General features: G+C 35.8%; 5 protein-coding genes and 1 long non-coding RNA gene across 13 annotated transcripts; 3 read left to right on the top strand and 3 right to left on the bottom strand.

Annotated features, from left to right (window-relative positions):
* Positions 1–20,220: 20,220 nt before the first annotated feature.
* On the bottom strand, positions 20,221–21,700 carry LOC119984480. Its single transcript, XR_005464912.1, has 2 exons — positions 21,479–21,700; positions 20,221–20,597 (listed from the first exon to the last, which is right to left on the bottom strand). It is a non-coding gene; the product is annotated as an uncharacterized LOC119984480 (long non-coding RNA).
* A 15,967-nt stretch (positions 21,701–37,667) lies between these two features.
* On the top strand, positions 37,668–46,902 carry LOC119984056 (probable ion channel SYM8). Of its 4 annotated transcripts, XM_038827816.1 has the most exons (13): positions 37,675–38,310; positions 38,893–38,961; positions 39,308–39,356; positions 39,843–39,937; positions 40,378–40,560; positions 40,668–40,727; positions 40,791–41,018; positions 42,482–42,730; positions 43,996–44,094; positions 44,293–44,487; positions 45,331–45,423; positions 46,081–46,347; positions 46,439–46,902. In XM_038827816.1, exons 1-13 carry the CDS (start codon positions 37,741–37,743, stop codon positions 46,655–46,657), a joined length of 2,376 nt encoding a protein of 791 aa, XP_038683744.1. In that variant the 5' UTR covers positions 37,675–37,740; the 3' UTR covers positions 46,658–46,902. The 4 variants fall into 4 exon arrangements, with proteins under 4 accessions (XP_038683745.1, XP_038683742.1, XP_038683744.1 ...); XM_038827814.1 differs by having other exon boundaries at positions 37,674–38,310; positions 39,308–39,937; XM_038827815.1 differs by having other exon boundaries at positions 39,308–39,937; positions 40,815–41,018.
* A 168-nt stretch (positions 46,903–47,070) lies between these two features.
* LOC119984057 (metallothiol transferase FosB-like) lies at positions 47,071–50,022 on the bottom strand. Of its 3 annotated transcripts, none has more exons than XM_038827819.1 (4): positions 49,549–50,022; positions 48,296–48,518; positions 47,717–48,049; positions 47,071–47,550 (listed from the first exon to the last, which is right to left on the bottom strand). In XM_038827819.1, the coding sequence occupies exons 2-4, from the start codon at positions 48,487–48,489 to the stop codon at positions 47,460–47,462; spliced, it is 618 nt and encodes a 205-aa protein (XP_038683747.1). In that variant the 5' UTR covers positions 48,490–48,518; positions 49,549–50,022; the 3' UTR covers positions 47,071–47,459. The 3 variants fall into 3 exon arrangements, with proteins under 3 accessions (XP_038683747.1, XP_038683746.1, XP_038683748.1); XM_038827818.1 differs by having other exon boundaries at positions 48,296–48,513; XM_038827820.1 differs by having other exon boundaries at positions 47,071–47,541; positions 48,296–50,022.
* A 5,485-nt stretch (positions 50,023–55,507) lies between these two features.
* On the top strand, positions 55,508–56,476 carry LOC119983420 (L10-interacting MYB domain-containing protein-like). The gene is made up of 4 exons (XM_038827107.1): positions 55,508–55,762; positions 55,841–55,892; positions 55,974–56,075; positions 56,118–56,476. Exons 1-4 carry the CDS (start codon positions 55,508–55,510, stop codon positions 56,474–56,476), a joined length of 768 nt encoding a protein of 255 aa, XP_038683035.1.
* A 337-nt stretch (positions 56,477–56,813) lies between these two features.
* LOC119983419 lies at positions 56,814–58,051 on the top strand. The gene is made up of 4 exons (XM_038827106.1): positions 56,814–56,976; positions 57,042–57,521; positions 57,596–57,678; positions 57,839–58,051. Exons 1-4 carry the CDS (start codon positions 56,814–56,816, stop codon positions 58,049–58,051), a joined length of 939 nt encoding a protein of 312 aa, XP_038683034.1.
* Positions 58,052–65,042: 6,991 nt separating this feature from the next.
* On the bottom strand, positions 65,043–70,710 carry LOC119984194 (2-(3-amino-3-carboxypropyl)histidine synthase subunit 1). Of its 3 annotated transcripts, none has more exons than XM_038828026.1 (2): positions 69,291–70,710; positions 65,043–65,336 (listed from the first exon to the last, which is right to left on the bottom strand). In XM_038828026.1, the coding sequence occupies exon 1, from the start codon at positions 70,660–70,662 to the stop codon at positions 69,295–69,297; it is 1,368 nt and encodes a 455-aa protein (XP_038683954.1). In that variant the 5' UTR covers positions 70,663–70,710; the 3' UTR covers positions 65,043–65,336; positions 69,291–69,294. The 3 variants fall into 3 exon arrangements, with proteins under 3 accessions (XP_038683954.1, XP_038683953.1, XP_038683952.1); XM_038828025.1 differs by lacking the exon at positions 65,043–65,336 and adding an exon at positions 65,532–66,281; XM_038828024.1 differs by lacking the exon at positions 65,043–65,336 and adding an exon at positions 65,532–66,232 and having other exon boundaries at positions 69,291–70,708.
* Between the last annotated feature and the right edge of the window lie 1,068 nt (positions 70,711–71,778).

Raw genomic sequence — 71,778 nt, 5'->3', positions numbered from 1 at the left:
GAATGATTTTCGTTCCATCTCATACGATAGAGTTTATTATCTTACGATTTCATGCTCTTGCATGTTTTATAGTTGATTTAGAATGATATTGATATTATCAAAACCACCCTCCATTAGAATAATGTTGACACGTGGCACAAGATGTCGAGTTAACACAAGAACCGAGGTGTCTCACAAGCTCACTCGACCACCAAACAAGTTAGAGCCGAGGTGGCTAGTAGAGAAGAAGGTAATAGAGGAGCAAAAAATAGTCTTTAGAGGAGCCGCTCGGCAATACACATTGTAAAAACCAGTGAAGAGTGTATAATGCTTTCTTGATTTTATTGATTGTATCAATGTGTATTATATACAACGATGTAGTCTCTGATTGGAATGAATACAACTATTACAGCCTTATGTCAAGGAGCTGATTTAGTTCTTGAGTTAAGGAGATAGAATATCAACTAATTGGGTAACTAAATAACAAGATGATTGAATTGTGATATGGAAGAGATAATTACGGATGATCTCTATCATGCCCCCTCAAGATGGAGCTCCGGGAGGAGATTCCAATCTTGTTCCACAGCCAAAGAAAACGTGTTCGAGTGAGGGGTTTAGTAAGAGCATCAGCAAGCTGGTAAGTAGAGGAGACATGTTGAACGTGAAAAATGCCATGATGAACCTGTTCTCGTATAAAATGATAATCCAGTGCAACATGTTTCATACGAGAGTGAAAAACCGGATTGGCACATAAATGCATGGCACCAATATTATCACAGTAAATGACTGGTTGAACGGTAGAGTTGACACCAAGTTCCGAGAGCAAAGAAGAGATCCCACGAAGTTCAGCTGCAGTAGATGCGACAGAACGATATTCTGCTTCCGTGGATGACCGGGCTAATGTGCGTTGCTTTTTGGAACTCCATGATATAGGATTTCGTCCAAGATAAATAATGTAAGCACCAATGGAGGTGTAGTCATCTTTATTGCCAGCCCAATCCACATCCGAGAAGGCATGTAAAGCCATTGGTGATTGTCGATATAGGAGGATGTCGTGATCCAATGTGCCACAGAGATAGCGCAAGATTCTCTTAACTGCACTCCAGTGTTCAGTAGTAGGACAGTGCATGAACTGGGACAGTTTATTAACTGGATAGGCAATGTCGGGACGGGTAAGAGAGAGATACTGCAAGCTGCCAACAATAGCCCGATACTCTGTGGGGTCAGGCAGAGCTGTGCCAGATTGTAGAGTAAGAATTGGGTTGGTGGCAAGTGGTGTACCAACTGGCTTTGCTCCTGTCATGTGAGTACGTGATAACAGGTCGACAATATAGCGACGTTGAGACAACAGTAAACCCTGAGTATGAGAGAGTACCTCAATACCAAGAAAGTATTGTAGATGACCGAGATCTTTGAGAGAAAATCGTTGAGCCAGAACACCAATAAACTTGTCTGCTGTAACACCACTGTTTCCTGTAATCACAATGTCGTCCACATAGACCAAGAGATAAAGAATAGTGGGACCATTGTTATAGATAAACAGCGACGGATCGGCATATGAATTAGCAAAACCAGATTGAACAAGGAATTGACGTAACTCATAATACCACGCTCGTGGAGCTTGTTTGAGACCATAAATGGCCTTGCGCAGTTTGCAAACATGATGCGGATTATCTCTATCAGCAAAGCCTGGGGGTTGTGCCATAAAAACATCCTCATTTAAGGTCCCTTGAAGAAACGCATTGTTGACGTCAAGTTGGCGAAGAATCCAGCCACGACTAACCGCAAGACTGAGTATGATGCGAATGGTGGTTGGATTGACAATCGGGCTGAATGTGTCATGATAGTCAATGCCAGGGCGCTGATGGAAACCCTTGGCGACTATACGAGCCTTGTACCTATCAATTCATCCATCAGATAAATATTTAGTACGAAAAATCCACTTGCAGCCAACTAAATTTTGGGTGGATGTGGGCGGGACAAGTTCCCAAGTCCCATTACAGACAAGAGCATCATACTCATCTGACATGGCTTGACGCCATTTGGGATTTTTGATGGCCTGAGTGACTGTGGTGGGTTCGGGTTCAGGGGAGGGAGTTAGTTGGGCAGTAAGATTGAATTTGTTGATGGGTTTGTGAATGTTGTGTTTGGACCTAGTAACTATCACATTGGGAGAAGGTGCAGGGGATGTGGTGGGAATGGTTGGAGGTTGTTCTGAGGTAGGCAATGGGGCAGACAAAGGTGAGATGGCAGCAGGTACTGGAATGGGTTCAGTGGGAGATGATGAATCGGTGGGAGGGATATGAGAGGTGGTAATTGGGGTCATGTGGGGAGGTATAGATGGATGAGAGGGTTGGTCGCTTGATGTGTTGGAGCTCACACGGGTGGTAGGAGTCGGGTGCACAGATGTGGTGTCAGTGACCAGCAAAAATGACACAGAGCAATGCCATTAAGATGGAGTGTCAAGTGAGGGACGAATGGACTTAGGTTCCAAAGAGGTGAAAGGGAAAATAGACTCAACAAATTTGACATGGCGAGACTTGTATACACGGGAAGTTTGAGGATCAAGACAAATATAGACACTTTGAGAGGGAGAATAACCGAGAAAGACACATGGAGTGGAACGTGGAGTGAGTTTATGAGCGGAGTATGGTCGAAGTCATGGATAGTAGAGGCATCCAAAACTACGAAGTTTGGATTAGTTAGGTGGTTGGCCAAAGAGAGACATATAGGGAGAAAGATAATGGAGTGTGGGTGTAGGAAGATGATTAATAAGGTATACTACCGTAGAGAAGGCATAGGTCCAATAGGAGAGAGGCATGGAAGCATGTGACAGAAGGGATAGGCCTGTTTCAACTATGTGGCGATGACGCCATTCAGAGCAGCCATTATGTTCTGGGGTGTGTGGCGGAGATGTAAGATGTGAAATTCCATGAAGAGCCAAAAAAGAAGAAAGAGCTTGATAGTCGCCCCCATTATCAGAATACAACGTTTTAATTCGCTTACTGAAAAAAATTTCAACGAGTGATTTAAAACGGATAAAAATATCATGAACATGAGATTTTCGTTTGAGTGGATAGAGCCAGATATATTTGGTAAAGTGATCCACAAAGATGACATAGTATTTAAAATCATCAATTGATTGAATAGGGGAAGTCCACACATCAGAGAAAATAATATCAAGTGGAGATTCTGATACAAGAGACGAGACTGAAAAGGGAAGTTTGTGGCTTTTATTGCATTGACAAGAATTGCAATTAAAATCAAAATTGAAAGGACTCGATATTTCTAATGAAAAATGAGAAACAATATGCTTTAAGATTCATGACGACGGATGACCTAGTCCATGATGCCACTCGAACGAAGTGGTCTTGATACTCAAGAATGCAATTAATGAAGAAGTGTTGTCTGAGGAACCGGCCACTCGTACACACCAGCTTTAGTACGACCCTGGAAAAGAACTGCTCCTTGCGAAGATCCTTCACAAAAAACGAGTTGGGTAAGAATTCAATAGAGGTGTTATTTGACTGACAAAATTTAGATATAGAAATAAGGTTCTTTTTCATTGTAGGAACATAGAGAACGTTATTTAAAGTAAAAGTGTGGAAGGGTGTGGAGATAGATTTGGAACTAGTATGGGTGATTGGGAGACCCGTGCCATCTCCAATCACAATGTCGTCATGCCCATCATAAGGAGTATGCATAGAGAGATTGCTCAAGTCAGTCGTAACATGATGAGACGCTCCACTATCAAGAAGCCAGGTATTGTTGTCTGAGGAAGAAGCAGTAGCTAGATGGGCTTATGGTTGCCATGGGCAGGAGGCCGAGATTGCCATTGTGGAGGTCGTCGAGTGCCTTCTGGAGGTTGCATGTGAGGCTGTAGTTGGCGGAATACAAGACATTTGAGGAACCCTATGGCCTTGTGCACGACACCATTGGCATCAACCTAGATATGGTCGGGGTGAAGAGCGCCCGTTATGAGTGGATTGATCGCAGGTGGGTCGTGCTGTTTGTTGAGAAGAGGGCACCCACGGTGCTTGTTGTCCACGGTTTCCTGGGTTTCCAGATCTCAAACGGGTATGAGTCGGATTGGCTGAGGCTGGCAGTGGCGAAGTATGGGACTGACAAACAGTCAGAGAGATTTCCTTGTTGATTAATTTTTCGTGTAACTCGTCAAACGAGATTGGAGTGTCTCGCCCATTAATGATATCAACAATGGGCTTGTAGTCTTCATCAAGACCATCTAGAATTTTCTCAGTAAGATCCTTGGCATCCATAGGTTTACCGAGTGCCGCAAGTTCATCCGCCCGATTTTTAATAAACTACATGTATTCAGTGATGGATTGTGTGCCCTTGGTGCTGTTTTTGATCTGATCCTTGATCTGTTTGATGTGACCCCGTGTGGGCAGAGCATAGGTGTTGGCAAGTACCTTCCAGATATCACTGGATGTTTTTGATTGACTGATCAGAGGGATGAGTGATTGGGAGAACTAGAGCTCCAACAATAAGTTTGTCTTGTCTACGCCATGTTTGATATTCTGTGGTTGTTTTCGATGGGGCAGGATGAGTGCCGTCAATGAATTTGTAGAGATCATAGCCAATGAGAATGGCTTCAATGTGAAGTTTCCATGAGAGGTAATTGGTGGAGGTAAGTTTAACTGAGTTGTTGATATTAACAACTATAAGTGGCTTGGTTGGTTCGTGAGCATTGGGTATGGTGATTTGATTTGTATCATCTTTGGCAGCCATGGATCTTGGTGAGGGATGAATAGAAGATTATGTGGATATAGGAAGAAGAAGATGAGTGCCAAGGAGAGGCTCCGATACCATGTAAAAACCAGTGAAGAGTGTATAATGCTTTCTTGATTTTATTGATTGTATCAGTGTGTATTATATACAACGATGTAGTCTCTAATTGGAATGAGTACAACTGTTACAGCCTTATGTCAAGGAGCTGATTTAGCTCTTGAGTTAAGGAGATATAATATCAACTAATTAGGTAACTAAATAACAAGATGATTGAATTGTGATATGGAAGAGATAATTACGGATGATCTTTATCACACATGAAGCACGGTTGCCGAAAGGATAGCAACTCGACACTAAACTGAACACGATCACCTCAGTGTAACTAAATATTTGGGAATCAAGAGTCTTGAAGAAGATTGACTCTAATTAGAAAATGAATTAGGATGAGATTCACCAGAATCAAAATCTACCTAAGAATCATGAAGTTAGAGATTTTCTCCTACCAAAATTATAACTCTGAAACTCATATAAAAGAGAATCTCCGATGCTAGGTAAAGGATTATGAACACTACACTCTTAATTGATACTTGAGAGAGAGACGATTACTCCCCCACTAATAACATATTGAACTAACGTGAGCGTTGGAGAGATCTCATGGAAAACATATCTATGCTCTCGCCTAGTAGCCTTTGTTGCTTTCAGTATGTTTTTTAGAGCTCAGTGGAGCTTTGGTGCATGAAGGTGGATTTGACTACAGACTACATATGCTTTGGATGGTTCGATGTGGTAGATTTGGTTTGTAAAGTTGCTTTCAACAATTAGGATTTTATCAATAAATTATGCCATGAATTATCATAAATTCAAATCAGAAAATGACATGCAGACCCTACCATGAAAATAAATTTAATCCATAAAACATGCCCCGAAATATATAAATCTATCAATTAGCGAGTCAACAGAAATATTAATAAAACTTAGGAAGTATGCCTTGGTCATGAGTTCAACTCCCCTCTCTCCTTACCTTTTGATAGAAGAAATAAATCTTCATATCCATCTTAACTGAAATAATGTGAAATTTGTGTCTAAGAAGAAACTACGAAAATGTACCAGAAAATAAAAAATTTATTGTGTCATATAATTAATTACAACTCCATTACACATATCTTAATTTCATGACATAACAGCAAACCAAATCTTAATAAAACACAACAGCAAAAATACATCACAAAACAAATGAACAAATCGTTTAAACATCATTAACGAAAATTCACGCAACATAAGGAAATCATCAAGAACGAAAAGCTGCTTTCACATCACATTAACCCAAGCTTTGAAGATTTTTCTCTCTGCTCTGATTTGGTATTGAGCACCATCCCGAGAAAGGATAATTCTATCACCCACTTTAAGACCTTTGGACTGAACAAATCGAAGCCAATCTCCAGAGAGAACTGGCTTAGGATTTGGATCACTTATCCGAACAGAAAGTTTGAAGCTCCACTCATTATAGTTAGTGTCTGTGGCTTGAAAGTTTGTTGAATGAGCTCCGACAGGAAATGGAAACTCTCTTAACAAGGCGGTAGGGAATGCTAATCTGTAATCAATGTCGGTTTGTGAGAGTACTTTCCTAAAGAGCTCCGCCATTGATGAGATAAGAAAAAACCAACAAGATTTGAGAAAGAGTGGTTGTGTATACAAGCAGATAAAGAAGATACGATTATCTTTGGGAGTGTGAAATTTATCATGGATTGTTGTGGTCTTTTATAGATTACAAAAACTGGATTTATTGAATGATATTTGTTGGAATGCTTCTCGAGCCATCACATACGATACACACCATTCTCCTATGATTTAATTTTTGAACAAAGTTTGTTTAGTCTAACTGCAGATTGTGTATGAAGAGCATCGAAATCGCACGATTGAGACCAAGATTTGCAGGACCTTATTGTTTCATGCAAAAAATACATTTGTCGGCTACAAATGATTTATCTTCTATACATTTGAAGTTGCACACTTTTTCTTCAACAAATAGAAATAAAAATAAAAAACCTCCGACTTTGATGTTGGGACTCGAGATTTGGTTCACGTGCATGCAACCTAACCAGTTGACCTGACGTTATGTAACCAGTATCACAATAATTCGAATGATACCAACTTCCAGAACATTGAGGGCCCACAACGAAAGAGAGCTTATTTTTTTTCTTTATATTAATGCCTGAATTGGAAAAAAAAAAATGAGAAGAAAGATGGCATTAATTTGAGGGGTTTACATCACTACAAAGCTAGCACATGGGTTGACCAAACCACAGATATTATTGAAACCGTACGAGACCGCGAGGACTCTGGGATCGAACATGACATTTTCAAAGACCAATGGAAACATAACCCAAACACTAGGAGTGTGTTTGGATTGAGAAATTTGAAGGAAGAAAAGCAAAGCGAAAATGAGTTTCTTTTCAATTTTCTTATTTGAATAATTTATAAAAAAATTAGGGGAAGATATTTGAAGGAAATTAGAGGGAAGATTTCATTAACTTTTTGTCAAAATTCTTCCTCCCAAAATGAAGTCATTTTGAGGAAATGAATAACTAATTAAGTTATTTATAAATTAAAAATATATTATACCCTTCTACATAACACTTTAACATAAAAATAATGATGAAAAAGTAAGTTAAATTAATTTTATTTCTTTTTTTTTATCTATCCAAACATGGGTGAGGAAAAAGTATTATTCATTCCCTTCTCTTTCTTTCTCTCCGCTTCCCTTCCCTTCCCTTCCCCCCAAATCACTCAATCCAAACATACTCTAAGACAATATATATATATATATATATATATATATATATATATATATATATATATATATATATATATATATATAATTGTTTGTACCAAAACTAAATTATACAAGTTAGTTGACAAGTGACCAGACGGGTCCCACGGTGCACGAAAAGCGGCCAATCTCCTGGTGACACATGACGAAGGGAAGGAAATTTTTATACTAACTGGTGTTCAATTTACAAGTTTTTGATTGGTTGCTAGCTTGATATCCAAGGATTTGGTCCCATAAATCAAGATTGTCCAAAGGCTAGCCGTCCAAGAAGCTACAATTCAAGAAATCTTGGTCCTAATGAATGAATTCTTTTCAAAAGTGGTTTGTTGGATAAGCACTGAGATTCTAGAAGGGTCTTATCAAAGAGGGACCTGGCCAAATGAAATTATGTTAGTTGTACAACCCGGTTTTCTCTCAAAGTTGTTTCTAGCTGAAACACGTTTCTACGTAGCTTAAGGCACGTTAGTCCTACATCACTTAGAAGTTTCCATTTTCGCACGATCTTTCGTGCAGAAGCAGCAACAAGATGATCACCATGAGCCATGTTCCCATATTTTTCATCTTGAAGCCTAAAGACTCATAAAGTAAAGACTGCCACGACTTCAAAGAGAGTTTGTTTTCTCCATAAAGAAGTAGCACCACAAGAAGAATACTACCATTATTCCCACATTCAAAAGAAAGTTGCAGTTACAGGCCCATTAACCCAGTTACTTCAGCAAGCAGCAAGAGAGCAATTTTGCCATGATTCCCATGATGCTCCACGACCAACACCTGAAGAAGAACAGAAGAAGTGCTCATCTCTTAAGACTTTAAAAAAAGAAGAGAAAGAAGCAACAAAGCACCCCTCGTCAAACACTAACACAACGTATTCAATCCTTTATTTGCTTTCTTAGGCATGACTCCAGACACTTATCTCTTTATTTATTATGGCTCAGCGCCAATTGGTACTTAGATTTATTTTTCCAAAAGTCCCCCGTGGCTGTGTTTTAGTTTAAGCTTGTAAAGCACGCCTACATCTCAAGTGTATCGCATTTCAATGAAGATCTTGATGCATTCCCGCAATGCGTTGTTTTTCATTTCATCCAAATATGAGCTCTTTTCATTTCGGGGATTAGCCTTCTGTTTTTTCCAACTTTTTTTCCAGATTGACACTTCAGGCATTTTAAGTCATTTTCCCAACAAAGCAAACCTCTAGCCAGCAGCTTGTGTTCTTTAATTACGCACAGTTTGTTTGGTGCAGAGCTCAGATTCGGTACATTTAGACTCTAATGTTTGTATATTTAGACTCTAATGTTTTCAAGTTTCATTGTACTTATTACCACCTAATAGTATTGAACAATACATAACAATAGTAGCCTTGAAATTATCAAATTTATTATTGTTCATATTAAACAACAGTACATAACAATATATATATAGAACTATGTGTTCTAGTTATACATTTACATATTATTTCATCTTAATTTTAATATATATTTGTGTTCACATTTTGGATTACTTAATATTTCAACAAGTTGTATTATTGTAAAATAACCAAAAAAAATTCTAGGGCACTACCCCTGAACCCCCGCTAATTTTTTTTCGGACAAATCAATATAGAGCAACTCGCCCCACCAATAATTCCTGGTTCCGCCCCTATCCATTACACACATTGATCAAATTAAATACAAAAAAATTACATTATAGATGCACTTTTAATTTCATGACATGGTGGCAAACCAACTCATAATAAAACACAACGACAAAGGTACATATTACAAACCAAATGAAGAAATTATTTAAACATCACAAACATAAATTAAACCAATATGCGAAATTCTTCAAGAAAACGAAAAGCTTCTTTCACATCACATTAACCCAAGCTCCAAAGATTTTTCTCTCTGCCCTGATTTGGTATTGAGCACCATCCCGAGAAACGATGATCCTGTCACCCACTTTAAGACCTTTGGACTGAACAAATCGAAGCCAATCTCCTGAGAGAACGGGCTTACGATGTGGATCATTTATCCGAATAGAGATTTTGAAGCTCCACTCATCATGTCTAGTGTCTATGGCTTGAAAGTTTGTTGAATGAGCTCCGACAGGAATTGGAAACTCTCTTAACAAGGCAATAGGAAATGCTAATCTATAATCAATATCAGTTTTTGAGAGTACTTTCCTAGAGAGCTCCGCCATTGATGAGATGAGAAGCAAGCAACAAGATTTTGTGAGAGAATTGTTTGTATACAAGCTGATGAAGAAGATATGATGAAGTTTGGAAGTGTGAAACTCAGTATGGATTCGTGTGGTATTTATAGAGCCAAAACTAGATTTGTTGAATGATATTGTTCGAATGATTATCGAGCCATCACATACGATACACTTTATTCTATGGTGTTATATGAAAAATTTTGAACAAAGTTTGTTTAGTCTAACTGCAGATTGTGCGTGATGAACATCGAAATCGCACGATTGAGACCAAGGTTTGCAGCAACTTATAGTTGTTTCATGCAAAAATGCATTTGTCGGCTACAAATTATTTATTTTATATGAATGAAATTGACATTTTTCTTCAAAAGATAAAAAAAAAATAGAAAAATAGAAAACCTTCGGCTTTGATGTTGGACTCAGGATTTGGTTCACGTGCATGCAAACTAGCAAGTTCGCCTGACGTTATGTAACAAGCATCACAATCATTCGAGTGATACCAACTTCGACAGCATTGAGGGCCCACAAGGAAATAGACTTTAAATTATTTTTATATAATTGTGTCGGAATTGAAAAACAAAAAGAGAAAAGAAAGTAAAGGGGATGTTGAAAATCCCTAGCCCTACACACATCATATATAGAGTTTGGGTTGTCAGGTTTCCATGGATACATCGAGGCCGCTTGGTTTTGTTTCTTCCTGACTAACAAGTGGGCCAAGGCCCAACTCACCTAACTAGGGAAAAATGCTTCTTATATGTGGTAAATATCACTTGGGCAAGCTTATATACTATATAGTTGGATATCACCCAATCGATGTGGTATTTTAACAGGGGACCAACAAGAGGTGGTTCGGTTGACAATCGATTGGGTTAGACATATGTGTGTCCAATATTCGATTTCAATGAAAAACATATTTTTTTTCAATAATATGTCAAAAAAGAAAAATTGAGGGGTTTATGACACCACAACATATTGTAAATCTGATTAGTACAAATCATATCACATTGAGCTATTACCAATTATTAAACTAGAAAAGCACGTGGCTGACCAAACCAGATATTGAAACCATATGAGACCGCGAGGACTCTAATATCACACATCATGATATCTTCAAAGCTTCACACCCTCGTACTAAGAATATTCGCATTGAATACAGCTGCTGGATCAAACCTTCAATACACAAAAAACTCAACTAAGAGCATTCACATTCGTATCTCTTAACAGATTCTCTATGTTGTATACAAAACATTATTTTTTGATAGTTTATATTTAACAACTATTACATCAGTATCCCTATTATATATCTCTACAGCATTAAAATATTTTTTTTTTATTTTATCATTTCTTGGGTTTATTATTTGATTCTAAGTAAAAATTTAAATCTTTACAAAATATATACTATTTTATTTTAGAAAAAAATAAGTAATATGAGTTGTAAAAATATTTTAGTAAAAAAATTAATTTATAATAAACTAAAAACAAATGTTAATTTTATTATTATTTGGTTATGTAGTGTATATTTATTTTTAGAAAAATGGTTAACATTGATCAAAAATAAAAGATATTAAAAGAATATACTATTATACAAATTAAAAGTAATCAATATGTGTCCATTATAAATGAAAATAAATGCTTGTCAATGTACGTGTCATTTAAGTCCAACCCATTGTCTGAATATTTTATTATTTATTGAGTTCAGATTGCATTAAGAGTGCGCTAGAGTTATTGCAGCTGATGGGATGATCGGAATTTCTCAGATTACCTACAGATACCAATGCATGAGTGATGAGTACTGGTTTTCATCAAATCTCTCGTTTTCCTGCAGCATTTTACAAACAGATTGTGTTTTAGAATATCCAATGTGAATGCCAACACAACCTGTAGATCTCCAGAAACACAGCGAAGCACAAGCCCAAGCTTAAGGCTTGATTCTACAATCTCAACAAAAACTGAAAAACAACAAAGAAATAACCTTCGACAGATCAAAGACAACCTTCGTTCCAAAGTACTCTCACTTTTCCTTATCTGCTGATACACAAGTACAATACACAGAGAGATACACAGTACTTAATTATTGTTCGACACAACAAATAGAACAAAGGCTAAGAACTTTCTAAAAAACAACATACATACAGATAAATTACTACATAGAAAATTAACACATTACAAACTACTACATAGAAAAGTCAAACAACTTCAACAAAGTCAACAAGACTAACACAGATCTAAGCAAATCTCACAATAAGTTAACACACCTAGCTTGACCTTGACTCTTGGCAGTGCCTTTGTCAAAATATCAGCAACTTGTTCCTTTGAACTGTAGTGCACCAAATCAACTTCACCCTCTTTCTCAGCTTCCCTAATAGCATGGCACTTAACTCTGATGTGCTTGGTTTTCCCGTGTTGGACAGGGTTTTTGGCTATTGCAAAGGCTAAATTGTTGTCACAATGGACAACTGTTGCACTATCTTCCTCAACCAAGTTGCATGATTTGCTCCTACTGCAGCTGAGACTGAGATCTAGCTTCAGCTGTAGACTGAGCTACCACATCTTGCTTCCTTGCTCTCTAAAAAAGACATTACTTCCTAGGTAGAAAACTTCCTGCCCAGTTACTGTCTACAAATATCAAAACAAACGAAACGAAGTTTGGAGCTGGGTAAACTTAACAAACAATTGAGCAATACAAGTGTAGCAACAATCTACTGAAAGGAGAAACTATCGAATGCCCACTAGGCCAAAAATCGCAATAAAGCCCACTAATTTAGTGTCTTTTATAATCTCACTTTGTTTAACATACGGCCCCACCAACGGGTGTCTCTAATCAAGACATGGGCCAACCCAAATTTACCTTCAATTTGTATACACGAGCCGAGACACCTAAACCATGATTCTATATAATTATTGGGCTTAATTTATTAAGTCTTCGCTTAACTTAAATAGAGACCCACCATTAGGAGATTCCATCATGCAATCTGGACCCAAATCAAAACACAATCCAGCACACTGCAATTTTATTTATTTTTAATAATAAAATATAGTATAACCGAATATAAGGTATACCGGGTCAACGGGTCTCAAACCGGGTTTCCCGCCTACGGCGTGTATTCCTGTCGGGTAAAGGGTGGCACATGAAGAGGTCTTCAAGGTGAGTCTATCGGCGGTAATGGTGCTTGGAGAGGCGGCTCACGTTGGCCAGATCGGGGCTGGAAAGGGGCGGCACACCTGCGGCTTCCAGGCGCGATTCTTGTGTCTTCGTTGAACGTCGACGGTCGTGCTTAGTTGGGTTTAGTTCCTGGCAGCCAGGCGATTATTCTGGAAGCAATGGCATTCAATTCCGTCACTGGACGGAGAAAATAGGTGAGAGAGGGGCTGTGCGGCGGAAGAGGGAGGAGAAGAAGAGAAGAGAGAGAAACGATAGGGTGTGTTTGGAAACTGATTGGATTTCTAGTTTCTAAAATCATTTTGTGTTTAGTTTTTGAAAAATAATTTTAGAAAGAAAAAAATGTCTAAAAATTCATTTGGCATCTGATTTTTGAAAACTGTTTCTTGAAACAGAAAACAGAAAATTGATTTGGTAAGACGGTTTTTTGAAAAGAACAAATAGAAAATTCTTTTGGATATATGTTTTGTTATAACAAAACACAAAATATATATTATAATCATATATTTATCCCTTAATAGTTGAAAAAAAAGATGGAATTATCATAGAGTTAAACATTAACATCGAAGGTTTTTTATTCTAATTAAATAGATTAAATATTTGATGTGTTATAATGATCCAACCATATCAATTTAGCCATATAGTCACAATATCTAGACATGGCAACAGCTCCTTGATCAGTTAAATCAATCATATTATTATTGCTATTTGAACTTGTCCCCATTGAAGTTGAACCTTAGATATCGGAAGGATCCATATTATCCCATGTATGAAAAAGTAGATCTTGTTGTGTCTGTTTGCGTAGAAAATTATGAATTGCATAGCAAGCAACCACTATAAATCTTTGTCGAGTTGGGGGGTCGGGCGACATCAATTTCAAAATTGGGAAGTGAGCTTTTAAAACTCCAAAACATCTTTTAATCACCATTTTCATTGATGAGTGTCGATACTTGAATAATTCATTACGATTATGCGCCTCGCCTCAACTGTGTTACTCTTGAATATGATATCGTCCTCCTCTATACGACAGTAAGAAACCTACGATGCAAGGGTATACAGCTTCAACAAGATAATATAGGTATACTCATATATAATAGTACACTCAGTAGTATATTAATCACTAAACAACTTAGAAATAGAACCAAATAGGGAACCATATCAAGCATGTTAACCACTCTCGAAAATTCAACCAAGCCAAAGAAATCATAAACTAGCACCCAACAAAAACATCCAAAGAATAAACAAATGAAACACAGATACCCATGCATTATACCAAATTATACCAAAGTATGGCCCATATTATGTGGCACCCTATAACCGGTCTCTCCCCGACTACGAGTATAGATAAGCAGGATTCTATTCTATATCGTCGTCTAAGATATATTTATTATCTTATAAAAGCAAGACTTTCGCTAATTTGAGTGACAATACGAATCAAAAACCTAGGTATAATTACAGATCAATTTAGGAGCAGATGAACCCTAGAAGCAACAATTAAGGAGAGAGATGTTTACCTTTGTGGGTGATCACTCTTCGAATTCGTCTCGGAGTAGAGGGCGAATCAAATAGCCAAGATTGAAGAGAAGATCAACGAGGATTGTTGAGGCAGAGAGAATCGCAGATGCCAAACTACAGAGACAAAAGAGTGAGAGGTGACTTTGACGTCGATCTGGAAGGGAAATAGGGTTAGTCGTATTTGTAGATATGCCATTGATTAATGAAAACTATTCTTCGTTTTTTCATTAATTTTGGGAAGAGTTTTGCGTGTTTGCACGAAAACTGGCCAAAATGACTTTACATAGTTCTGGTTTTTTCGTTTTTGAAAACAAAAACTGAGTTATAATTTTACAAAATCATTCACTGAAAAATAGCTACCAAATGAATTTTTAAATCTTTTTAATTTTTGAAAACAGAAAATAGTTTTGAAAATAGAAAAATGTTCTCTCTTTTTTTTCCCTTTGTACACGCATCCCTAGAGTGATATTTTCATCCACGTCCCTATTTTTAGCCTTATGTTATAAAACAAGTTCACTTAAACCCTCAAAAATCTAGGGTTCTACATTGTAAGCTTCACAATTGTTGTACAACAACTCTCCTAAACATCAGCAAGAGATTTGTGCTTCACAAGGTTCTATCTTCATTAGAATAACTTTCGCTATTACACTAGACACATCAGAAATAACACCAGTAGGCATACTTTCAAGCTGCACCCCCAACTTTCTGAAATGCTTGCTTCTCCTAATTCCAATATGCATTTTCATCAATAATTACATCTTTGTTGATTAGGATACTCTTGGTCTCCATATTGTAGAGTCTGTAGCCTTTTTCTTGAGAGGTATAACCCAACGATATACCTAAATCAGTTTTTTTTATCCAGCTTGCTTCTCTTTTGTGATAGAACATGTGAATAGCATTTGAGCCAAAGACTCTCAGATGCTTAACAAAAACTCTCAAATGCTTAGTTGAAGGCTTCATCCCCAATCAAGCCTCAATAGGTGTGAAATCCTTGACAGATTTAGTTTGTAATTTTTTATGAAGGTACACTGTTGTGTAAACAGTTGCAGCCTAAAAAATCATAGGCAGTTTCTTTTTTCAGAAGCATACATTTGGCCATCTCTATCATTGTTCTATTCTTTACTGTAAGTTGATATGCAATCTCGACATCCTCACAAAACTGGTTGAAAGCCTCTAAAAGTGTACTATTTCCATTATCGACCTAATGGCCTTTATCTTCAATCCACTTTGTGATTCCACTAGAGTTCTAAAAACTACAGGGTTAATTAGTAATAAGTCTCTCAAATCAAACTTTTATTTCAATAGATCCACTCTAATTTTTTTTTTCAACCTAGAAGGTCCATAAGTGGATAAGATTTATTTCATTAAGGACAAACAATTTAAAATATCTTTTTTTTATTGACCAAAGTATCCTCAATATATCTCATTCATCATCATCCTCTAGCGGTTCATCTTCATCTTCATCTTCATCAAAATCAAGACCCCCTCCAAAAATTAAGCATCTTCTATCGCTTTGAGTCAGAAATTTCAAGCAGTTACCTGAGTTGATTTCTGAAAAGGCTACTGATTCAACAATATTATTTGAAAAAGAGAATGAAAATGATTATGAAAATGATTCCAAAGGTCACGAATTTCAAAGGTCATGAAAATGGAGTCTATTGATTAGAGGCGGATTTAGGGGGAATACCCTAGCCTGTACTCCCCCAAAATTTGGCATGGGAATTAATAACAAAGAATGCAATCCCTACAATCATGGAACACCATCTCGTAAGAAGTTAGCAGACAAGTGCCACACCTCACAAAGTTATTGTCTCAACAGTTGAAGAAGGTGGAGCACATGTGAGGGAATTTTGGAACAGTGACAATCATGACAGTCATAGCCAGTTATTCAGTTTTCATGGAGGTTTCATCGAAGTATAAAGTTGGCGGAAGAGATCAACACAAATATCCAGCCCAAAGGCATAAATCATCTTAGTTTTCAAGCTATTCAACTACTGTCTACAAACACTCAGCCATTTTTCAATTTTGCAAATGCAATCACTCATTTTCCACCCATCATGTATATATTTCATTCATCAATGAAGTATTACATTTCGGTATTTTCTTCCATTTGTGAATATTCTAGTGAAGTGCACTTCAGTGAATCTAGAGTTCCTTGAAGTTTTATGTTGAGACCATGATTTAATCCTTTTCTTCTTACAATCGTTTGTTTTAGAAGTTAGATTACAAGTGCAATCCCAACAAGCTCTGCTTTTCACACTTTGAGACTGATTGCAAGTCTCTAGCACACCTGCAACCGTTTGATCAACACAACGATCTTGCCACCTTAAAGGGTAGGATTGACTTTTCGGCGCCTGCAACCAAATAGAGCCAACACAAGCAACGTCATTAGTGGATATTTTTTCAATGACGTTGTTTGAAACAGCGCTAAATGCCATTATGGTAAAAAAAAAGTAAGAGAGTGCTATTTAGGAATTTAAAATGTGTTAGAGTGCCCATACGAAAAAAAACTCGATTTTTTAAGTACTTGAAATACTAATTTCAAACACTTACAGGGCATTTGGTTGGTGTTTTGAGGGTGAAATGAGTGTAGGATTAGATATTCCCTTGTTTGATTGAATTTTAGAGGTTGAAATCTCAAACTCATTCCACCCTCTATTCTCCCTTTATGGAGAATAGTCATTCCCACCAAATGGTGAGAATGACTCTTCTTCACAAGGCAAAATGAGTTTTAATGTATAAAAATACTCTTTTACACTTGTTATAAAATATCATTTTATTTTCTAAAAACAATAGTAATATGGAAATTGTACTATTAATATTCTCACACTCATGATCACCCTTCATTTTATATCAAACATGACTATGCTCATCTCGTATTCATCTCACACAATTATGAACCAAATGCCCAGTTAGTGTCTACAATGGATCAAAACCAACAATTGAAACAACTCTTAATATGAGTGAATATTTGACATCTCAAGAACCCCTACCAAATGGCCCGTTAGTGTCTACAATGGATCAAGACCTACAATTGAAATAACTCTTAATATTAGTGAATATTTGACATCTCAAGAGCCCCTTAAGAGAATAAAATGGATACACACAATCAATCATTGCTTGACACATTGCAAACTTTCTTCGTTTTTTCTCTATCCACTCTACTTCATCTTTTAAACTTGCAAAAGAAAGCGAAATGGTAAATTAATTCAAGTGTTTGTATGATGTACCATTGTAAATTAAGTGTCTTAACAGATCTCTCTTCAAATTTGGTGATGCACAATTACCAAAGAAAAATGTAGCACTTGAAAGTGAAGCCTCATTTATGTTTCCAATTTTCAAAGCAAAAGCTGACACCTAAGACTTTAAAAGGTTGAAAAATGAACAAAATCAATGGTATTCTCTCTCTTTGGACTATTCACTTGATCGACCTGTGGACAACATGAACTTGTACATGGTATATGCTTAGCATATATCAAAAATATCCACCAGGTCTAAGCTCAAGGCCCCTACTCATTTGGTTACACGCTGGGTAGGGCTTCTATTTTCATCTCGGGCCCGACCCGAAGCCCTAATGATAAATCCAGGCTTGAACCTTATGTTTTCCGGCCGGTTTGATGCCGAGGTCTAGGAGGGAGTTTTCACTCTCAAGAAGCCATGAGTCGAATTTCTAACTGAACTTGTACATAAAATTACAATGAGTTTGCTTGACACACTAGTTTATAGGCTTTGAGTGGGTCTATGACTTCTCAGTACACACCAGAAGGATATAGACTGTGGGCTCCCATATTACAGAAAAAAGGAAAAGAAAAAAAAAAAAAGACGAACAAAAGCATGTTTACAATAAGAATGTTAAAATTTTAAAATTTTAAATAGAATAAATTCATGTGGATCAAGAACCTAAAGCGCATAAAAAATAACTTCCGAATGCGCGAACGGTATAAAAGTCTAATTTCTGCCCTAACAAAAGAATATTCAATTACGTATAATTTTTCTTCTCGGCTGATATTCAATTACTCATAATTTTTTTCCCGGTTGGCTGATATAACTCATTAATAAAGTGTCTGATGGAGCCGAAAACGTGGTTCCACCAACTGAAAAAAAGCTCCAATTAGCTGCCTGTTTGGCTGTGCCGAACAGCACAGCGGAACTAGCGGATCCACTGGTTCCTGGCCAGCGGAAATTCCGCTGTAGCTTTTCGACGTGGTTCTCATGCCAAAAAGCTGCAACTTTTTTTTTTTTTTTAAGTGTGGATCCCATACTTTTATATAAAATATTATTATTTAATGATTTAAATATAATTATATTTTAATAAAAAATATAACTTAATTATAATTATGCATTTTTAATTATTATAACAATAAATTTAATATTGAAATAAAATAATTAAAATTTAAAAATACAAATAAAATATTTATACTTTTAGAATTTTAATTTTAATACATAATGATAAATTAAAAAATACAATAAATGTAACAAAATTTATTTGATTAATTAAATATAAATTAAAAAATACAATAAATGTAAGTTTAATTAATTTGATTAATTAAAAAATACTTAAAAATAATTTTAAATATAAATTATATTTGATTAATTAAATTAATACTTAAAATTAATTTTAATAAGAATTATATTTATTAGATTAATTTTAATATTAAAATAAAATTAATATTATAATACTTTATTTCAACAATTTTTCCGCTAGCGTCAGTTTTTAATTCACCAAACACCTCACAGCATATTTCACAACTTTAAGTTCAACATATTTTTCACAACATTTCCGCTAGCATTGAAAATCCAGCTTTCCGCTCTGCCAAATAGAGGCAAGGAGTTTCTTTTGAGCGAATCCTCCCTATGTTTTTGAAAAAAAAAAAATTGACGTGGACCCCCCTTAATCATTGCAAATTTTAAATTTTTTTGCCTACTTTAAACTATTATTCTACTTAACAATTTTTATTTAACATTTTTCTATAATTTTACTTTAAATATCTACAACCTAACTATAAGCTAATTATATTAATATAATTAATAAATATTTATAATCTAATTATATTTATAATTTTATTAATATAATTAATATTAATATAATATTATTGATATAAAAATATTTAAAATTTATTTTAATAATAAATTATATTTATCATATTAAATATAATGAAAAAATTATAAAAATCATAAAATATAATATTATATAATATATTTTAATTCAACAGGTTTTCGTTAGGGTCAGTTTTTAGTTCACTAAACACTTCACTCACAATATATTACACAACTTAAAACTTAGAGTGCGTTTGATTTGTTTTCTATTTTCTATTTCTCATTTATTTTCCATTTTCCATTTTTGATTTTCTGTTTTCATTTTCTAAGCTTCAGAAAACATGTTTGGTTTGAAAATACTGAAAAAAATATTTCTATTTTCTGTTTCCATTTATGTTGATATGATAATCTTTTAACTAACTATAAAAAAAAAGAGGGATTTTTTCCCCCCTCTCGCAATTAATATATAAGTTCAATATTTTATCATAAATTATTGATCCAAGAAAATAACAATAAGTTACAATTCAAATCTATAACAATATGTGAGATTAAAGTGAGGACATAATCAATTCTTAGGAGTCTGTTCCAATACTTGTTTAGTCCAAGTTCTTCTGCAATCCATTATTGGACAATAAATAATCCAGTCTGCTAGCTAATACGGCGCACACAGCCTTAATCAATACTGTAAATCTCTTGCTTAGAATCCATAGAATATGTCAACATACAGGCTGCTCTTAAGTGAAAAATAAAACTATCAATAACATCAAACAACCATTATCAGAACCCCTTTTATACATTTTTTCATTGCTACCACCACTGAGAGAACAAACAAAAATGGTAAGAAAACAAATTTTGAGAGTCGAGTTGCTCAGCAAGTTGCTGAACTTGAAACTAAAATTACTGGGACAAAATTAGTGTAGATTCATGTGTGAACTCCAAGCAATGATTCTGCTAATACCTTACAAATTGTCTTTTAAAGTCTTCGCCTCCCTGCCTCCCATAAGGATTGCTATCACTAAACCCATTTTGTGTTCCGTCAACTTCAACTTTGCGCATTTTCTTCCTAAATTTGGACGCACTACTGTCCAAGTGTAAATTGACCTTAGGAGGGCCAGAAAAGCAAAATAAGGCAGCAACTGCCTGAAAAGATCAGTTTCGATCAAAACAAATTAGCTAGCGAAGCAACTCAACAACAACAGCGGAGACATAATCAAGCGATTGGAAGACCGATACCAAGTCATATGCTAAAAGAATAATGGCCCCATGATTTCAAAAATTCGTGAAACATTCACATATAAGAAATGTACCACTTTCTCCATCCACATTCATTTGATTGTGAATAATAAAAAAGAACTAGCAGCTTAAACTTATACCATTGCGAGCATGGGAAAAACCATGTGCCAAATAAGGCTCTTTTGAGTTCAATTTGTTGCTTAAAAGAATGAGAATCAGGGGAAATTTCTAGCCAACAAAAAAAAGCTGGGTTTCCTTACAAAACAGAGTTTTAAACTGTAATCCAAGATTTTACATGTGGGGGATTTTTTGCTTTTGAAAACTCTTTTTATTGATTTGAAATTACAACAAAGTTAGCAAGAAACCCAATTCAACTCTCAATTCTGTAAGTCGGAAACTAATCCATGAAATCGAATTTCTAGTTATTTATCATAAAATGATCAAAAAAAATCACAAGTATACATATCCTTTCAAGAAGAAAGGAAAACAAATTCATGCTTGTTTTGAAAAGCTGGGATCGAGACTCAAATCACAAAAGTTGCTTCAGAGCAAAGGACATCCTAAACTGTATAGCCCAGAAGACCCAATCAATGATCAACTCAAATCACAGAAACAAACCCCAACAAACCCTAGGATCCCAATAGGCATACAACAACAAAAATCCCTAAATTGCAAACGAAAATTTAATCCATACAAGCGAAGCAAAGCAATTACAAAAGAAAAATGAAAAGAAATGCAAATGAGAAGCTAATCAGGCAAAATATGAAGATCAATAACAAAAAGAGTACCCGGAGAGGCAAACAAAACTGAAGAACAAGCAAAGGGGGTTGTGAAGAGGGCTTAGAAGACTCGGGGGAGATGAGTGAAAGGGTCTCCACATTCTTTCACTTGTTGTAGTCGTGGCCTTCAAAGATCGAATCCATCGAGACAGAGGAAATCGAAACTCGGAGATGAAGACAGAACGAGTCCCGTGTTTTCAGAATTTAGAAAACGACTTTTTTTCATTTTCTATTTTCAAGTCATTTTTTATTTTCAGTATTTTCTATTTCCAGTGTTTTCGATATGCCAAACGCTTTTTCAGATCATTTTCTGTTTTCTGAAAAAAGAAAACAGAAAACACATGGAAATTAGTTTTTCCACTAATATTAAAAATTAATCCAAGTTATTCTTATAATCTAGTGACGACTAAAGAAATTGAATTTTCTAATGGGAATTAATTAAATATATACCATAACTAGTTTTTCGGCAGAAGAGTGTTAGTAAAATCCTGACATACCTAAAACCATAACTAGTTCTTCTGTAGAAGAGTGTTACTAAAATCCTGACATACCTAAAACACTCGCTGTCTTTTTATAGGTATATTTATTGTTATTTATTTACCCATGTATCTATTTTGTTCTTCCCTTGCAAAACAAATGGAAAAAACAAAATCAAGAATTGGTTGTATGTGTTTTTTCAAAGTGGGTTTCCTTTCTCTCTAAAATCACCTAAGCATGTTCTCTCTGAATAGAATACTCATTCTTCTCATTGCGTCCCAACACTACACTTACCCTTATAAACATGTATATATATATACAAATCACTCTCACATATATATGTACAAACATTGATTGGAAAATTCCCAGATTTAAGTTTTGTAGGGTTGGTTATTCTGCAAACCTACTACTGCATTATCCATCTTCTGGCCATGGCGAATCAAGGGCGGCAAAGCACGGTACTACTTAATTATTAATTATTCTTCTACTTTCCCTTCTGAATTATAATATTATATAATAATTTGCAGAAGAAAAATAATTTACGGATCAATTAAAGTCAAATTAGCAGTTTTTTTATGTGTTTAACGGATGATTCTGTTAAAGGTCATGAGACAAATTTGTAAAGTTTAATTCTTTTTTTTTTGATAGAAGGGACAAATTTGTAAAGTTAAATTCAACAAGTGGATGGATAGGTGGTTGTATTCATGACTTATACATAGACAAGAAAATTAATAATAATCTATAAAAAAAATTTTACCCTGGTTAAATTTAATTACTCTTTTGTTCTTCAAAAAAAAAGTTATATTTGTTAATTAAGCTGATATTTTTATATGCAGATGATTTGAATTCTCAATGTAAATTAGTTCATGTTTGAATTTAGAAATATTGAGGGAATCAGAAGTTACTTGGAATATGAGATCTGATTTACTTAATTTTGGAAATACTTTATGTTTCCTTTGCTAATATTCCTTATAAATTAGAAAAGAGCTTTTGAGAATCAAAGCTGTAAGTGAAAATCTTCATAACTATTAGTGTTAATCATACATAAACTTTGTATTTGGGTGTTTATAGAACATTAATCCTCCTAAACCTACTTGCCCGGTCACGAAGAAAAACGTGGAAGAAGACAGTGAAATTGATGATCCAGAACTTAGACTTCACTTGAAGCAACAAGATCTCATGAGCATTCTTGTTCCACATATGATTCAACAACGAAAGAGGCAGAAAAGGCAGGAAAAATCTGCACTTGAGAAGCAAAGAGAGACTCAAGCAAAAGGTACTGTTATTTCGCCGGTCGTTCAAGAATTAGGGTTTTCAAAAACAAAGCAAGAACCACCTGAGAATGCATCAATACTAGTGAGTGGTAGTCAAGAACAAGGGGAAGAAGAAAGTATATTTGCAAGAAAATTTTGGGAGGATGAAGAGTGGGTCACTAATTTGTGCTCATCACTTGAATCTTTTAAGGATCTGCCTAACCCACCATGGGCATACTCCGGTTATGAAAAACCAAAACAATTGTAGCTTATTATTTTAAATTTTCAATAACTAAAAATATTATATGTTGGAAAACCACGAGTAGCTCAGATGACACTTATGTATGTGGTATGTCATAGAGGTTCTTTTTTTCCTTTTGAGAGTGAAATTGTATTAACATTGAGAACTAAAATATTATATGTTCGAGAACCACGAGTAGCTCAGATGATACTTATGTGTGTAGGTATCTCATAGATGACACTTATATGTGTGGGTATCTCATAGAGGTCTTGAGTTCAAGTCTCTTCCATCCCTTCTCCTATATTTAAAAAAAAAAAAATTATATGTTCTTTTTTCCTTTTTGAGTGAAATTGTATTAATATTCTATATGTAAGGAGAGTATTTTTGGGCAATTTAATATAGTTGTATGTAGTTGGATGTTTTACTCGATGATTGCTGAGGCAAGCAAGTTGATTGTCTTGGCGACAAGTTTAACAATGCTCGATGAAGAAAAATTGTATTATTTTCAACCTGATTCCGACAATTGCTCTAGGAAGAAAACAATATATGAATTTTTTGGTTCTTGGCATATTTTTGTTTATTCCAAATTCCCAATGGTTAAATTTAAATACTAAAAGGCTAAGTTGTTTGTATCGTTTACCGATTAAAGAGTTAAATTTAGACTGAAAAATCTTGGCTTAATGTTGGCGAATTTGAGTGTCACTACAACAGAAACAGCCTATAGCTGCGGTTAAAACCGCAGCCATACGTAAACAAAACTGCAGGAAAAAACTTTACCCGCGGTTTACCTTCCACAGCATAAAACCCATTTTCTTATAGTGTGTTGACTTCACATGTTATAATTGGGTTTGAATTGTTTGTTTGATTAGATTTCTTATGAATAGGAAAAAGTTAATTTAGAGTTACAATTTATCAACTTATTGTTGGTGAGTTTGAAAACTAAATTTAGGCATTAATTTAGGATAAACTATACATTTGTTTGCTTGGTTCTTTTTACGATTGAAGAAATAAATTTAAAATTGGAGTTTTTTTTTTCTTTTTACTTATTCACGATTAGTCCCTAATTCTTTTTTTTTAGGAAGAAATCAATAATTACTATTTACTACTATGTTTGAATGTGTATTAAGTAAAATTCATCAGGTCCGTAGTAGCCCATAAACCACTTGTGTTAGGCAAACTCACGAAAACAAATTTGTGCCTCCCCCCTAAAGAGTAGTAGAAGATTGAACGCTAGTAGAAGAGCATGACTAACAAAAATATTTGCAAAAAGAGGATTCAATAACATTATATTTGTACTAACGAGAGGTAATTCGGTCGACAATCGACTGGGTTAAACATATATGTACCCAAAATTATATTCCAATGAAAAATATATTTCTCAACGGTATTTTAAAAAAATAACATTATATTTGTATTCCAAATATTACATTTTCCTTTGTGAAAGAAAATTAAAAGAACTATATATGTCTAATGATGTTTAATTAGTATTTTAATTAGGAGTATGATTAGACGCATACAACAATAATAGCAATACATTGCACTCCATCACTATACAGCTAACCTCCTCATCAATACATTCACATTCTAGGCTCAATTTATTTTCATAATTCTAATAACATGTTTTTCTTATGTGTTATATTGTATTACTCTTACAATCATTACTCATTCTCCCCCTACTATCTTGTTCGTAGACATCCACCAAATGCGATAAATGACATCATTGGACAATAATAAATGGGTATTTGATACGCTTTCAATTGAAACCCCAGATTCACTTTGGTCTTATCAATCTCGCTTATTATCTCAAGTTGTTATATATCCTCATTCTCTCCCTATTGTCTTCAATTTTAGTAGATCTTTTTCTGTTCTTTTTTGGAGATACTTGTCTAGCATGGATAACCTCAATTGTAATCTTATGAATGGGAGGCCAAGGGTAGATGGGCAACAAGATTGTATACCTAAAATAGGTATGTAGTTTGACACAGTGAATGATACTTTTGAATTTTTGAAGGCTTATTCGAAAAAAGTGGGGGTTGATATGAAAACAAGTATATCAATACAAACAAAAAGAGTGGAATGGATACAGACCAATTATTTGTGTGTTATAGGTTATCGGAGAGAAAAAAAAAATATTGATATGAATCGCCAACGAGATCCTACATGAATTAATTGTGATGTGAGAATTAAGTTTTTCTCGATAAAGTGAGTGAGAAATACTCAGTGAAGCAGCTTGTCATAGAACATAATCACGAGTTACAACCTCTTATAACCAGTCACATAGAGATATCGCTACTACTCATGCATTAGCAATAGAGTTAGCTTCTGAGTCTGGGCTTACTCCTAAGGCAACACTAGAGTTACTGAGCAGAGAACCTAGTGGTAGGGATAAGCTTGGTTTTGTAATTGAGGATCAGAAAACATACCTAAGATCAAGAACAAAGAGAGATATAGCCAAAGGTGGGCTAGGTAGTATTTTCACATACTTTGAGAAGAAAATCATGTTTGATCCTCAATTTTTTTATACTATACAACTTGATTGTGAAGACCATCTTACCAACGTGTTTTGGGCTAACGCCAAAATAATTGTTGATTATGTTACATTTGGTGATGTGGTAACTTCTGATACTACTTTCGACACTAATAAAGAGCTAAGGCTTTTATGTGTCCTCACTGGATTCAACCATCATAGGCAAATTATCATTTTGGGGTTGCTCTTTTATACGATAGGTTGATTGGATATTCCTCATGAACTTTTGATACTTTTACAAATGCATATAGTGACGAAAAGCCTCGTTCGATATTCACCGATCAAGGTGCTGCTATGTCAAGGGCATTGGAGATTGTATGGTCTGAAGTATCTCATAGATTGTGCACTTGGCACATCCAAAATGTAGTTAAGTATCTTAGTTGCTATATGAAGAAAAAGTATCCATTTATGAAAGATTTCAACAAATGCATGTAAGACTATGTGGATGAGGACGAATTTGAAAATAAATGGAAGAAATTGCTTGAGGAGTACAATCTAAATGAGAATGACTGGTTGACTTGCATATATGGTCTAAAGAAGAAATAGGGTAGACTTTATATGAAAAAGGCTTTCACACTTGGCATTAGAAGAACACAAATGAGTGAAAGTTTTAATAGTAACCTCAAAAATCACTTAAAAAGTGATTTGAATATCGATGATTTCTTTAAGCACTTTGATTGAGTGGTGGAGCACAAGCAAAATAGAGAATTGGAGGCCGAGCTTCAAAATGAGGTAGAATGTTCATACATTGGGCTTTTCAAAGTCCTCACTAATGAAGCAAGCATTTCAAAGATACACTTTAAAAAAATTTCATTCTCTTCAAGATAGAATTTGGTTATAATAAAGTACGTGAACCAAGATTCATATGAATATGTTGTTTCTCCATATTACTCAAAGAACAAAGAATATAAAGCCTTTTGTGATCCTAAAGATGATGTGGCATCTTGTAGTAGTATGAAATTTGAATCTGAGGCCATTTTCTTTTGCCATGTATTGAGAATGTTTACTCAATTATGCATTCTGAAATTTCCAGTGCAATACATATTGAATAGATTCACAGGATAGTAAAGAGTCGACATGTATTAGATAAAGAGAAGCTGGATAAAGAAAAATACTAAAAATTGGGTTAGGAGGGTTCAATCACAACTCTTTTGGATGACATATCAAGCTTCAATGAGCAAAGATATCCGGTCTTACTTCGAGATAATCATAGATGAATGTAGTAAAAAGTTTTGAAAATTTCGCAATAGGGGAAGAAGTTGTAATCGAAAATATGCTTGAAGAAGTGGTTAACAAACGAATGAAAAATATCAAATCATTAAAGAAGAAGAAAGGACAAAATTGGAAGAGAAGAATGAGGCCTCAACATGAGACACATAAAAGGAAATGCAAAAAATGATAATATCTATTTGTATTATGCTTATAAAATATATTTTTTATTAAGATATGCTCACATCTTTTATTTTATATAGTTATGTATGCGTAGGATGATTGCTCTATGAAGAATTTCTATCAATTTTCAAGCCATGACTACTAATTTCAAGTAAGTTGACTTGATTTTAATTACCTACAAAACTGAAAATCTATTACACATACCCATTATCACTTGGTTTTATGTACAGAAATTAATTTTAAACTTAAATTTGGAGTCAAGTCAAGTTACTGCTACTCAAGAATGTTTATTTTGGAAAATGGGTACATGACATGAAAGTTGTGTCTGTGTCTTATAATCTGTATAGCTAAGGAATTAGGAGTTGAGAGAATAGAAGGGATTTTGGGTTAGTGTTGACAACTATGATTTGAGAATGATTGATGGAGTCCCTACTCCTTATCATATTGATTTTGGGTTATTGTCTTTGTATACTAATGATGATTTCTTTCCAATGAATCTAATAAAAATTTCACTAATTAATATTTTTGGTGCATGATTGTAGGTATAAGACTTTTAATCCTAACTTTTTGTGACAATTGCGTGGTCACTCATATGTTGGATAAAACTGTCTGTAGGGAAGTAATCTTGAAGTAAGTAACTTTGAGTAGATCTAATTGGATTTGACTTAACGATCTTATCGATCTAATGGCTGATTATTTAGACGTTGGATTGGATTGTTTTTATCATATACATGATGTTTATATTATCATGTTGGATAAAAATTCGTTGACCTTATCTTAATCGTGTGGATTTATCGGTTTATTAAGATATATAGGTAAATCTCTTTATTTGTTATCTTTCCTAGTGATAAAAGCCTTAATTTGTTATCTTTCTAGTGATATAAGCCTTAATCGTAGATAAAGTATTTATCAGATGATAAAGTGATAATCGTCAAGATATTGAACAAACTATTTTGATAATCTGTAACTGAATTAAATTTCTATCATATTTTATCTAAAAGATTGTATATATGCACGTCCTTACTCTCAAGAAGGAAACGAAGCATTTTAAGAACATACAAGATCTTGGTTTGGCTGCGAATAGTTTCATGTTTATTCTCTCTATAAGTTGAGTGATAGAGAAAAATATATAGATGACTACGAATTTCATTTTCTCTAGAACTTTTGATGATGGGTTGAGTTTTGATGTGCTAATTATAAACATATAATTATACATTCATTTACACGCAATCTTGTATCGTTTAGAGTCAATTTAAGATTGATATTGCCTAAGAAGTCATTATTTACACATTTCAAGTGTCGAGGTAGGCATTGGAGAAAAGGAGCCAGATCTGATCAAAATCAAATGAAGACAGAGCTGAAAAATGATTGATCGAAGGTCAACCCCAATCGATCGGAGCACATAAAGCAAGTTGCATTTTTTGAACCCGAGAAGAATTACGATCGATCGAAAACCATGTCCGCTCGAACAGAAGTTACCCAGAGTCTCGATTTGTAATTTTCGACTTCCCGAAACTATCGCAAACTCAAGTGGGACCACATAGAGTTGTAATATAAACGACATATGGTTTTGGGGAAGGATATAAGGGTAGTTTTTGAGGGTTTTAGACATTCTTGAACAATTCTTGAGAAAACTAGGGTTTTGAGAGCTTGGAAGGTAGTATAGGAGCAAGGAGAAGAGCTGGGATTTCAGGGGGTTTCTTGTATCTCTCTATTTTTTGTGATTATGACTGCAATTATGGATATGATTGTGTATTTGGATGATCTGAGGAACTAATCCTCCCCCTATCCTGATTAACATGTCCTTCACCAACCAAGACAGCCCCCTGGACATGGATTTGAAATTAAACAGTCTTAAATTTTTATTATTTAATTTTTTAACGTGAATTTGTATTATATTTTTTATTTTTTTCTGGTGATATAACTTAATTATAAGTCATATTTATGATCACGGAGTGAATAAAAAAAGTGACACAAGATATAGGTATTCTTTGATAGATAATTTTGACAGTAACATATATTGTAGATAATAAATGGTGGTAATAAATGGTAGAAGATATGGTTCCTGAAATGCTGGCAATGTTTGGTTGTCCTTTTGTTGGTAGCATACATATTATCTATAGTGTTAAAATTATTGTGGCGAATTATGTGTAGGGGTATTATGGATTAAGTGGTAACTAATTAAATTAAATAGAAAATAATTTATATTTATAATAAAAATTAAAATTAATTTAACCAAACTCATAAACTCCAAAACCCGTAAATCTCAAAACTCATAAACCCCAAAACACATAAACCCCAAATTGCTTGGAAAACTCATCCGGACTTGGTGAAAGAGGAAGCAGTGAAAGGGTAGGTATGTAACTTTATTAATAATGCGAGGGTATATTGGGGAGAAAAATCAAAATGGCCTCAAAATGGTCTAAAATGGAAAAATGACTATGGGTCCGTTTGGTACACAATTTTGTCAATAACATATATTGTAGATAATAAATGGTTGTAATAAATGGTAGCATAAATGGTTACCGAAATGACGTTAGGTGTATGGTTACTCTTTTGCTGGAACAATATAAAGTCCTAATATTATTGTGTAAATTACATGGAGGGGCATAACTTTTTAGAGTTATAATAGTTTTTAAAAAATTATAAAATAAATTATAAACACAACATAGCTTATTAAAAAAAATAATTACTTATTTTCACAAAAAAAAATAACATTTTTTTAAAAAAAATAATAATAACATTTTTTAAAAATTTTGTTTATAAAAATACCCTAACCCTGGATTTGCTCAGTGTGTCATTTTGTTGATTGATATCAAGATCTGATTGGATTTACGACTTGGGTTTTCTACATTGAAGAAAATCGTTGAAGGAATCGACCTCAAGTACTGAGCCGATAGGGCAAAACTTGATAAAGCTAGTAAGCAACTTTTGATTCTCAGTGTTTGTGTTCTCGGTGCTAATATTCACTGTGATTGCCATCACCAACAAACCGGCGAGGATTTGGTTGTTGTCTCTCCTGTGTTGGCCCCTGCTGTTGCATCTCAAGAAATTATCACTGAGACCGTAATTGAGAAGTTCGAAGAGACAATCACAGATGAAATGGACGCCGTTGTCGGTCAGTAGTGCAGGTCCAAATCTTACGATGGAGAAGAAAGCGCAGCTGCAGAGGAGGTTGATATGTCGTGCGCTATTGGAGTAAATGCGATGGCAGGAGTTGTAATTTAAGCAAGGGTATTTCATTCAGCATGAATCCGAATTGTCTTGAAATGGTGCAAAGCATCACCATTCCGAGAAGGGCATTATATTGTCTTGAAATTGCCTTGGTTTTTGTACCCAAAAACAGTTGTTTGGTGACTAAATACAATAAATGGTGAAGTGACAATTTATTGTGGCTCCAAATTGTGAGCCAAACTGGGCCTATATATTAACAAAATGTATCGATTTTTGAGACTGGAAATTGTTATTTGGTTGACAAAAAATTATTTATTATTAAAATATAATATATGGTGCATAAAATGGATCCATATAGTCTTACAAAGGCTTAGCTATCAGTAACAAAGACAATGTCAAATTCTACTTTAATCGGGTTTGTTTCCAAATTTTTATCAGTAAGAAATTATTTATCTAAATTGTTCAAAACTGAAGAATTTTCAAACAATCTCTATTATTGTAACATGTGGGCTTTTTAAAAATAATTAATTAAAGAGATAATTATCAATAAATCCCTCATAACAATTAAGTTTCCTTACATTAGTCAACTTTTCAATCATAACGGTGAAATTTTTTTAAGTTTCAATCATATTAAATCATATTAAGTATGTAATAATATTCATAATAGACGGAATACATATGATTACTCAAACAAGTAATATATAATAAAAAAAAATTAAATCAGTGGATTTTCAATCAGAATAAAGAAATTTCTTTAAATTTCAATCATGATAAATCATATAAAGTATGTAAGAATATTCATATGAAATTTCATAACAAACGGAGTACGTATAATCACTTAAACAAGTAATATACGGTGAAATTTCTTTAAATCAGTGGATTTTCAATCATGATAAATCATACTAAGTATGTAAGAATATTCATAGGAAATTTCATAACAAACAGAATACGTATGAGCACTCAAACAAATAATATACAGTGAAATTCTCTACAATTAGAACAGTGAAATTTCCAACAAGAAATTTCACTCTTCTCAAAATTGTGAAATGTGATTGTTTGTATAATTTTCATGATTTTCTGAAATTTTTTCTATCCGTATCTCCAATTTTTGTTCATAAATTTCTGTCAATTTTTTGAAATTTTATTTGTGTTTCAGGACAACTTCAATATTTTTTTTTGAAAAGGTCTGTGGACCTGAATATATTCAATAACCCAACCAACCTGGGATATGAATTGGAGGCAAAAAAAAGGCACTCGTGCCACCACTAGGTGTAGGGCTCGGAATCGGGCCGGACTGACCCAGAAATATGAGGCCCGGGCCAGGCTTGGCTCTCAAAATGAGGCCCAGTCCCCTGGCCCGGGCCCATAAGGCTCGGGCCTTTGGGTCGGGCCCGAGTTTTTGACTATATAATATTTATATATGTATTTTTTTGAGGAAAATGTATTATATATATGCATATGTGTAATATATATGTATTATGTATATATATATATATCTATATATATATATATATATATATTACTGCAATGTATGTGTGTGTATATATATATAATATATGTAAATATATACATATTATATATATAAATAAATAATGTATGTTGTCTAGTCGGGCCTGGGCTCTGGCCGGGCCAAAATTGACCCGAGGTGTCGGGCTTCGGGCCTGGCCCGGCCCCAAAAATGGAGCCCAGGCCCGTCCAAGGTGTCGAGTCGGGCTGCCCAGGCCTGATCTAATTTAGGGCTGGGCCGAGCTTTGGCCTGCTGGCCTAGGCCGGGCCAGGCTAGGCCCACGGGCCAAATAGTGACCCCTAACTAGGTGGATTGCAATAAGAAAACTACCAAACAAAGGAACACAAATACTTCAAAAGAAAATAGCGAATGAATTAACTTAAATCTGATGAATTTGGCTATGCAAACTCTCTCTTGCACGATAACTTCTCGTTCTCAATTCGTGAGAAGATCTGACTTGGTGCATCTTCAATCCACACCCTGAATTGCTGGCTATGAACATCAACTTTTGCTAACAAGAGAGTTGCCATATTAATATCTCGTTTCACATGACAAATAGACCAAGCAACGAAGTTGGACAACAGTCTTTGAATCTCCAAACTTACAGCCCTCCATGTCATCGGAGGCAACTCACCACCTTTGATAGCTTCAACCACAGATAAAGAATCCCCTTCTAGAACAAGGTTATAAAAACCCAACTCTGCCACTAACTTTACCGTATGTAACGCCCCCAAAGCCTCGACAAGTGCTAGTTCGAGATCCGTCGGACACACGAATGTACTACATGCCATCACATCTCCTATACAATCCCTGTAAATCACTCCCACACCCGTACACTTACCTCTACTGTCAATAGAAGCATCCCAATTTACCTTAATGAAATCTTGCAAAGGCCTCTCCAACCTTGAGAAACCAACTCAGTACTGGGCATCATAGACACACTATCACCTTGTTCAACCTGAGCTAGGAGAAACTCATCTGCCATACACAATCCTTGCTTGGCAATTTGGCTTGGATGTAAAAATTCACCCTCATGGACAAACTTATTCCTTCTTTGCCAAATCAAACGCATGGTAATAAATCATATTAAGTATGTAAGAATATTCGTATGAAATTTCATAATAAACGGAGTACGTATGATTACTCAAACAAGTAATATATAATAATTTTTTAAATCAGTGGATTTTCAATCAGAAGAATGAAATTTCTTTAAGTTTCAATCATGATAAATCATATAAAGTATGTAAGGATATTCATATGAAATTTTATAGCAAACGAAGTACGTATGATCACTTAAACAAGTAATATACGGTGAAATTTATTTAAATCAGTGGATTTTCAATCATGATAAATCATACTAAGTATGTAAGAATATTCATATAAAATTTTATAACAAACGGAATATGTATGAGCACTCAAACAAGTAATATATAGTGAAATTTCTTTAAATTAGTGTATCTACAATTCGAACAATGAAATTTCCAACAAGAAATTTCACTCTTCTCATAATTGTGAAATTTCCTTGTTTATATAATTTTCATGATTTTTTGAAATTTTCTGTCAGTATCTCCAATTTTTGCTCATAAATTTCTGCCAATTTTTTGAAATTTTATTTGTGTTTCAGGACAACTTCAATATTCACTTCCTTGTTAGTAAACTATTATTTAGTTCCTTATTTAGGTTTCCTTATGATTCTATGTAATGTAATATAGGTTTCCTAATATTGGTGTGTTTGGTAGAGCGGTTAGATTGATTTTCAATGCTAGCAGGAAAGTTGTGGAAAAAAAGATGAGCTTAAAACTGTGTAATATGTTGTGAGGTGTTTGGCGAACTAAAAGTTAACGCTAGCGGAAAAACTGTTGATTTAAAGTATTATAATATTACATTTTATGATTTTTATATTAAATTTTGTTGTTAAATTTAATCTAATTAATATGAGTTTTATTAAAATTAATTTTAAGAATTTATTATTAAATAGTTTATATCAAAATTAAAATGATTATCTTAAAATATTAATAAAATGATGTTTTAAAAAATATAAATGATTTATTAATAAACTGCCACCTAATTAGGCTATTATCCATAATTAAAAATTATTAAGCAAAAAAAGTTAGGGAAAATTCCAAGTCGGTATCACTTGTGAAACTTTTGGACGCTTAAGTCCAGTTAAAAAAACTTTATCCCTCTAAGATATCACTAGCATGCTAATTACTTTCTTACAATTGTCTTCTACCTCCCACAACAACTACACTTCTCCTCTTTCTCTCTTCTTCTCTATTTACTGTTGCCTGTTGGTATCCAACTTAAATTGAAGCTCATATCACCACGAACATACTCCGACCTTCCACCACCACCAGCAGCCCAAATCAACCACCAGATATGGCCGTTTTGAAACAATAACATTGGCCGGTCAATGTTATTGAAGCACACAATGCCCAGCTATATACTGTCCAAAATGACCATCGTATATGTCCGTTTTAAAACAATAACATTGGTCAACTAATGTTATTGTTTTGAAAAAACTTCAGATTCGACTAATTTGGGTGGCAGTTCGCCACACCACCACCACCATTGGACTCCCCTCACAGAGATGTACAATGTCCAACTATATTTGGACCAAAATGACCACCAAAAAAAGAGATGTGAGAGAGAGAAAGATTTAGTAAAAAGAGAGATGCAATAGGAGAGAGAAAGATACAGTGATGAGAGAGAGATGCAGGGGAGAGAAGATGTAGTGAGACGAGAAAGATGTATTAGAGACGATATAGTGAGATGAGAGAAAGTTGTGGCATAGAGAGAAATCATGTTAGATATAATCTCTTTGAAAAAGTGCAAAAAAAAAATTTGATAAAATTTAAATAATTATTAAAAATAAAATAGACTTATGAGAGAAAAAAAATTTTGGAGTAGATTTAGATGTCTAACAATTTTGAAAGTGGTATTAATTGTCATTTTTCAAAAAAGCTAAGTACAATAATTAAAAAATACTAAATAAAAAATGTTGTTATCAAATTTAAATATAAAAGTTATTTTATTAAATATTATTATATATTAATGTTCAGTGGGTCCCATGTTTTTATTTTAAAAATTGACATATTAATACCACTTTCAAAATTGTTAGACAGCTAGGTCCACTCCAAAAAACTTTATCCCTCATAAGTCCATTTTTATTTTTTATAATATTTTAAATCATTTAAATTTTATATGATTCTTTTTTTGTCCTTTTTTCAAAGAGGATTAGATCTAATATGGTTCTCTCTTGTTACTTTCTTTATATGCTACACATCTCTCTTATCTCACTACATCTTCTCTCTCTAGTGCATCTCTCTCTCATCACAACAACTTTCTCTCTCCTACTGCATCTCTCTTTACTACATCTTTCTCTCTCTCATCTCTTTTCATGGTTGTCGTTTGGTCCAAATATGGCTGGGTATTATGCGCTCTATGAGGGGAGTCCAACGGTGATGGTGGTGTTGTGAATTGTCGTCGAAATCGATCGAATCTAAAATTTTTTCTCAATAGTAACACTGGTCAACCAATGTTACTGTTTTGAAATAGTAAAATTGACCGACTAATGTTACTATTTTAAAACAACCATATTCGGTGGCCGTTTTGGGCCGTATTTGGTTGGGCATTGTGTGCTTCAATGAGGGGAGTCCAACTGTGTTGGTGGTATGGCAAACCACCGTCGAAATCGATTGGATCTGAAGTTTTTTTTCCAAATAGTACTGACTGACCAATGTTACTATTTTGAAATAGTAACATTGATCGACCAATGTTACTGTTTTAAAACAGCCATATCCGGTGGCCATTCTGGGCAGTATTTGGCTGGGCATTGTGTGCTTCAAGTGAAGGGAGTCCAACTGTGATGGTGGTATGGCGAACCGTCGCCGAAATCGACCAGATCTGAAGTTTTTTTTCCAAATAATGACATTGGCCGATCAATGTTGCTGTTTTGAAATAGTAACATTGACCGATCAATGTTACTGTTTTAAAACGGCCATATCCGGTGGCCGTTTTGGCCAATACTTGACTGGACATTGTATATCTTAGTAAGGGGAGTCCAACGGTAGTGGTGGTGTAGCGAATCATCGCCAAAATCGACCGGATCTAAGGCTTTTGTCTTATGGTAGTCTCAACTTTTCGATTATTTTTCGGGCCAAATGGACGGTCGTTGGTGGTGGTGGAAGGTCGATCAGAGTATGTTCATGGTGATGTGAGCTTCAGTTTATGTTGGATAAGCACCAATCAAAGATGAAAAGAACATATGGTGAAACATTAAACTATATTAGTTTGGATCAAGCCGGTATTAATATGGAAAATGACATTAAACTCTTCCTTGTTGAGGGCAAACAAAAGTCAGCGATTGGGCCTCCACTAAAATAGTCCATCGAAACAGTTGCAAGCATGCCAGGAAAACGTGCTCGAGCTCTTGCTATCAAAGATGGACCCCCTTGACCATTCTGTACAAATGGGTGAGAGACTGAGAGTATGTTGTATACTTCGCGATGTCTTTGGGAGCCTTCGTCTTCTGGCAATCCATGATTTCTCTCTGTCATGAAGAGGTGTCCTTTCTCTCACGCTTAATACGAGTAGGAATTGTTTGATATTCTCAATAAGAGAGAAAGTTTTTTGTGGGGGAAAGAAGAAAATGGTAAGAAAGTAATTAGCGTACTATTTTGGAATGGATTAAAGTGTCTAAAAGTTTCATAAGTGGTACCGGCCTGAAATTTTCTCTTCTAAAAAAACATGTTTAATCTTGTAATGATTGTATGCACGTTTCACATATTTTCTAGCACCTTCTTGACACCTTACAAAATGTTTGATCTTCATAGTTTGTGATAGTGAGATTGATTTCACGAAAGTAACCCATGAAGAATATATACCATTAGCTAGGTAGTATCTCATTGTATAGTTATGACCATTGATTTAATAATTAACTATAGGGGCACGCCCTTGAGTTAGTTCAGAAAAATGCATACATTGATGTCATTATGGAACCCTAGTAGTCCAAAAAATGCATGTCATATCCATAGATCATACGATGCAACAACTTCTAAAATGATTATTGGTTCATGACAATGTCTAGTGTACACACCTTTCCACGCAGTCGGACAAGTCTTCCACTTTCAATGCATACAATCGATACTTCCTAACATCCAATAAATCCACGAGAATCTGTTTAGAGGAGCTGCAGGAGTTGCTCTTACTCAAACTACGGCTCCTACTCCAACTTCGCCTCTGGAGAAGAGCCCAGCACTGATCTTCAACAATGAGTGTTTCGCGGGAGATAACGAATCATACTCTAGATTTGAGTTATCGAAAAGTAAAAGTGTAAAATATGTAAGAATTTAGTAGGTAACTCATTGGAAGCTACAAAAATGAAAAAGTTACCTAAAACAAGTTTTTACTCATTTTAGAAAATCCATTGGACACGCTCATGGGTTGGGGAAAAAAAATGGGGTGGTTTTATTGGAATAAAACTTTGATTCGATTCCAGCATGTATTGCTAAAATTGACCCAAAAATAAAGCCACCTCGACGGTCCACGTCATCATGGCTCCCACATCACTTCGTGGCCCCGCCAATCTCTGAGTGAAGGAGCACTGGAGTTAAAAACTTAAATCCTCCGTAAAATCTCTCTCTACAGAAAGTTTCTCTCTTCAAAGACTGTTGTTTCTGTTGACTAACAACAACAATAATGGACAACGAAGAATCACTGCCTAATCCGAGCCCTCAAAAGGTAGACGCGCGACCGCTGCTCAAGAAGTCAAGGACCACCATATCGGACGATTCTCATTTCCCTGGTCCACTCTTCCCCGCCGTCCGTCGCACCACCACCACTCCCCCTTCACGCCGGCTCCCATCTGATCTTCGCGTCTCCGTTGGCAACGATTCATCTCCGACCCTAGGCATCATTAACAGGAGTGGTGGCAGTACCGGTAGTAGTAGTAGTGCGAGCTTCTCTGATAGGGACTGGATGTACCCGTCTTTTCTCGGACCCCACACAGTAAGGAATCGGATCACGGTTAAGCCGGCGCCATCTTCGTCCAACTCCCAAAAGCTTGGTAAAGCATCGGCTGGTGGTGTGCAGAGGAAGGTTGCCGCAGTCGTGGATGAAAAGCAGCGGATTGCTAATCGTCCTGCGGTTGTAGAGAGAAAAACAAGCAGCGAGAAGGAGGTGGTTAGTAGTCAAGATTTGGTGATTCGGTGTAATTCAGTGAATCAAGGGCGAGCTCCGAGAGTGAAGCCTTCTTTTGTCTTTTATACGGTATGTTCATTAATTTTCCTAGAGGTCGCTCAATTTTTCTTTCTTATTTTCCTGCAGTTGCTGAGAAAGAAAGTATTGGGAAAGGAAAGAAGATCTTCAGCTGTTTTTAATTGACTGATTTTTATGTGTTTCGACAATTTTGTTTGCCAAGTATAGAAAGAAAAGTCACAAACAAAAATTGGTTGTTGCTTTCCGGACTTTTTATTTTTTATTTTTATCTGCAAGTGAGTATACCCTTTGGGGAAACATTTTTTCTGGTCATATGTTAGTAAATTTTCTTGGCAATTGTGAGTAAATGCCATGAAAATCAAATTGAAGTTAGTTCGAAATGAAATTGAAATTCATAATTTATTAGTTAGCTAGATGGGAAAACTTACAATGGGATAATTGATTTGAACTCAGAACATAGTTACTTCTGTGCATAAAAGAATGGAGGATGTGCCTCTGAAATTTTCATATGATTTTATTTTTTGAGATATTCTTGGAAATCTAACAGAAAGTCTGCCTTTAGCTCTCAACATTTTAATATTATGTGTCCTTTCTCTTGATTGTTAGTGACGCTTTTTTGGGGCTTTGGTGCAGCTTATTTTCACATGTATGTTTTCTGTATCTTATGCAATTTACCTGCGGAATGAAGTCTCAAGACTAGAGGTAAGCTATTTGCACAAACAGAAGTACTACTCGGTGCTATGATGCTAGTATTAGTGATTCGTTTTTTAATTTTTTGAGAGACAAATTGTTTTGAAGAACTCAATATTTCCTTTCGTTGCTGGAATAAGAAAACAAGGAAAATGAAACTGATCAATTTCTGGTTTTTATACTCTCGTCAAATTTTGTTCTACAAAAGTTTGTTAAAATTTTTCCTTGAGTTGGGTTTTAATTTTATTTAGAAGCCAGTTTCAGCGGATGGAAATGTTCGTGTTCTTTCCTCCATTGACTAAACATTAAGAAATTTTTGGTCTAGAAGTTGATAGATATATTTTATTCTTGCTTGCAGGGAGAGAACACTAATCTTCAGAGAGTGTGTATCTGTAAAGGTGCTGTAGGTAATGAAAACATCGCAGTTTTGCGGCACAAAGAGAGTAGTTCATTTTCTGATTTTGGTAATCCTCAAAGTAGAGTTGTTTCTATGTATACTGTTGTAATCACACTTCTTATGCCGTTTGTGCTGTACAAATATCTTGATTATCTTCCCCAAATAAAGAGTCGCTCGAAGAGAAAAGTGAATAATAAGGAGGAGGTTCCCTTGAAGAAGAGAATTGCATATATGGTGGATGTATGTTTCTCGGTTTATCCTTATGCAAAGTTACTTGCCCTCCTCTTTGCAACTATATTTCTCATAGGATTTGGTGGCTTGGCGTTATATGCGGTCAGTGACAGTAGCTTTGGTGAAGCTCTTTGGCTTTCATGGACTTTCATAGCTGACTCAGGAAATCATGCTGATAGGGTTGGCACTGGTCCTAGGATTGTTTCTGTCTCTATAAGTTCAGGAGGCATGCTGATATTTGCTATGATGCTTGGGCTTGTCTCAGATGCTATCTCGGAGAAGGTAGATTCATTGCGAAAAGGCAAGAGTGAAGTGATTGAAAAGAATCATATACTAATTCTTGGATGGAGTGACAAATTGGTAATTTTCTTCAGTGCCTTTGAATCTGCTGCTTAATACCAAATTTTCATAGTAGTCTCAACTGTCCAGTGATGTGCAGAATTCTTGACATATTATAAGATGTATTGATTTGTTAGTACTAAGGTTTTCACAATCTTAGGAGTGTATTTCCTTATAAACCAGAGGACTACTTATAATGAAGACTCTTACAAAGGCTTGTCAATATTTTGTCCCTGCACTCCCTTGGCGCTACAAAATAACCTTAACTGTACCTTATACTTGCTTTTACTTTTTGTTGGTTGGATGAGATGGATTGTTGTTTTTTTTTTTTTTTTCTTTTTTTAATCGAGATAGATCATTGTTTATTTACATGCAGAAATTATTGACTTTGTAAAGGTTTCAAACATCATGTACTTTAGAGCAAAAGTAGAGAGCTTCAACAAATGATGTTTTGATTGCAGGGTTCAGTCTTAAAACAGCTAGCAATAGCAAACAAGAGTGTTGGTGGCGGCGTAGTTGTTGTGCTTGCAGAAAGAGACAAGGAGGAAATGGAGATGGATATAGCAAAACTAGAATTTGACTTCATGGGGACATCCGTTATATGCAGGAGTGGTAGTCCTCTTATACTGGCAGACTTAAAGAAGGTAAGATTTGGATCTTTTTTCTTTTTTCTTTTAATGATATGGCAGTCACAACAGATACCCAAATTTAGACTGACGTGCTCTAATATTAATTTGGTTTTGTTTGAAAGGTATCAGTTTTGAAGGCACGTGCAATCATTGTGTTAGCATCTGACGAAAATGCGGATCAGGTTTTTTTTTCATATTCTCAATACTGCTATGCAATTCATATATAATATCTTGAAGAATTTTAGTTGTATGCTCTCTTTTGTAACCAGAGTGATGCCCGCGCTTTGAGGGTTGTGCTTAGCCTCACTGGAGTGAAAGAGGGGTTGAAAGGTCACGTGGTTGTAGAGATGAGTGACCTGGACAATGAACCCCTGGTGAAGCTTGTTGGGGGAGAACTCATTGAAACAGTTGTTGCCCATGATGTTATTGGGCGTCTCATGATACAATGTGCTCTGCAACCCGGCCTTGCACAGGTTACTTAAATGAACATTAAGCTGCATTTCTCAAAGAAGTAATGGTCTCATGTCAAAGTTTATGAAGATCATTTGATAATATCGAATTCTTTGTTTTTTTAATGTGCTAAACTTTTGTGAATGCATCGTTTTGTATGAGTATATTTGTTATTATCTTTTAATGTCACTCCTGGTAAACTAATTGAAAACTTTCCTTCAGATGTCGACGTGCATGGACAATATATCAAATCTAGTTAACATCCTATTCTAGATTTAGTAGTGTTGATGCTTTCCTTTTCCGCTTCAACCTATGGAGGACAAAATCACATGGACCCTTTCAAATAATGGTCAGTACTCTGTTTGGTCGTATTACAATGAGCTTAAGAAAGCTAAATACTATCTAGGAAACCCTCTCTTCCGTTGGAAAAATGCATCTGGAAAGCTAAAGTCCCTCCTAAAGTACCTTTTTCTGTTGGGAAGCATCATGGGGAAAAATCTTTGACCATTGACAAAGATGTGGCCCAATGGTAGAGTTGCAAGGGTGCAACCTAGAGGTCACGGGTTCAATTCCTGTTATAGCCTCTCCACATATTATGTGGGGTAAGGTCTTCGTATATCCTGTTTGTCCCTGACCCTGCCCACTCAGTTGTTTACCTTTTTTATTGACAATCTCAAAAAAAGAGGTCTTCAAATGGTAAATAGATGCCCTCTGTGCAGGATAGCTGAAGAATCTGTCAGTCATAAACTATTGATTTGTATTTAGAAAAATGCTATTTCATTGTGATTGGACTGGAAAAGTTTGGGAAGTTAGCTGGAGTCTAATCGGTACCAATTGGGTTATCAATGTTGTTAATTTGAGCTCAGAGCTTGGAGTTTGTTGGGAAACAATGAATCAAGCAAGAAGATCTTGGAGTTTGTCTTCTTAGCTACTGGTTGGCAAGTGTGGAAGGAAAGGAATCACAGAACATTTAATGATCAAGATTCTTCTCTCAACCAGTTTATGGATAATTGTGTTAAGTTTTGGATGTCAGATATATGTACTAATTTTCATGAGAGGTAATCCTTTTTCTGTGGATTGCACCTTCTTGGGCTTTGCTTCAATAAAATATCTTTCACATTCAAAAAACCCTCTTTTCTTAGCACTTTTATGATCCATCATTTTATGTGTGCATTCAAATAGGACATTGTTCATCATCATTCTTGTAATCATAATTCATAATTCCAGTTTTGTAAACCTATTCTGCATTTCTTCTCAATTCGGCAGTTCTGAATCAGACAACAATAATCAATTTAATTGGCAATCACATCTTTCCAGCCAATATGAGAAATAGTATTTTATATTAGTTCTTTTCCCACTCCTCTATTATGTCTCTTTCCTCTTTTTGTTATCTGAGTCATAGAACCTACAGGATTCACACCTCTTGTCCCTCTTGCCTGTACTCAAGTTTCAGATTGTTGATGTTTGTTTTACTTTTTCTGGCCAGATATGGGAGGATATATTGGGGTTCGAGAATGCTGAGTTTTACATTAAAAGGTGGCCGCAGTTGGACGGTATGCGTTTTGGTGATGCGCTTATTTCATTTCCTGATGCAATTCCATGTGGAGTTAAGGTTGTTGCAGACAAAGGAAAGATAATCATGAATCCAGATGATAACTATCTTCTAAAGGAAGGGGATGAAATTCTTGTTATAGCTGAGGATGATGACACCTATGCTCCAGGTCCTCTTCCAGAGGTTATCCTTCTTTTCTTCATATAGGCGAGACATTGATTTATTTATTAGGATAGTGAAGATTTAAGGCCATGGAAGTTTCTGATATCAACTGCTACTGATTTCTTGTCATTGTACAAAAATCTCTTATAATCAGTTAAAAGCGAAAAGAGAAATTACGCTCATATGACCTCCATCTGATTATTATTACTACAACTAATTTTGGATCCCAAACTTCAAAGTGCTAACTGACTTTCCATGTAGCACCAATGGGAGTAAGCTAATAACCTTGTAATTCTGCTTGTTCATTAGGAAACCCTTCCTGGCTGAAATTTCTTTGGCAAGAGGACAAATGGTCTATGATGCTTGTACATCTATTACATTTTTCTTAAATTTTATTGTTGTTTTCAGCTCTGCTGGAAATTTTGTAATCATCAGCTGCTCCATTTCAAAAGTGTGATGAAGAGCATGATGTGCTTAAGCACGCTAGCTTCCTTGAAGGTTGATAATGGAGGAAATAACAAAAGCAAATTATATACCTTCTAGGCTTTTTTGATCTGATTTTACAGAGTGTTGTCAATATGCATTGTAATGATATCATATTAGATGGAGTCTTTGTGATCGAGAATCTTCAATCGAAGTGGAAATTTTGGGTCAATGGGCTACCTTGTGAAATGGATTTGGAATCCTTGAAACGTTGTTGGTTGCAATGTCCTTTGACAAGGTAGGGATTTTGGCTTAATTATTACGGGGCTATCCTCAATAGTGACAGGAAATATTGTGGACGAGCTTTAAGATTTGGAGGGGTATATTTCCAATAGCTTCAGCTTCTCCCATTATCCTTGGGCTGGTAATGGAGATAAAGAGGAGTTTTGAAGCCGAGGAGTCCTCCCTTGTTTTGCCTCAACATAGATGGTTGTATACCCTTAATTATTGGTTTAGTGGTAGATTTCAGTGCATGGGATGACCTTTTGGATCTCGTTGTTTTCCTTGACCGGTAAATGAGCTTCTGTACTTTGTGTGGCATTCCGTTTGTGCACTTCCAAATATTTTTGCTATGACTGATTAAAGATGATGATGATAATAGTAATAAAGTGATAATAGTGCTAACAATATTCTAATTAACAATTTATAAGACATTGTATGACTTATCAGTGTGAGAACCTGTATTTCTCCTAGAATTGTTAACAATAATAGTTCTTTTTTTCTCTATGTTTCAGGTATTGTGCTAGGACAATATTTGTAGCTATGCTTGTTCTCATCCTTGTATGCCACGTACTTTGGCGCAGGTGCATAGGGGGTTTTTCCCTAAAATATCCAACCCTCCCAAATTTCCTGAGAAAATACTTTTTTGTGGCTGGCGGCGTGACATTGATGACATGATTATGGTAGGTAACTGTTCCATATCACACAACCATTTTATTTGTTAATATTTGAGTCTGTATTACTAAGCCATTACTGCTGTTGTTTTTTTTTTTATTTGAGGATATAATGTGGCAGTATAATATATTTGGTATATTTAACTTAGAGCCAACAAGAAATAAGTAATTGTTTTAATGGATGAAAAATATTTTTGCATTATATAGGTACTAGAAGCATTCCTGGCTCGAGGTTCAGAATTGTGGATGTTCAATGAGGTTGCAGAGAAAGATAGAGAAAAGAAGCTCACTGATGGTGGACTTGATATTTCTGGATTAGAAAACATAAAACTTGTCCACCGCGTGGGAAATGCTGTTATTAGGCGACATTTGGAGAATCTTCCTCTTGAGACCTTCGATTCTGTAAGTAGAACATCTTTGCTCTCCCTTTGAGCTCCCTTAAGAGTTTTTGTGTTTTTTTTTTTTTTTTTGTTGAGTTGATGAAACCCCCTCTTATCTCCTTCTCTCTTTTTTGTCTGCATGTTTTGTTCAGTCAAAACTCTCTTTTTGGTTTTTATTTTTTGGTCAATGGGTTCATTTTTATTGGTGGAAAACGAAATGGCACCTAATGCATAAGGCTGCCGCAGTGGTGGTGGTTTCTGGGAAGGGCTATTGTATGAAATTTCAGCCTTGCATTGCAGAGAGGCATTTCCATGATATGAGTTTGTGACCCCTAACTCTAAGTTGCAAGGAAGCAACTTTACCACTTCTCCAATGTCCACCCTTTAACTGTTATTATTGAACGAAAAATGGGAGAAACAATGGTATGACTTGGGATCTACTCAATGGAAAATAAACTCAAAATGGATGAGTTTGCTTCACCAAATCGGCAAATCCTCATATAAGTCTGTTACCAAGCAATAGAAGAATAGCGCACAAATATGATATTATTTTTTACCTTAGCTGATCTCTTATTTGCTCCTTTATTAGATACGTGTTGTGGAATGTTTGAAGCTGAGATTGGAGCATTTTAAAATAAAACATTTGATTATAATTAACTGACGTTCAATAGAACCAATACACTTCATTGAAAATTCGAACCCTCTTTCTTCAAACATGATAGCTCACTGTAGCAGCCTATAGTGTATAAAGAGGCACATTAGTTAGTGTCTCTGGCAGATCCTTTTCATATTGAACATGCAAAAGCATCCTTAATCTTCTATACTGACTCAATTTAACGACTGATTGCTAACTCTAAGTGGACAGATATTAATCCTTGCAGATGAGTCTTTGGAGGATTCTATTGTGCATTCTGACTCTCGATGTCTTGCTACTCTGCTCCTAATTCGAGATATACAGGTAACTATGGCACTCTTTTCAAGTAGATATACCTTATGTTAAATTAGATGTCTTCCAGATTTTTTCAAACTTAATATGAGGGGCATGATTAGCTGCTCATGAAGATTAAAACAACTTACTGAAAGGGGTATCTTATTTATAGATTGAGTTTTTGTCCATAGTATACTTTTTATGGCATACTTCAGGGAGTTGAAATATTGAATGTTGATTGGATTAGACTGTATCAAAATATATGCAGTGTTTCACTCAACACACTTCATGACGTGTGAATTCAGCATTACTTTTTTTTATGGGACATATGTTCTGCATTTATTATTTTTGTAGCTGCAATCTCTATGTGATGCCTTCATTCAGACTGGCACAATCAAGATCCGTTGTTTCAATTTTGGATGGATAATTGATGGGGTAGTGTTAACATTATAAAGTGGAATGGACATGACGGGAGAGAAGTGTATCCAGTTTTTTTAGGGATTGCTACTAATACTTGCTTTTTTTGTTTTGAGAACTTTTATGCGTTCTTAGCAGCCTCTGAAGGCATGCTTCCCATGGTTCACATGGCAATAATTTGACGTTTCATGTAGATGTGGCCTCATTGTTACAATAGGTGTTATCCTTGAAATAACTGTTATAATGTATATTTTTTGCCATGTGTTACAGTCCAAGCGTCTTCCTGACAGAGATAAGAAGTCAACTTCTTTACGACTATCCGGGTTCTCTCACAGCTCCTGGATCCGTGAAATGCAACAAGCTTCAGACAAGTCGATAATTATTAGTGAAATCTTGGATTCGAGGACTAGAAACCTGGTGTCAGTGTCCAGAATAAGTGATTATGTTCTATCAAATGAACTGGTGAGCATGGCACTTGCTATGGTGGCTGAAGACAAGCAAATAAATCGTGTTTTAGAGGAATTGTTTGCAGAGGAGGTACTTCCATTTCCATTACAAGCACATACTTTGGCTTGACCGATGAAGTTTTTCATTCTCTTAATATGCCTTCTACTGATTCCATTTCCAGGGGAACGAGATGTGTATTAAACCTGCAGAATTCTACCTTTTTGACCAGGAAGAGGTATGTTTTTATGACATAATGGTTAGGGGTCGACAAAGAAATGAGGTTGTCATTGGCTATCGCCTTGCCAGTGCAGACCATGCCATTATTAATCCTCCTCAGAAGTTGGAACCCAGAAAATGGTCCCTTGATGACGTTTTTGTGGTCATTTCGTTAGGGGAATAAACGGGAAAATAAAAGAGCCAAGGCTACCTAGGTCTATTGATTGGTGGAGTGGTAACTGTAAAGTCAAATTGTGCATTAGAAGAACATTTCAGGAATCTAGGGAGTTCTTTACATGCTGGGTATACCAGTCCTTAAATTCATTGCAGGAAATATGTTGTTTTTTATTTGTCATAGTTAATGTAGAGTAGATTTGTTGTAATGGAACTTATACTGAGCCAAAATAAAAAATAAAAAAATTCATAGAAGCTACCTCAAGAGTTTTACCATTTTCTCGTGTCCTTTTTCAGAGTCCTTTCTCAATCACAAGTAACTTTTTCTCCAGGAAAGAGTGAATATTCGATCACAGGAAGAATACTGTATTGATACGTGACGTTGGAGGGTAATTAGTTTAAAATTTGATGAACCTTATGCTGTATATTGTTCAACACCTCTTAAGATTTTGCTTTTGAAAGAATGATTTGTTTACATCTGCGTGGGTCCCTTTATACGTAAAATAAATAGAAATCAGCGGCCTTTGATCGTCACACAGAACTCTAGATTCTTACCTTTTAAGATTGTGTTGAAAGAATGATTTGTTTACATCTGCATGCGTCCTTTATGCATAAAATAAATAGAAAATCATGAGGCTCGACTTTCACACACAACTCAGGAGTCTCCATCGTCACATAGAACTCGGGAGCCTTCCCTAAAACAACAGCAAGACTCTGATTTTATTTCTCATTCTTCCAGCCCCATCAAGATATAAATATACAAGAAATTGAAGTAAAAAAAAAAAATCATTTTGACTGAAAAGTCATCGTCTTCAGTTACGGAATCCACTCTCAACATTTCCATCATTGCGGCTGCAACTTCTCCTAAGCACTGCATCTCCAGCCTTCTCTTCCCTGCATTTCCTTTTACACATGAACATCAATGTAAGTAGTGAAAACAGAGAAGGGATCCATTGCTCAGCAAACAAGCCAAGCTTAAGCTGAAAACCCTTCTTTCTTTCTGGTAAGTAATTAAGCTGAAAACCCACGTCAGGCTTGGATATTTAATAGTCATATCAATATAACCTACCTTGAAAGTATGGTAATGCATGATTCATGCATGTGGGTATCTGGTGTCCTGAGAGGGGATGCTGAGAGCGGAAGAACTGGGAGATTGTTGCAGTTGCATATTTCAATCATGTAGCCATCAGGGTCATGGAAGAAGAGCTGATCAACTCTGATGCCGCCTTCTTCTACACTAGCTGTCACATAATCAATCTTCATTTCTTCGAGTTTCAGAACAAGGAGCCTCATATCTGAGCATTGGAATGAAATGTGGTTGTCTTTAGGATTGATCACATGTTTCTTCGCTGTGATGTTATCAGACTCCAGCAAATGAATGCCAATTCCGTAATTGAACAACCTGCAAGAGAAACAAATGCCTCAAGACCTTGTCATGCGGCCGGGCTTAAGCAAAGCATGAACTCTATTCGACTCTTCAATAAATGGAACAGAGTTTTAATGGAACAGAGATCATTGATTTGCTTTTGTGCATGCATGGAGTTTCTGTGTTTCCAATCAATCCATTTCAATATGAAAGAAGATGAATGTCAAAGGAAAAGCACATAAATAATACACAAACGAGGAGGAGGAACAGATACAGGCATACCAAGCTCCTTCAAAGTTGAAAGAAGAAGGCCTTTTGATGACAACAAATCCCAAGACATCTTCATAAAACCTTACAGAAGTGCTAACAGAGTTGACGACAAATGAGACATGATTCAAGGACAGGAGGGGAGATGTAGACGTTGTTGTAGTAGATGGAGATGGTGATGAACTGACCAACCTCTGTTGATCTGCCATCTCTCTCAAATGTCAAAACACAGGCTTCTCTTACTTGATAAGGTTTTTGTGAGACCAACTCATGAAATGAAACCATCACATCAGACTTTATAGCAAACCATCTTACTTGATGTTTTCGTTTATTTTGGTTGCATGATGCATGCTGTTTTCAATTCTTTTTTTTTTTTAATTCCACATGCTAAAGTTATATTCTACTACTGACAATTTAAATGTTAGGTGAAGACTTTACATACAATATGAAATTGTACATCATATATCATGACAACTTTACTCCTTTTACATAAAATAGAAGAGACACAACTTAGAATAAGGCAGGCATTGCCAATGAATACTGTGGAATCATCATTTGTTTTGCAAGGAAACCAAAAAGAATTGTGTGGAATCTATAAAAAAAAAATGAAAAAGTTTTTAAGGGAAAAAGAACATGCTAAATGCAAATTTTAAAAAAAAATATTGGAGCAATGAAAGCTTTGCAGGACCATCTTTAATAGATAAGGCATAAGAGACATCATACATCTATGCACTTATCACTACAGGTAACTAGGTTTGACAGTGTCCATGAGCGACTCAGTATTTTGCTCTAGAAAAAGAACAGTAATCATATTCTTTCAAAACAATTATAAAAAGAGTCAAGTTCAATAGGAGTGCAATCATCTCACAACCAAAAAACATATTCAAATTGATCAGGAGGAATGATGAATTCACTTCTTGGAGGAGTCAAGTTTTACCAATACCATTTGAGCCAGTACATTGACGGTTAAAGATTACAGGGGAAGACATACAAATAAGATCTTTCTTCATTAAAAAACAGAAAATAGAAAAATCCATAGACTATAGATGTTAATCTCCAAGAGGATCTGATAACAGATTGGTCAAAGAGATTCTTAACATTAATGCTGAGATTTTTATCCTTTAGTACTTTCCCTATCTGTTAAGATCCAGTAATTTAACAAACAAAACCACCAAGAAATCTGTTCAGGATATAACATGTCAAGCACTTATAGAAATCATGGAGAACTACTACTAGTCTACTAGGCATCAAGAGCTTACAAAGGATACACTATTCATTAAATCATCTGGTGTACCATATATGACTGAGATGGGTCACAGCATGAAGAACAAGATAACTGAGAGGAAAAGGGAATCGTCTTCAAAAATTGGAGCTTCACTGATATCCTCGGACACGTGAAAAGTACGTCTGGGATTCATACATTTAAGTATCCGATTCTTTTATTTATTATTTATTTACTCGACACGTCCACGACACGCCCGGATACGTTATTGGACCCTTCCATTGCCAAACAGAGACCAACCCCTAGCAAACATAGATCGACCAAAACAGAGATGAACGAAGACAGAGATCGACCCGCAGAGAGATCAACGACTAACACAGAGATTGACCCACTCAGAGATCGACAACCAACACAAAGATCGAGGAAGACCACGACTGCGGCGCAATAACGTATTGGACTAAAGATTTGGTACTTCCAAGTTCCTCATCGAGAGGACTTCATAGGAGAGAGGGAAGATGGAAGACTTGGTACTTCCCAGAGGCCCTTGTTTATTTTATGAATACAAAATAAACATTAATGGGCCAGATCTAATATTGGGCCAGATCCATAGGGGAGCTGTATTGGACTAAAGAGGAGGGCTTATTGTTTAGAATCTTGCGTTCATGTTAGCCTTTTCTGATTTCATTAACGTTCGAAATGTAAAGCCCAAAGCCCAAAGCTAAAGCTAATGTGTGTGTATATGACTGGGTTTGGGCCGTTTGGCAGCATATTTGAATACCACGTTTTGTGTTTAGGCTAGACGCAATGGGCCAGAAGTGTTTGGGACAGCCCAATCACACGTGACGTTGGACCACGTTCCCCAGCCCACGTTCTATCTCTACTCTATTAAATACAATAAACTGCATATATGGGTTCCTTTCACAAAAAATATATGGGTATTTGCTAATTTGATATGCAATATATTAATAAATTAACCACAATACTAATTTATTTTTATAAAATATATATTCATAATACATATAAATTAATCATTAAATAATATTTAAAATAATTTAATGTACCTTTCACAAAAATAAATAATGTAAATAATGTAATATCATATTAATATTAATATTATTAATCATCTAATATAACCATAATTTAGATACGTCAATTGCACCTCACAGCACCGCACCACAGTTTTAAAAGTGAGGCGTCAAACAACTTTTGCGTTCAAACTCACCTCACAGCACCATAATTTTATAACTCGCAGCACCGCATCGCACTTCACAGCAGTTGACAGCACTCCCAAACAGAACCTATATATAACTAGTGTGCAGCCCGCACGTTGCGGCGGGTATGTTATTGTAGCATTTTTGTCGTCAATAGAAATTGCCTGCATACTATGTCGTTTGGATGCTGAGTAGATAAGTCGTTGTCGGTCAGTTTAATTAGTGAGCTTTATTCGTGAAGGAGATGCGGTTTGCGACTTGGATGCTTATTGGGTTATTGTTGTTACTCTTTTATTCGTGATGGAAGTTGTTGCATGAACTTCTGGTAGCGATGACCAAAGGGGAAGAGCTGAACCAATGTTTTATACCGTGGGTTGTAAGATGAGAAATCATACTTTTTAGGTACAGATGTTATGTCACTACCATTGATGTATTGATGGCCAATGGCAGAGAAATTTCAACTATTTGAACCATATTGAAGCCTATAACAGAGAAAACACAGCAAGAAAATAGACGTAGAATGAAGGTGAGCACACACCGAAAATCAACCAAACAGTTTGAACTACTCAAATAAAATATGTTGATTAGAAACTTCATTAAATGAGAACGTAGCTTTGTGTTGTGATATAGGCGAAGTCAGTTAAGAAGAGAGAACAGTCTACTTCAATAGTAGGAATTCACTTTTGTCTCATATTTTTAAATAGGGAAAAGATCAACAAACCGGTGTACATGAAATAGAGGAAGACATAAGAGGATAGAAAACACAAAAACCAAACTACAAGAAACAACATTGTCGAAGGCGTGACAAAGCAAGCTGAAGGAGCTTGCCGAAGTCCAGCCAGTAGAAGTAGTGTTTTGAAGGCAATATAGATAAATGAAAATAATATGAAGCACATTATATAAGTAGCGGCATTAGGAAGTTAGTCCAGTAATTGTAAAGTCAAAGTAATTTATTATGGGAGGCAGATATTTGTCTTGATGCTTTTTTATGCAATAGACAGAGAATTGGGACGTTGATTTTGGGTTAAGTGTTAACTTTCAAAGTATATAATTTTTTAGGCGTACCTCGTTCAACAATCTGATGCTTCTTTTATAGTTGGTGTGGAGTGCGTCGGTTGAGATTTTCTTATCCCAGATTCCTTGTTTGATCTCCTTGTTTAAAATTTGAATGGTAACGATTCCTGTTGATCTTATGGTTTGAATTCGAACGCTTTGAATTGAATCCTCCTGGATTGACGTGAGGAAGCTTCTCTGTAGCTATCCTCACGTAAGGAAGCTTCTTTGAAGCTCAGACCCTTAGCATGTGTGTGCTGACTTAGTCTAGGGATTTTTACCCATCCACAATATCTATTGTTGAAGACATTGTATTCTTCTGCTTGGTTAAAATTTACAGGGAACGCTTCTACCAAAAGATGTTAGTTATAAATGGTCGTAACGACCATTTATTTTTTTACACACTATCATGTGCGGGAGTATGTTCTTAGATGTGGTCAAAATCCACAAGCAGAAGCATGCCAACAAAAGTTTAAAGTCCAAAATAGCGCACTTGAATTTTTAGTTGCCTTGGTCTGGCTTGTTTGAGTCATTTTGTTGGTTCGATTGTGCTATATTGGCCTTCGTCTAAGCTCATATGAGTGATGAATGGTATGAATTCCTTGCTATTATGCCCAGTTGGAGTGATTCGATGCTATAGATTAGTTGTCTCATTTGCTACATTGGATGTGATCTTATTAGAAGCTTCTAGGTGGCAACATTGCCTGTTGTCATTTCTTGTATAGTGCGCTTTAAATGCATCAGTGCGTGTCAATTTGATGATCTCTTGATGTTCTAGAAATGTCTTTTGGATAGTGATGAATTCATTGTGATGATGTGTGATCATGACTTTCCATTTGTCATCTGGATGGGATTATATATTGTTTTTACTTGTAGACGTTTTTTGGTGTTTTTGTTGTTTTGTCAACTATATATCAAATATATTTTCTTTGGAGATAAGTAATCGTCTGAGTAGTTGTTAGTGAGTGTCATTTGAGTAGTTTGTAGGGGAAACTAATAGCACATGGTGGATGAACATATCTTGAGAAAATCCTTTGGTTAGAAACAATTGGTATTAATATACATGACGCTAGTAATGCTTGTGATCGAGATTTGTTGCAATTTGTTTGATTTCCTCCTAATATGCTTGCTTCAGGAGCTTGGATTATAATCTAATCCAAAGAAAAACCACAAAAGCATGAAGAAATTGATGAGAGAAATGACCTTTGACAGACAAAATGGCCACACAAATCCAAGACGACACAATATAAAGGGAAATTAGATGTCAACATTTGCAAAGTGGATACTAGATGTTAGGGATGGGAAGGTTGCTTCAACTATCAGTAGTTAGGACGAGGAAGAGTCTCACTTAGTGAAAACAAGAGCTTAACTGCTTTTGGACTTATTCATGTAGATATTTGGGGTCCTAAATATTTTTTCATTGATGGTTATAAATATTTTATGACAATAGCAAATGATTTTTCAAGATCAACTTGGATATTCATGATGAAGCTAAATTCGAGGTCAAGCATCACATGGAATATTTCAATAGCGATGTCAAAATTCAATTTTAGAAGTAAGATTAAAATTGTTAGATCTAATAATGAACTAAAATTTAACATGAATGAATTATGTTGTAAATATGGAATAATCCACCAAAAAACTTGCCTCCTATACTCCCAAGTAAAACAGAATAGCTGAAAGGAAATAACAACTTTTAAATGTCAATAGAGTCATTAGACTACACGCAAGTGGTCTAGAGCCATGCAAAAGTTTCTGTATTCTTACTGTAGTGTTCTCAATAAATTGAAACCTTCAAGAACACTGGACAAAAAAATTCCATACACATTCTATAGGACCACAATCCTAGCTATCAACTTAAGATTTTTGAATGTCTATGTTATACTAAAATTTTAAGACAACAAACATCAAAAATTGATGCGGGGGCTAGAGCTTGCGTATTCTTAGGATATCTTTTCAATGTGAAAGGGTACAAGTTATTGAATTTATAATCCAATGAAACATTTACATCAAGACATGTAACTTTTCATGAAGATACATACTTTTCGCAGACAAAACAGAAGAAAGTCAAAATAAAAATATCGTTGAGGCGATTCGCTATGTTTGGTGGGATACCAAACATAGCAAATCGCCTCACCATTTGTTTGACCCATTCCATAGCCTTGAGTGGCTCACTTTCCCCTTTGTGTATAGGAGATTTATACTTCTCTAATTCACTCAACTCCAACAACTCTCGGCCTCCAATCCTCAGCTCCTCTTCCACCACTACCACACCAGATGTTTGACCATCACTCCTCATCTCAGATGTCTAGGTGAGTTGGGGAACCATTCTTACAAGTTGAGCCATAACTGCTTCGGAGACATCTAGTAAACGACTGAATATCCAAGGTTGCCATTTGTCATCTTTGTACCATTTTAGCTCAAGACTCTCAATCCCTTCTCTTTCTTGATATATTGTAACCTATTAATTAATGTTCCTTACAATCAAATGAGCATATCTGGTGAGCAACACCAAACATATAAAGGAAGTAAAATTTATTCCATCAGTAGAAGTCTAGTGTTATAGAAGACTAAATACCCATTTGTGTCTACGTTGGGCACAATAGAAACAGCGTTAAAAGCAATATCAACTGCGTTGGTCACAAGTTGTGCTGTTTGGGAGTGGGGTTAGGTGTATTGCTAATGGAGGTAATTGTGTTTGCACTGGAAGCTGGGTACAGGTGTTATATCAAAAGAAACCGTTAAAGACAAACGTCGTTTGACTTAAAAAAAACACGGAGCCATGCTTTTCGGCGTCAAGAAAAGTCAAGTTATTTACACCGTTGCCATCAAACAAAAGAAAACCTAAATCGAGCACGGGATAGAATCCACTCTTTACCACTACTGCTGAGGAAAGAACCCAGTCTGCAACAAGTCTCAACCGCGATTGTTTTAGGTATTTTTTTTTCGTTTTTTATATATTTGAACTATATCTCTTTATTATGCTTCATTCTCCATTCTTATACGAACTCAAAGGTGATTGATTTAGGGGTTTAGGGTTTGTTAAATGATTTCGTGACTTAAATTCACTGGTTTTTAGGGATTGTTTCATGGATTTCATAATTTGATTTATTTAGGGATTGTTTCATGGATTTCATGATTTCGCTACTTAATTTTCTAGTAATTTATGTGTTGTTTCTCTTTGTTTTGTGTTGATTTCGCTACAAATAGAAAATTGCAAGCTGCCAATTGTATATTGAAGAAATTTTCATATGATTCCTTTCCTTGATTCTTTCATAGAATAGTCTGTTATCCAGTTTTGACTAAAAAAAAGGTAGATTATTGACAATCGTGATGGATAATTAGGCTGGTGGAGACCATTGAGGTGTTACAGTAGTGTTTCTACATAACTTTGCAGTTCTTTGAGTTCTGCTGGAGGTGTTTCGACTTAGACATACATTTATCTTTGGGTTTGAATTTATGGTTCTGAAAAAAATTCCCTGGTTTTTTCGGTCCATTAATACCATGAGTCCAAGCAAGCATTAGTTAAAATCCTCACCATTGATTATGCTACTCTTTTATACGTATGATTGTATGAATACTACTGTGATTGCTGGTGAGACTCAGAATTGTATGAAATATATCATTCTTATTTTTAGCCTATTGTAGAATGAATCAAACAATTACTCAAGTAGGTGGAGGCTCAACACAAACTGACCCTAAACAATAGGATGCCGTATTGACAATAATTTTTGTTGACATATGTGTCGAACGTCCAAAAGCGACAATAGGCCAAACACTCATTTTTTCAGAGAGGGTTGGAAAAAGATCATCGCAACATTTAAAGGAAAAACTAGTAGGTCTTACAACCAAACACAACTTAATAACAAAAGGGATAATCTGAAGAAAGAGTGGCGATTGTGCGAGAAGTTGGTATTCAATGAGACAAGGCTTGGATGGGATGATCAACGTCATACTGTGTTGGCTGATAATGAATGGTGGGAGAGGAAAATCAAGGTATTTCATATATACTGTTAATTTGATAATCTTTGTTATTCATTTACTAACACTATGTTCCTCAATATTTTGTTGCAGGAGGATAGGAAGTGCGCTAAATTCTGCAACCAGGGAATCACAGACAGGGAGGGTTTGTAGTTCCTATTTAGAGGTCAAGGTGCTACTGGAGAGCATGCATTCAATCATGCTGCAAATGTTTTACTTGAAATAGTGGTAGAAGATAATCACATCATTGATGAAGGTGAGAGGGGAATTGAAGATCTTTTGATTTCCCAGGATGATGATTCAATTTATCCGGATTACGATGCAAATGGTGATGTGGCTGCAGATGTCTAGAGCACACCTACTCCACTAGCTCGTGCTAGCGGGAGGTCTACCACTCCAAGGTATCGCGTTAGACGCAAGAGGAAGGCTAGTGATGTGCAAGATGAGATCAATGCCTCATTAGGTCAGCTTGTGACTGCAGTGCAAAGTCCCACTTCAGTTGTGACTTCAGTCTACAATAATGGGGACATTGATAATATTATGCTTATGCTTGAAGAGTTTCCAGAGACATCAAATGGGGGACCTCTGCTAAGGTTTGCACTCAAGTTATTTGATAAGGAGGAAAATCGGGATTGGTTCTTGGGGATAGGAAGGAAGAAGTGGCAGCTGGAGTGGTTGCAATCAAAGTTTGATGAGGCTAATGGTGGGGGAAATTCGGGCTCCATTTAGCACTACATGCTGAAGATGCTTGGACATCTAATGTTTGTCTCTAATGTTACTATATATGTCAGGACTGTATCATCCTTCTAGTTAATGTATTTGCTGGATTAGTGATGCTACTATGCATCATTAGTATTTTCATTCATAGATTATTGGACATCTAAGTACTATTATGATTTATGGATTTATCATCAGTTTAGTTTATGTTTTATGGATATGTTATGTTGTATGGATGTGTTATGTTGTATGGATGTGTGATGCTACTGTTATGTTATTTTATTTTTATGTAGTAACTTTATATTCAAATGTTATTGAATATATACTTATATGGGATTTGTAATAGGTTATGGCTGATAATGATGGGGAGTGGGATGATGATGAATTTACTATGGATGCATGCATTTTAGGCGTGGTGGTAGCAATTAGTGAGCTAACATATTCTGCGTCTCGTCAAAAATGTTGGACATCTACATTGTCTGGTCATAAATGGATATCAGATTTAATTCGAGGTAATCGAATCAAATCCTTATTTTCGTTGAATTGTGCAATGAATTGTCAACAAAATATGGATTAGTGGGAACACGCGAAGTTGGATTAAGAGAGATGGTTGCTATTTTCATATATATGGTTGCACAATGGGTTAGTACTAGAGCAGTGCAGGATCGGTTTCAACATTCTGATGAAACAATTCATCGACAATTTCACAAAGTGTTGGATAGCATTATAAGAATGTCCAGGGATATTATGAGACTGAGAGATCCTGAGTTAAGCGTGACTCGTCGTCAAATCACAGAAAATGACAAGTTTAATTCATTTTTCAATGATTGCATTGGGGCAATTGATGGTACACACATAGCTGCAGTTGTGCCTCCTGACCAACGTATTCCATACATTGGGAGGAAAGAAGTGATAACCCAAAATGTGATAGAAATATGTGATTTCGACATGTTATTCACATTTGTTTGTGGTGGATGGGAAGGGTCGACGCATGATTCTCAAATATTCAATAAAGTCTTAACAGATGTACATAACAATTTACCTCACCCTCCTGCAGGTAAACTTTATGCATGTAGCTTTATTATTTATATTTATTTTTTTGACAACCGACTCTAAATTCATTTAATGTAGGGAAATATTATTTAGTTGATGCCGGATATCCAAATCAGAGGGGATATCTTGCGCCCTATAAAGGGCAGAAATACCACCTAGAGGTATTTCGAAATGATCCACAAGCCACAGGCCCCCCGAGAAGCATTCAACCATGCTCATTCTTCTCTACGAAGTGTCATTGAGCGTACTTTCGGTGTATTAAAGAAGAAATGATTGATCCTAACTCAAATGCCGTCATATAAATTTCGTACTCAATTAAAGATTATTATTGCATGCATGGCCTTGCACAATTTCATTCGAATGCACGTTATTGAGGATGAAGATTTTATCGCATATGGTAACGAATTTGTGGTCATCGGAAATGACGACGACTTTGGTACTCCGATGGATGTTGGGGAGCCTTTACATTTAAATGAAGATTTAGATATGAACACTTTACGTGATATGATTGCCGCGGAGTTATATGATGCATAGTTCAGCATAAAATGAACTAATTATATTTGATATTATTGTATAATATATTATGTAATAATGTATAAAATATATGTATTTGGTATTAATGTATAAATGTATATTTTTATTACAACTTATAATTATATCACCTCACCTCACCTCACCGTAATTTTGTTCATCCAAACGCTAAATTGGACATCAACTGACCTCACCACAGTTTTTTTTTGTTACACGTCACACACTTTTTATCAGCAGAACTCACTTCATAGCACGATAACTTTTTACCTCACAGCACCTCACCTCATAGCACCAAAATACAAAACACTCCCAAAGGGACCCTAATTGATTAAGGGAACAAATAGAAACCACAAATGATTCCACCAATAAATCCCTTTCATGACCAATTCAATTAAAAACCAAGACAGTCTCAAATTCTCCTATAACTCAATTGTTTAGGTGTAGGCACCACAACTTTTATCCAATTATAGGAGTCTCCACAAATGCACCTCACTCCAACTCCTACCCCACGTACGTACTGGGACATCACAACACATAATCACATCCATCAATCCAAAACAACCTTCCATCCAAACCATCTCCATCAACACAAATTATACTGAAACTCATGATGCATAAATTTATCTTACACGTGGATAATAAAGATATATCTATAAACAAATCATGAAACTACCATAATAGGAACCAGTAAAATATCGCAAACGATGACCCAGATAAGGTACAGAGGACGTACCTATCACGACCATTTAAAAAAGCCAAGATGAAGTAAGGAATCCTTACCTAAAAATAAATGTCCAAATCAGGGGTGGAAGTATCAAGGAATTAACGGTGATAATTACCCCCTTTTACATTTTCAAAAAATACCTTATACATACTCATATTTTGACTTTTGACCCTTTTAGTTTCTTAAGAAATACCCTATACATACTCATATTTCAATTATGCCCCCTTAATTTTAAGAAATATCATATACATACCCATATTTCAGTTATGCCCCTCTTCAAATCTCATCATCTTAAGCTGATTAGAATCTAACTGTGCCAACACCAGGAGCAAGACTAAATTTGTGGTAGTGCTCCTATAAAACAAAACCTTTGAATTGAATAATTATGTAAATATATTAAATAATTTCTCTTTATTCTCTCTCACCTCTCCAACTCTCCTGACTCCCATTACCTGTCGATCCCATATCTTAATTGTGCCTTCACAAAAGGAATATTTTTAGCTAATGTTAACTCATCATATTTCCACGATGACTTCAAAACGAACATTTTCAACACTTCGTCACTCTTTAGTAACAAAGTGCTCCCCTTTGCCTAAGATCCTAACTCCGCAAGATTTTTTGCCCTCATTTGTCTAAGATCCTGACTTCACCCCTGACCCAAATATTATTCTTCAAGATCCTTGTTAACCTCTATCGAGCAATCTACCCTGTTAAGAAAAATAAAACCCCCTTTGTCATCTCTGTACCATTTTAGCTCAAGACTCTCAATTCTTTCTTGATATATTGTAACCCATTAATTAAAGTTCCTTACAATCAAATGAGCATATCTGGTGAGCAACACCAAACATATAGAGAATCTGGGAACAATGATAGGAAGTAAAATTTATTCCACTAGCATGTCTATAGTGTTAGAGAAGTCTAATTCATTAAGGGAACAAATACAAAACCTCAAATGATTCCACCAGTAAATCCCTTTCATGATCAATTCAATTAAAAACCAAGACAGAGTCCCAAATTCTCCTATAACCCAATGCTTAGGTTTAGGCACCACAACTTCTATCCAATTGAGCTTCCAAATAGAAAATATGAGTATTTGTGAAGTGAATTTTACCTTCTAATAGTGGTAACTAATCAAACCATAAGAGTGTGTTTGGATTGAGGGATTTGGGGGAAGGAAAGGGAGGGGAGGGGAGGAATATTTTTCCCTCTCCCATGTTTGGATAGATAAAAAAAAAAAAAAAAAGAATGAAGGAAAGAAAATTTGTTTAATTTACTAATTTATCCTTATTTTTATATTAAAATATTATGTACAAGGGTAAAATAGGTATTTAATTTATAAATGACTTAATTAGTAAGAGTGATTTTATTTGCACACCAAATTTTTTTATCTTTACACCAATTTTATTAATTTTTTTATTGACATATATATCCCTATATGAAATACTTAATATGCCCTTAAATGAAAAAAAATAAATATATAAAAACTTATGGAATTAGAAAGTTATAAGTTTACACACATAACCTAAAAACTGATTTTTTGATAAAGTGCAGGATATATATCAACGGAAAGCAAAAATATATCTTGATCTTAGTGACATTGAGATCAATGCTTATCAACAGAAATAAAAAATACCTATTTATGTTTATTTTAGTTAGTTAATCCGTTGTTACCAATTTTTCTATTTATGTAGAACAATGGATCGAGTTTATGATTCAGTTGATTCTCTATGGAATCACTTCTCCTCTTAAAATCAAATTTTACATCCACCACCTTGCTTACTCTCTTGATCGAGTGTTAGCCTATTGTGTCGGTCCTCTTGTCATTTTATTGTGTAGTTTTAGTGTTGCAATTATATTTACTTCCCTTTTCTGTGTTGGGGATGGCACTATCATCTTCTCTTCTCCATTGTGTCCCTCAACCGCTTGGCGTCCATGGAAGACAATTGAAGTCTGGGGTCAATTATTGACACAGTTGTTGGAATTTGACTCTTAACTTTTATATTGTTTAAACTCTTGATGATTCATGAAAAACTTGGATGTCAATTGTAAATATCGACCATAGTTCTCGTTTAACAAATATCACCATAAATAAAATACATTTAGATTTAAAAAAAAAGAAGAAGAAGAAGAAGAAGCAAGTGTTAGATTAGTGGGTATGAGTTTGAGTGTAAAGATAACATCTTTCTATATTGAAAACTTAAATCAAGGGTATTTTAGGGTTACTAATAAGAATTTGGTGTAAACTTAGATAACAATGGTGTAAATTTATATATGTGTAAAGATAACAAATCTTGGTGTACAAATAAAATCACTCAATTTGTAATTCCTTCCCTCCAAATGACTCCATTTTGGGAGGAAGAATTTTGATAAAAATTTAATGAAATCTTTCATCCCTTCAAATCTCTCCTCTTAATTTTAAATAACTATCCAAACAAGAGAATTGGAAGGAACTCTCCTTCCCTTCCCTTCCCTCCAAATCCCTTAATCCAAACACACTCTAAGGGAGAAGTTGTGAACCACCACTGATTTGTTGAAGATTGTTTGTGAGGTACTGTTGTAATTGATGGCTTAAAGGTTGACCTTGAATCAAGAGGGAGCTGTAGAGGTGGTACCAAATGAAAATACATTGGGTGCATCTAAATACACATCCTTTTTACTCGATACACATGACCGGACCTCTATTTTGAGGTCCTAATACTATCTAATTAGGAGGTTCTAGTGTTTATAGTAATTCATTTGTGTTTAAATAAAGTAATTTTACCCTTATACATGTTTCCCGTTGGTTTTGCAGGAAATCGGGCTTAAATGACTGAATTGGGCACCTTTGGAGCTGAAAGAAGAAGCTGGGACTCAGCAGGTGTCCGGACACCTGTCCGGACAGTGGGTGTCCGGACGCCTCAAGTGCCGTCCGAACGCTTTCTTCACAAATTGAGACAGAGGCTTCAAAGTTGATGGACGCATGAAGTGTCCGGACACCCGTCCAGACACCTGTCCGGACACCACCGCGGAACTGCAATTTTCCTGCACAACATTTCAAGGGCATTTGGGGTAAATCATGTATATAACCAATGGGGAACGTTTGTATAAGGGTAGTTAGGTATTTTCAATGGTAAAAGGAGGAGAAAACCCTAAGATTTCTTCTTCCTTCACAGAATTCATCTCCTCCAACTTCTTGCCTCCATTGTTTTTCTCTCTATTTCTCTCTCTAAGTTTTTCTTGGTTTCTTGTGATTTCGTGTGTAGACATTGATTTTCATCTATAAAATTGATGTTTATGTCCATTATGATGAGTGGCTCAGTTCTCTTTCTAGTTTCTAGTCCCAAACGGTGGGTGCTCGGTTTCGATTACTTAAGGTATGCTCAAAGAATCGTAGCTTCGATTTCTCTCTTTTAATTTCGTGATAGTTGTGTGATTGGATCTATGAGAATGACATATTTGCTTGTATTCTTGGATTGTCTAGTCTAGGGATTGCATCTAATGTGTTCGATTGAGAATTGTTAAACCCATTGCATGATTTCCTTAATTAATTGAGTTTTTCATTGCATAGCTATTAATTATGTGTATTGATGATGGGGTTTTGGGTTAAATTAGGAATGTGCATGGGAGAGTTATGGTTAATTGATCTTTGAGTGTGAAACTAGGGTGTTAGCCAAGCCAAGCCCCAAGGGGGAATATTAATTCATAATATTTGGTGCTTATCCCTTTGCGTTCATCGTAGATTAAGAGACCCGATGGCCTACATGTATGAATTGAAGTCTTATAACCCAATTCTCTTTGCGTATGCATGATTGATAGTATCACACAATGCATTGTGTATGGTTGTGTGTGTTTGCAATGATACCTTGAGTATGAGAACCGAGTAGCCACCGGGACGGACTAGAGACTAGGTTTTTAATTAATTGTTTTAAATCCAATTTGTGCTTACTTTGATTACAAAATCGCTCATGCTACCGAGTCATTCAGCCCATTTCTTTTACTTGCTTTTATTTGATATTCATTGTGTTTATTAGTGTTAGCTAGTCATTTGCATATCATTCACTTCAAATTTGCATTGCTTCCTCGTGGATCGATACCGGACTTACCGGTTTATTACTTGACGATACCCTACACTTGGGGTAAGTACACACACACACACTTTGGTGTCGGTCAACACACACCTTGTTAAATGTGTTGATTTGACACTTTCATTTATGTCTCTATATCCATCATATCATCTCGAAATTTGTTCTTGCTAGAGAGAGACACACGAGACACGGAGACAGTTGTAGTGAGAGAAATCAAGGGGTGGGATATTGACGTTGACTTGTCAATAGAGGGTGTGGCCCTGATTGTGCCACGTGGATAGTTTTTTGCATTTTTGTTAAAGAAAGCTCTGATGTATACTTAACATTAATTTTATTAGTAAAATTAATTTATTAAATTAATTGTAAGATTAATAAAAATAAAATTATTATAAAATCATTATATTTAATATTTAATAAAATAATTATTTTATTAGTTTTATTAATAAAAATAATTATGTTTAAACTAAATTTTAATAAAAATTATACTTATTAGATTAAATTTAATATAAAAATTATGAAATCTAATATTATAATATACTTTAATTAAGAAAAAAAACGCGGAGGCTGCAGGTTCACTGGTTTTTATTAGGTGTTTATATTTTCTCGATCAATCAAATACTATTAGGTGTTTATATTTTTTTGGTACACTAATTCAAGCCATTTTTTGACGCTAAAAAAAATCTTTATTTTTCATGTATTAAAGCACTCACATCAGAGTCTATTAACAAATACTCTATTTAAGCATAATAACATTTGTTACATTACTAATCTTCTACCACAATAGTTTCAAGAGGAAACTTAGAACGAGTATGTTACATGTATACATCAAGTTGTTCCATATACGGTAAAACCCATGCAGCTGCGCATTCATACCTGAAGTAATTCCACTGAGGCATAATGGTAGGCATCGGGTAACCCCCAACTAAGGAAACCTGGACGTAGTGATTATTATTAACGTGTCTGATACTGTAGTGGAGGAGTTGATCGCAGTGGTAAATATGTGAAGCTCTGTGCAAAACTAAGAACGTGTAGTATGACATTGTACTTCGAAGCAATCAAGAGACCCATGTTTGGCATTGTCATCCAGTGTTGAACTGTGCTGCTCTATCTAATTCAAAGAAGTTCAGTGAGTTGTGAACACCTAATGCATGCCCTTCACTACCAAACATTGCAACATATTCATGCCATAGTGCGCTCAACTCACCTATCAAGTCACGACGAACAGTATCCCACTCATGTTCGCCAAAACTAAGACAAACAGCTATTGCCTGAAAGCCGCAATTTTCATAAGGTATTACATCTTGTACAGACCCAATGTAAGGATGTAATATTGGGGGAAACTGACGAACATAAATATGTTCATACGTAACGTTACTCGATCTGGAACTCCTTTGTGTAGGGAGTGGTGGAATACCATAATAGAGGGATGAGCAACTGTGTCTCCCTGATTGTTGGGAATCTGTATGAGTTACTCCACTTGCCTTTTTCTTCGAGGATCGGCATCCCATTGAAATACAGTGTCTACTTTGTTGGTATGATTGAAGAAAATCGTGTTCTACAGAGTCGGATGTGATAGGATTACAATGAGTATGTAATTCTGCTTTTTTTAGAAGTTCGGAACTTTTGTCATGCATAGTATATTATTTTAATAGTGGACGCATTTTTCGCATCTCGTTTCTTCAACGATGCCAAGATGTCTCGTGGCTTGACACGATCGCTAGACATATCTACCATTATCTCAAATTCAGAGTCAGAAAGGCGACCGACGTACGGATGCCCCTCCATATATGATGTCAGATGTAGTGGCATGATTGTGCATTCCACATAGCACTTTTACCATCCAATCATCAGCTCCACGTAGTTTCAATCCTTTAAGTTTGAAAGGACAATCAAGCTTTTTCGTGCCTGTTGACTTCGTTGAGGTTCTCTTCCTTCTGTACGTGCCACTGCGCTCGCGTTGCAACAATAATGATGAGCTCGATGAGCTTCTTGTAACGATGATGTATCCCAAATTACGTCCTGTTTCTTAAACCCAATCAATCAACGATTAACGTGAATCGAACACCTGAAAATAATTTATAACTGTTATAAATTTAAACAAGTTTGCTAAAGATGTTCAAAATAGAAGACATATTATTTCCCTAATTGTTATACCGCCTCGATTAAAAATTGATTTGTAACGTCAACTTTAATTTTCTCTTCACAATCATCCACAATTTCTTCTTTTTTCATTTCATTTCTGATAGAGAGGGAGAGGAATTCCAAAAGTGACCATAAGAAAAGAACCGTACAAAGACAGAGAAAGAGAGGAATTCCAAAAAATCCTAATTTTTTTTTTGTTTGGAAAAAGGAAAAAGATCCTAATATAAGGTTGTGGACGACGATAGATTGTTCCTTTTCTCATGTGCTAAGAGCAGGGAACATTGTAGCCGACTGCCTTGCCAGTTTAGGGAGATTATCTAGTTCACCCCTGATCATGGAGGGATTTGTTCCCCCATCTCTGAAATAGAAAAGAAACTGGATTACACAGAGAGGAAGAAAAAGAGCAATTCACATATTCTTTCAACATGTAATCTCAGCCCTTGATGCCTCCTCCAGTTAAATCTCTGCCATCAGTTACCCAAAACAGAGTAGAACAAGGTATGCTATGAATTAGGGTTTCCCAAATTTACAAGAGAGCAAATTACGACTTCACTAGAGAATGAAACTGAACTCAATTACAGAATGCATCAATACAGAAGCTACACCAGCTCAACTCAGTGTTCCACTTCCAAATCGGTGTTCCACTTCAATAACCTCCAAGAATAAAGTCTGATCTTACAAAGAAAAAAGAACAATGAATTCTGATACAACAATCAATTCACACCACTTTCATCACTTGAAATGTATGTCGGAAAAGAAAAATTGCACGCTCTAGAGACACTTCAACTGAAAACCACATAATACAATATCTACGGAATTGTCTGACCACATGAAATGATACCCCAAACCATGCTTCCCAATTTCAAACAACTGCCAATTCAAAATTGTTCAAAAATTGTTTATCTTTGAAAGTCCTAACGTTGTTTTCATTGCCAAATATGGCTATAAGGATGACTAGAGTTTTCCTCTTCCTTTGGATACTGCAGACTATCTTCCAAGCAGTCAGTCCGATAAAGAGAGTTGTTTGTAGCCCATTTGAAGCCCCTGAGAGACCAAATGCCATGTTTGTGAAACAGTTCCATGCAGGGGAATCCTTCTGCTCATACAAATAGCATCTGTTTGCAAAGTTCCAATCTCTACTTTGGAAATTGCAAAAAGCGAGAATCGTTTAGCATGATGCATCCCAGATAGAAAAAACCACTACCGGAGGCGTCTTAGGCTGCCAAAAAATTCTTCAAGTGAAGTTTTTATTACCTAGATAAAATTTAGCACTAATCAGATTGTTGCAATGTTGTCAAGTGCGCTGTACAAAGGCATCGCGAAGCAAAGCCAAAACGCAATTTAAGCGCATACTTCAAATACGCGAAGCGCAATATTCACAAATTATTTAATAAAAGTATAATAATAACAAATTATATATATTTCAGCACAAAAAACAAATTCAAGCTAAATTAAGCAATCATCATATGCAATTCCAAAGCAAATACAATGATAACAAAATAAAAATACGAAATCACGACTCACATAAGAAAGCTAACAAACAGTCAAACACCATAGTTGTCAATGGCGCAAGGCGCACTCAAGGCAAAAAGGGTCTTATATCGCCTAGGCACAAGGCGCACTTAAAGCGCACGCGCGAACAAAGAAAGAAGCAAAATTAAAATTAATTTTAATAATAGAGAAATTCAACATAACAAACACATAAGTGATAAGTCATAACATCAATCACAGTAAAAACGTTCAAAAATAAACTAAACTCATAAGTCATAATCATAATTCACAACTCATAACATATCTTAACTTCTAACAAAATAAAATTTAAAGTCAAAACTCATAAAGCACTGCAAAATTTCAAAAAAAAAAACTGAACTTTCATGATTTTTCTCTCTGTATTCACATTGTTGAATAGATAACTTAGTAACTTGCTACATACAGAGTTGGTTTTTTCCCCTTTCTATAGTTGTATTGTGCATCAACCTTTTCAGACAAACAAATTGCATCAAGCTTCCAAGGAAGAATGCAAGAGGCTATCATGATGATGATAGAAACTGCACAAGAATTGGATTGAAGCAACTAGAAATTCCATAATTTGACTATGTGGTCGAGACAATTGTATAACTTTGTAATTTGCCTTGCATCTATGAGTCCCATGAACTCAAGCCCATTTATAAGTGAAAATTCTGAAAAGTTTAACTCGCTTTTCCAGTCTAAATTACAGCTAAAATGGTTCTTTGAAGATAATACAAATAGTATAAAAATATGAAAAAGAAAAAGAAAAGAGCAACCCACCATGAATCGGGAAGAAGAGGAGGAGAAAGAGAAGCCAACAATGGTAGGGAAGAAGAGGAGGAGAAAGAAAGAATCGATGACTTACCTTCGGCAACCTTCCGTGTTCGGCAACCTTTAGAGAGATTCACTTCTTCGGCAGTCGGCACACAAAAGAGTTTAGGTTTCTTCGAATTTAGTGTTGTTTTTTTTTTTTAAGGAAACATCGTTTTTGGTTGTTTCCTTTAAAAAAAAAAGGTTGAGAAAGAGCACGAGGCGTTGCGCCTTGCGCTCCTCGCCTGAGCAGAGGCACTCGCCTAGGCGTCGCCTTTGCAAGGCCAACGCCTTGCTACTGGTCCAGGCGCAGGCACTGTGCCTCGTTGCGCCTCGTGCGCTTTTGACAACTATGTCGAACACACATATTAAAGTTAAACATAAAATCATTAGTTGACAAAAAAAAACTTAATTAAACAACCACTAGTCTACCAGTCATGGTCTCAAAACATCCTTAATCTTCCACGGGTCATCATCATCATCATACTCATCGAACATCTCTTCATCATAATTATTTCCACCAATATCTTCCTTCTCTTCAAAGTCCTCATCAAACTCTTCCTCTAAAATTTGCACCACTCTAGAACTAGAAGCACTTGATTGCTTTCTAGCATTTGCTTCGTTTAGTGTTAACTCTTGCTTCCCTAGCTCCTACTGCTTGTTACACAACATCCCAAGTCAAACTATCATTCTCAAACACGGTTCATCTTCCTCCGTTTCTCCCACCAACCATTCATTGCTATCATCAATATCATTGAAACAAATAAGATCAACCAAATCCCTCTTATCATACCGAGCCGTGCGCTCCGCCTCGCTTCTAGCTTAGGCGTGCGCATTTGACAACGCTTAATAGTTTTGTAAAAGATTCCAGTGAAAGGTTTCATTAACTACTAATTCATGTCGAGTAGACCTTGTTGTTGTGAGACTTCTTAATTCATGAATTGTAGGGAGGGACTTATGTCACCACAAACCGAGACTAAAGCGAGTGTTGGATTCAAGGCTTACATTCATTCACATTGGTTCATCCTGCTATGCCTCGCGCCTTTTGCAAACATAAAATAAACCAAATTTGATACCTGAATATTTGGTTTGATAACCGACTACTAATTCTTCTTCGCAAGTATGGCATTATTTTGAAATCTTCCATATGATGCTACCAATCTGGATTAGAATCCAAACCCCCTCTTTTATGGACCCATCTAGCATCATAACTCGCCCCTATCACTTGTAAGGAGTTTTTGATAAGTTTCCTTTTCTCTAGAGGGCCTAGCAGATTTTATCTTTAGACTTCAGGTATAAAGATCAGGTTCCAAGATAAGCCAATAGCAGTGAAAGTGTAGAGGCTCATTAACTGTAGCTATAATTATGAAGGTTTGCAGATGAGAACTTCCAGACTCAGCATTTGTATAAATAAAAGGGACACGCCAACAGAATCTTTTGAAAATAAATAAATAATTCCTAGATGATAATTCAGACAACTTAATTAATATAAGAAAAAAGTGGCCATTTTCAAATCCAATCTAGAACCCTTTGAACCTCCCACATCAAGCAGAATGCAAATCATGCAACCCAATATTCCTTTTGAAGGGAACCCAAGCAGGAATTGAGAGAAACTAAGATCTAAGAGGCAAACAATGCTATCGTTACAATTTTCTGAATTCTTATACGCCTGTGTTCTGAATCAAGATTTGACAACCTTGGTTCTTACAACTCATTTGCTCATTATATGCATATCCATAACTTGTAGTTGTATCACATATACAAAGGCTGTAGCCACGGACAACTACTTTCATTTTCCCCTTTTATTGCCATCTGAAGCAAAAGGTCTCTGCTTATTAAATATTACACTAATTCAGCTCGAAACTTCACATTATACTCATCATCAAAGCTAGCACAAGTTCTGAATGAGGAAAGGAACAATAATGAAACATACTATGATGCAAAGCATTAGTAATACAGTATTCAAAGTGACAGAAGCCTTACAAATACTCACAATGTTAGGAAACGGCACCATTGGAGTTAAACCACCTCCGAATAGGTCGTGGAGATTTCTTAGCATAGAAAGAATTCCATTCTCCACCATCCTGAGCATAATAGTCCATCGGATAGTCCCCAACAAAAGCCTCTTCCAAACCATTTGCATCCCCACAAGTACAGCCACCACAACAGGATTTGCCCTTCTGACAACCTGAATTTTCCACTGAACTCTTCTCCCACCACCCAGGTAAATCCCCAAGAGCAATCTCCGCCTCAAAGGGTGTCAGAAGCGGCTTCTGAAACGCATCCCCCCAGTCAATGGAAAGTCGTGGACAAGCAATCTGAATCCAAGCATCTACTGAGTCTTCAAACAGAGCAATCCTCCCAGGACTAATCTCCGACATCAAGATGACAATGTAATTAAGCCCTCTCTCCTTCATCTTCCTCTCTAGCCTCTCTAAGATTCTCGGGTTCCCTTGTCTCCCAAGGGTTCCCAGCACAATTCCCCAACTCCTTGCCTCCCCAGCCGCCCTCTCTATGGCTCCCTTCCTCGTCTCCCTCATCCCCTTGTGATCATACTCCTCCAAGAACAACTTCCCAATGTAAGGATCATACCTGAAAGCCCTAATACCTGGGTTTGCTATCATAAACGCCTCCAAATGGAACCTGCCGTCAGCCACAAATACCACAACCGTCTCGCTCTCAGATGTGCTCGAAGAAACCTTAACCTTTGGAGCTGTACAACCAAGAATTTCGCCCGCGGATAAGGGCTTCGATTGCGGAATCAAAACCATGAATCCGTGACTCTCCAAAGCTGATTTTGCCGCTCGTATTGCTGACGCAAACTGAATAGTGCCTGCAAGAACGACATTTTTTACATTCTCGGTGCCACCAAAGTTCACTTTGACGGTGTTGATGAGGCGGTCAACGTCGATCTTGATGTCCACGAAGACGTAGAGGCATGGAATCTTGGTGGCATCAATAGGTACTAGGCAGCTGTGGCCGTAGTGAATTAAGAGGTCCGACCCGAGCGCTGTTGCAGAGAGGTCGTCAACGCAGCAAGCTCCATACGTGACATCGCCGAGGACGAAGCAGTGGGAAACGCCAGCGTGAGCAGTGAAGATATCGGAGAGAATGAGGGAGTACATAAGGAGACCCTCTGGGAGCTGGAGAGCGACGCGCCTGGCGCCCGTGGAGCGAATGCGCCAAACGCTCTTGTGGACCTCGAAGTTGTAGTTGGCCGGCAATAGGGATATGGCAGCGTTGAGGGCGGCGTCGTTGAGAACCGAATCCGGTACTTGGTTTTTGACGAAACGTTTCGGCGGTGCTCGTTTCGGTTTCTCCTTCAACTGCTGCTGTCGCCCAATTTTCTCGACCTCCTCTTCCATCTCGCTGCGAAGTTCGAAACGAAGAGTACTGGGAGGTGTAGGGTTTTATTGCACAGAGCCAAACTCTGTTTATTGGGCTGGGGCACCCTTAAGAAGTGGTTGTTGGGCCAAGAGATCATAGAGAGCCCGGCCCATTGCAACATTTTAAAATTAGGGATTTTTGGAAGTCCGGGTACACCAGATTGTATTTAATTGTAAAAAGGTACACCACTAAAATATCATTTTAAAAAAATACATTGGGGACCAGCTTTTATCAAAATAACCTCAAATTTGATTTTCTCTCTCCACGAATTGCGATACAATAGTGATACTTTTAAACAGAAGATATAATTTAGTGTTCAATTTATATCTTTTGCTCATAAAATGATGATACAAATGTTGGAATGTAAATTTGATTGCATTACATGTCTTTCTGGTTCAATTGTATCATTTTAGTGGATTTTTTATGTTGGTGATACTATAGTGATACATCTCTGCAATTATAAATGTTTTTCCAGAACGAGCAAGAGAGGTACAAACCAAGAAAAGAAAACCAAAAAAGAGAAAGTAATTAGGAAGAGGAAGTATGCATATTTGTTCAATTGTATCATTTTAGTAAATTTTTGGTGTTGGTGATACTATAGTGATATATCTCTACACCTGTAAATGTTTTTCCAAAACGAGCAAGAGAGGTAACCAAGAAAAGAAATCAAGAAAGGAAAAGTAATTAGGAAGAGGAAGTATGCATATTGGGTCAATTGTATCATTTTAGTGGATTTTTGGTGTTAGTGATACTATAGTGATACATCTCTGCAACTGTAAATGTTTTTCCAGAACGAGCAAGAGAGGTACAAACCAGACAGAGCGAGGAAGGAGAGAAGAGAGAATGAAGCACAGTCCAGATTGAGCAACAAAACATAGTCCAAATTTGCCAAAAACGGAGACAAGAGCAACTCGACGCAGTCCAAATCGAGTAACAAAGAAGAAGGCGATGAAGAGAGGAGAAGCTTGTCCAAAAACGGAGAAGAAGGCAACAAAGAACAATTCAGATCGAGAACCAGAACAAGAAGAAGAATGAGAGAGAAAGAGATAGCTTTTAGTAGAGAAGAAGGAGAGAAAGAGGGGACACACTGGAGT

This window comes from Tripterygium wilfordii, chromosome 18, assembly GCF_013401445.1.
Source record: "Tripterygium wilfordii isolate XIE 37 chromosome 18, ASM1340144v1, whole genome shotgun sequence".
NCBI lineage: Eukaryota > Viridiplantae > Streptophyta > Magnoliopsida > Celastrales > Celastraceae > Tripterygium > Tripterygium wilfordii.
This window is presented reverse-complemented; position numbering and strand designations above follow the sequence as displayed.

Coding starts and splice junctions, on each gene's coding strand:
- LOC119984056 (XM_038827814.1), top strand. CDS start 37,741: ATGGACAACGAAGAATCACTGCCTAATCCGAGCCCTCAAAAGGTAGAC. Junction 41,019..42,481: donor TGCAACCCGGCCTTGCACAG/GTTACTTAAATG, acceptor TTTTCTGGCCAG/ATATGGGAGGATATATTGGG. Junction 46,348..46,438: donor AGGAATTGTTTGCAGAGGAG/GTACTTCCATTT, acceptor TTCCATTTCCAG/GGGAACGAGATGTGTATTAA.
- LOC119984057 (XM_038827819.1), bottom strand. CDS start 48,489: ATGGCAGATCAACAGAGGTTGGTCAGTTCATCACCATCTCCATCTACT. Junction 48,050..48,295: donor TTCAACTTTGAAGGAGCTTG/GTATGCCTGTAT, acceptor TTTCTCTTGCAG/GTTGTTCAATTACGGAATTG. Junction 47,551..47,716: donor TGCATTACCATACTTTCAAG/GTAGGTTATATT, acceptor CATGTGTAAAAG/GAAATGCAGGGAAGAGAAGG.
- LOC119983420 (XM_038827107.1), top strand. CDS start 55,508: ATGTGTCGAACGTCCAAAAGCGACAATAGGCCAAACACTCATTTTTTC. Junction 55,763..55,840: donor GGTGGGAGAGGAAAATCAAG/GTATTTCATATA, acceptor ATTTTGTTGCAG/GAGGATAGGAAGTGCGCTAA. Junction 56,076..56,117: donor TCCGGATTACGATGCAAATG/GTGATGTGGCTG, acceptor CTACTCCACTAG/CTCGTGCTAGCGGGAGGTCT.
- LOC119983419 (XM_038827106.1), top strand. CDS start 56,814: ATGGCTGATAATGATGGGGAGTGGGATGATGATGAATTTACTATGGAT. Junction 57,522..57,595: donor TTTACCTCACCCTCCTGCAG/GTAAACTTTATG, acceptor CATTTAATGTAG/GGAAATATTATTTAGTTGAT. Junction 57,679..57,838: donor GGCAGAAATACCACCTAGAG/GTATTTCGAAAT, acceptor ACTCAATTAAAG/ATTATTATTGCATGCATGGC.
- LOC119984194 (XM_038828026.1), bottom strand. CDS start 70,662: ATGGAAGAGGAGGTCGAGAAAATTGGGCGACAGCAGCAGTTGAAGGAG.